Source organism: Galeopterus variegatus, unplaced genomic scaffold (genome assembly GCF_000696425.1).
Source record: "Galeopterus variegatus unplaced genomic scaffold, G_variegatus-3.0.2 Scaffold524, whole genome shotgun sequence".
NCBI classification, from domain to species: Eukaryota; Metazoa; Chordata; class Mammalia; order Dermoptera; family Cynocephalidae; genus Galeopterus; species Galeopterus variegatus.
In genome coordinates this window covers 378,955-448,283 of record NW_007726635.1, presented here as the reverse complement: position 1 = coordinate 448,283, position 69,329 = coordinate 378,955, and the positions used below count along the sequence as shown (strand labels likewise).

The following is a 69,329-nucleotide window of genomic DNA, read 5'->3' as shown; positions in this document are numbered from 1 at the left end:
GCCCGCCCGCAGCTACCCCCGGGTCCCGCGCCAGCCCAGGCCGCGACTCGCCGGCGCCCCTCCTCTCCCCCTCCCCGCCCCCGCCGCGCGCGGGGGGACACCTCGGCCTGGGTCTGGCCCGCGGAGCTTGGGGTGTCCCCAGGACCTGCTCACACCCCCAGGCAGAGACCCTCGTGGCAGCCCCAGCCAGAGGCGCCGGTGTGGGGGAGGGGAGCTGCAGGCATCTGGGGCCTCTGACCCTGTCCTTGGTCGTCGCCTTCCGCTGGGTCACTGAGGAGACCGCCCGTCCCCCAAGCCCTGTCCCACGCCCCGTTCTCTGTAGCCGGGCACCCTCCTGTCCTGCCTCCCAGTGTCATGGGGGGCATAACAATCATGACGCACCAAAGACAGTGACCACTGCCATAGTGTCATCAGCGTGCTGGGCCCTGCGGGGGGCCGTTCACACGAACGCAGAGCTCCGATCACAGCGTCGCCCCAGACACGGAGTGTCCGAGAGGCGGGGGACCCGGCCACAGTCCTGACCAGAGAGGCCAGGGAGGGTCCCGCTGTGCTCCAGGGCCAACGCCCCCTCCCCCTCCCCTCCCCTCCCTCCTCCCCTCTCTCCTCTCCCTCTTCCTCCTCCTCCCCTACTACCTCCTATCTTTAGCTGCTTCCTCCCCTGCGCACAACCTCACCACAACTCAACACACAAACCTCTCGTAGGTAGGTCCCCCTTTCCTTCAAACCTCACCTTACCTCTCTTCCCTTTTTCAGCAAAGCTTCTGAAGCATTGTCTGTGGAGGACTCACTGCCTGTCTTGCTCTGGAACATTCCCACTCCAGCTGCTGCCCCTGCCAGCCAGGAAATTGCTTTGACCTGCCCAGGACTGCCCCTCCTTGTGCCCCACTCCCCCCCAGTGTGGGCCCCTCGCTGTCCTGCACCCCCTCCTGTCCCTCTCTCTGCTCTACACCTGCCACCAGGTAGCTTTAACTACACTGGACAACCAGTTTCTGCTGAGCCTCAGCTACATGCCAGGCTCTGCTGGGTGCGGGGAGGTCTCTACTGCCTGGAGCTGGCACTCTAGTAGGGGTGGGGCAGAGCACAGGCAAATAGGCTGATTGATAAACGAGAAATAATTCTGGATGTGTCTGGACAGTTGACATCTGAGCTGAGTCCTGGCTAGAGGGAGACGAGGGTGGAAGGAGAGGCCTGGGAAGTCCGAAGGCAGGACAGAGCTTGGTGAGGGGGGCAGGGACTCTGGGTGATGTGTGTGTCTGCACTCCTGCTGCTGGTCAGGATGGAGTGTCATGCATGGTTCTTACCACCAGGGAAAGAGAGTTAGTTCCCCAAGCAGATCATGCTGGGGGGTTGAGGTGGCACATAGGAAGGTGACACGGGATTCCCAGGGCTCCTGATGAGGGTCTGCAGGAGCTGTGGAGGTGGAGGTGGTGGAGGGGGAAGAAACAAGCCTTTCAATGACCAGAGGATGACAAAGTCTTGGACTTACCTGAGATCTAGGTGAAAACCTCAGATGGGGGAACGAGGTGCACAGGTCCCCAGGGTTGTCAGTGGTAGCCTCCTCACTGTGGGGTACACATAACCTGTCTCCCGAAGACTTTGGGCAGGGCATCCAGGCGCAGCGTGGGTGCAATGAGTGTGTTTAGCAGGGAGATGGCAGCAGACCGGGGGTGCTGGCTGTTCTGTCTGTGGCTGAGAGGACAGATGTCAGCACAGATACACCTGCAGGTGTGGCAGAGATGCCAGCTGACCCAAAGTGTCTTCCTGCAGCACCCAGAGGGTCTGCTCAGACTGTCTTCCTGGCCACTGTGCATTCTATGATGGCTGGGGTGGACAGGGAAGGGGTGGCTAAGTTTCCAGCGCCTTCCCAGTCTGGTGCCCTCCACCCTGAAGGCCATCCTAGCTGGGAGGAGAAGGCTGTCACAGTCATGGCTGAGAGCTGCCAGGGAGCTGCTGGTCTAGGGACCCCTCACAATTTTGTTGAGCAAGAAAGGACTGAGGATGACAGGCATACGAAGGCATCTCTGGTTGCATACAAAAAGTGCCCAGCTCCAGCAGTAGGAGCATGGCAGAGCCAAGCATCAATGGAGGAGACAGGGGTCCCAGAGACTGACCCTCAAAGATGGTTAAACACACAACCAAGGCAAGCCAGTTGTGCCAAGGTCAGGGCCCTGCCTAGGGAAGCCTGAGACCCTGATGTGTGCTGTGGAGACATCTGGGCAGACATTTCCAACTGTTTCTGACTCCCTGGACTCTTCTGAAACTTCTGAGCCTGAGGAAATGGCCCTGCCTCCCTCTGATCCAGGAGACACACAAGGCTACTGTGGCCCCTCAGGGCTGCCCCGCCCTGTCCCTCCTGGCCACAAGACCTATAAAAAGGTGAACTCACTGCTGACATGCTGAGCTGCTGCAGGGCATGGCTAATACTGGTGAGAGTGGGGTTAGGAGGGGGAGCCTCAACCCCAGGAAGATGGCACTGGACCACACTCTGGACCTGGTGAGAATCAGGTGTAGCAAGAGGCAAAGGGTGGGAGACACACTTGTGAGCAGCTCTTCCTGCAGGTTTGACCAGGAGGTCAGAGAGAGAACCAGAGTGGAGAACAAAGCTGCGGTCAGAGAAAGCTGAGTCCTGCCCCCCAGTTGGGGAGAGACGAGTGTGTGAAAAGGCCAAGGGTCTGCTTTAGAGGCAGGCGTGGAAGACCCAGGAGGAGTTTCCCAAAGGAGCAAGGTCAGCCTTAGACAGAACCCCCTATCCCCACCCCCCAGTATTAGGCCAAGGGCATAAGTGCCTGGCTCAGGGCAGGGGCCTGGAGGGACTGGGTTAAGGCTGGTGAAGAAGGAGGCAGGACAGGGGCCAGAGGGGGTCCTACCGAGAGTTCACTGAGATGGTAGGGCAGGCGCAGAGGTCGCTGCTCAGTGACTGAAGTCACAATGTGGATTGTGGCAGGGGGCCATGGGTCTCCTGTGGGGCGGATGAAGCGCAGCAGACCAGAGACCCACAGTCGGCGGAGGATGGAGAACCTGGAGGAGGCAGGTCGGGTGCAGGAAGGTGTGGACAGGGAAGGGGACCTGCAGGTGGAGTGTGGGGGGAACCATGTGCCACCCCCCAGAGGACGCTGACCTGTGTGTGGAGGACCATGGGGCTGGGGTTCCCTGGCGTGGTGGGCACTGTGGCTGGCTTGGTTCATTTATCTATTTATTTAATGAAGTGAAATTCACATAATGTAAAGTGAACCAGGTTAAAGCGACATTGTATTCGCAATGTCGTGCAGCCCTAACCTCCACCTAGTTACAAAACATTTTTGTCATCCCAAAAGGAAACCCATACCCGTTAAACAGTCACTTCCTAGTCCCCCTCCCTCGAGCCCTGGCAACTACTAATCTATTTTGTGTCTACGGGTTTGCTTTTTGTGGACATTTTTATAAATGGAATCACACACTGCGTGCCCTTGTGTGTCTGGCTTCTTTCACTGAGCGTCAGGTCTTCCAGGTTCATTCCCTTCACAGCTGAATAACACGCCATGGGGTCCGTTTGTGAGTCGGTGGGCATTTGGGTTGTTTCCACTCTTCGGCTGTTGTGAATAGTGCTGCTGTGAACGTTTGTGTACGTGTATTTCTTTGAGTACCAGTTTGAAATTATTCGGGGTATGTGCCTAGGAGTGGCATTTCTGGGTCATGTGATAATCCTATTTAACTTTTTAGGAACCACCAAGCTCTTTCCCGCAGCAGCTGCACCGTCTGACATCTCACCAGCCATGCACGAGGGTCCCAACTTCTCCACAACTGTGCAAACACTTATTTTTCTTTTGAAATCACAGTCATTTCAGTGGATGAGGAGTGGAACCTGGTTGTTTATTTTGTATTTGTTTCTCTCGTTGGGCAGCCCAGCGATGAGAGGGGACAGTCTCAGAGAGGCCTGGGCACCTTGCTGGCACCGTGCAGCGTCGTGCTGCTGAGTGAGCGGGTGAAAGGATTTTCCGATTCCGAAGCCCAGCTCTTCCTGTGCTCCCTGCTCTCCTACAAAGCTGGGTGTTGGGAACGAGGCTGGTCCCCAGATGAGAGCAAACGGCCAGGCCTGCCAAGCTGCACCCTGTGTCACAAAGTCCCACACGTGCTCACCCAGAGATGGGGGGGATCTGGGGCAGATGACAGAACAGAATTTCTCCTTCCTGGAGGGTCCAGAAAAGACACCCAGAACTCTGGGAAGCTGGCCACTGTGCGGTGCTTGTCTTTCTGTACAAACCTTCTGTTTTCTTCGCACGCCCTTAGTTCCCACACGCACCTTTGGGATCTGCCAGCTTTTCCGCAGGGCGGTGCCGACCCAGGGAAGGGGCTGAGCGGCGTTCCAGGGGGCAGCAGCGCCCCCTGGTGGCGGCGACCGCGGGCCCTGGGGACAGCAAGCGGGAGCATCTGGGGCAGGGCCGGGATGCGGGGTGGGTGGGACAGGGAAGACCCCCGTGCGGGCAGCACCACAGGCCCAGTGCCCAAGCCTCCAGCCCTGTTTCCCGAGGCTCTCTTAAGGGGTGAGCAGGAGGAAGGACTTGATACGGGTGGGCAGGGGTGTCGGGTGACCCGGGGACAGCCTTGGGGTTCCGCGGCGCCCTCCGTTCTCCACGGGACTGGGGCCTGAGACCCGGTAGGCGAGGCTCGGAGGGGTGGAGGGAATCGCCTCGCGTCGCAAAATCCTAAGACCAGGACCCCGGGACCCGGGTCACACCGTCCTCCGTGTCGCCCCAAGCCCCGGATCCCCCGGCCGCCCTGCCCGGGCCAGGCGTTCTCACCGCTCCGCCTTGACGCCGTGGGGTGGCCTCGCAGTGACAGAGGAGACACAGGCTGCTGCGCAGCCCAGCCCGGGCTCTCCTGGGCCCGCCCTTGGGCCCGGCTCGGCCCGCGCGCCCTCTGGCGGCCGGTTCCGTCCTCGCAGGCGGGACGCTCCGGGGTCCCGCCTCGGACTCCGGCTCAATCCGCGTCCCCGCAGCCCCGGCCCAGCGTTTGTCTTGAGGACGAAGCCAAGTGCTAGAACGTGCAGCTGGACGACGAGAGTGACCCGGCCTCCGATGACTGTGAGCTGCTCACAGCCCGGACTCCCGGACTCTGGGCATCGTCTACACGAAAGAGAAACCGACTTTCCCGGTTGAGCCTCCTGTTCTTTTCTGGGGGGAGGGGAGCTGGTTCTGTTAAACGCAGCTGAACCTGATCCTAATTGAAACACGTTAGTATGTGTGGAAGATTTAATATTAGGAAATCTTTTCATGTAATTAACCACACTGCCAGATAAAAGACAATTTAATGCCCATTGATGACTTAGAAATATTAAGTTAGGCATAGAAATTAATTCCTTTAACTTGGTAAGGAGTATTTCCAAAATACAAATACCATACTTAATGGCAAAACAGCAGAAATATTCCTTTAAATTAAGAAAATGACAAGGTCGTTCATCACTTTTATTGAACGGTGTAAGACGGTTCTAGGCAATGTGTGGAAACAAAAGTTGTAAAGAATTAAGGGTGGGCAGAAACCAAACTTCCATTGTTTGGAGATGTGATTGTCTACTTCGGAAACCCAAAATAAACTACAGGCAAATATTTAGAATTGCTAACAGAGTAGCGAGTGTACCGGCCATATGACAAATTTTCAACAATCAACTGTGTTCTGCTTCTGGCTAAACAAGCTGGACAAGCTATAGAAAACTGAGAACACAAACCCAAATAAACGAAATCCTAGAAAGTAAGGAATGCTTTACATATACAAGAAAAGAATTGCTGCGGCTCTTATCCTTGAAAGAGGAGACAGTCAACCTAAAGAGAAACAAGACGAGCCAATAAACTTCACTGTTGCGTGTGGACTGGTGTAACATGAGGATCCCAAGAAGCCACTGCCACAGAAGAATTTCCAGCCAGCTCTATCACCGGTCCTTATGGAGCGCTTGGGAACAGGACAAATGTGATGTCATCAGAGAAAGTTACAAAATCCTGCTGAGATGCCCAGGTCTTCTCCTAAGTGCAAGGCAGCTACCTACCCGCTGAAGGCAGGAGGTGAACGGGGCTACGCTTGGGAGAAATCAGAAGACATCTGGATTTTTAGGCTGAGGAAGGGGGAGAGAACTGGGGAAACACACTCTCCCTCCTCTGCGCCACCACACACATATTACCATATGCAAGGCAGTAGTTGCTATCACAACAGAAGGGGCAGAACTGAGACAAACCCCTCCAAGGCATTCTTCGTAGAGGGCTGGGGCACTGTCCTCAGAAGACCCAGAGGCTGGGCAGCAGGCCTGAAACAGCTTCAGGGGCTCAGAAATCTGGAAAGCAAAGTGACCTTCCCAGCAAACCAGAAAGCAGGCAGTCAAGCTATAAAGCAGAGAGATTTCACACAGTTCTGAAAACTGGCAGCTTGGCTGTGAGCACAAGCAGATCATTTTATTCTCAGATCCCAGACTCTGCTGATTCTTCCCTCAAAATATTTGAAGGTAGTGGTGAACTAAATCAATCGGACACAGCTTAAATACAGGTCAGATTGATTCGTCGATTCAGCTTCCCCCCACCCCACCCCCTAACCACCTAGCAGACAACATTAGAAAATATGTACCTTTTTCTGGAAGTAAACATGTATTTGAAGCAAAGAAAATGATCAGGAGTAAAGAGGGTTTTTATATAATGAAAAGGGTCATCCCACCAAAAAAACAATCCTAAATGTGCATGCACTTAACAGCAAAGAGTCAGAAACATGAAGCAGAACTGAGAGCTGAAAGGAAAGTAGATACTCCACCAGTTCAGGTGGACAGTTCAACATTTATTTCTCAGTAATAGGCAGAACTTGTAGACCAAAAATCAGCAAGCTATGGCAATGAATAATACTGTCAATGAACTGGATCTAACAGATGTTCCTAGAACCCTTCACCCAAGAACTGCCGGAGTGCATTCTTTTCAATAGCGTATGAAGCATTAACCAATATAGGCCATGCCCTGGGTCATGAAATAAACTTTACAGATTTTCAAAGAATTGAATTCATGTAAATTTCTTTTGAAAAAAAGAACAAAGAACCACATAGAATAAGAAAAGTAAATATAAATACCATGCACTGAAATAACTAGGGGTGGTGTGGGGGGAAGAAAAGCTCTTCATGACGGTCGAATTCCAACTGAGAAATGTACAAAAAATGGTAAAATTAGAAAATCACGATTTGGCAACCATTATAAGAATTGTTTCAGGCAGGAATTATCAATCCCAAGTAAAGTCCCAGTGGATACATTTTTGTGAAAATTGATGAGATGATTCTACATGGTTTTTTGTTTGTTTGTTTGTTTGTTTTTGGTGGCTGGCCAGTATGGGGATCCAAATCCTTGACCTTGGTGTTATAATACTGCACTCTAACCAACTGAGCTGACTGGCCAGCGCTGGTTCTAAAATTTATGTGGGCAATAGGCCAAAAATAGCCAAGACAAAGAGGAAGAAAATTGAAGGGTATCCACTGAATATCAAGACTTACACCATGATTAAAATAGTATGGTTTTGTGCACAGACAGACAAACAGACCAATGGAACAGGTCAGAGAATCCAGAAATACACCCAGCCATGTACAATGTTCTGATTTAAGACCAAAAGCGCAACGGCAATGCTGTGGTGAAGACACTTTTTTCAATTAATGGTCTAGGTCAATTGGATATCCATATGGAAAAAAAAATAAACACGGACACCCCGTACCTCAAACCATATGTTAGCATTGTTTCCAGATGAATGGTACACCTAAACATGAAGGGAAAACCACAGAGCTTCTAGAAGAAAACATGGGAGAAATTTTCATAACATTGGGGAAGGCAATGATTTATTAGAGTACAATAGCATCAACCATAAAAGAAAATACAATAAATCAGTTTTCATTAATATCAAGAAGCTTTTTTTGTGTGTGTCAGTGCAGTCATCACTAGACTGGATACGGACATTGTGGGGGACATGGCTGAGGCCCCCTGGGCTCCCCTCACCCCAGCTCAGGAGCCCATGGGGCTTCTGGCTCTCTTAGGTTTTATAGGTATTCCTTGGTGGTGTTAGGCTAACCCTAACATCAGAACTTTGTCTCTGGTCCATGGTTTTTTTGTGTTTCCTTTCAGTTCTGTGTTGGATCGTTAGCTACCCCCACCCTTAAACTCTGCACTTGAACTAATTTCTTGTCCTTTGCTTACTTCTAAAATGGGGGAACTTCCTGTGGGGACCAGCAGCTGAGCCTTGTGGTTGAGCTAAATTGCTGCTTCACTGCTGATTCCCTGGGGAAGGCCTTTTCGTGCAGCTCAGGATTTTACTGTTGACCTTGTAAGTACTTCTGGGTCTTGTGAGGTCAGGTACACCTGGGTTGTGTGGAAACTCTGGTCTGGGCCTGAGTCTTTTTATTACTGAACTCAGGTCTGGCTGCTTGCCCCCTTGACAAGAAAAAAGACTCAGAAGTCAAATGGTTGGTGTTAGAAAAGCAGGTGTATTCAGCTGAAGGAGATGGCAGGCTGTCCCATCTCAAAGACTTAGATTTACTGAGAGGTTTTTAAAGGAGGGGTTGTGGGAATAGAAAGGGGGAGGTGAAAAGCAGGAGAGCAGGAGACGTGAGCTGTGAGGGGTCCATGTCTATGGGTCAGGTACATGGTCTCGCCAAGGCTGCTGGTTTCTGTTCTCATTTTCGCTGTTATCTCAGGACCCTGCAAGATTTTGATTTGCTCTGAAGTAGAAGCAACTTTTCTGCAAAGTCTTTTGAGTAGTTTTGCTTTTCAGGACTCTGGTTGACTTGGCTGGTGTTCACGGTCAGCTTCCAGTCACATGGCCTTGGTCACTTCTCAAAACTCTACAAGTCTCAAAGAAAGAACTGTTCGCTCTGCAAAGTACTGATTAGCTTCTCAGCCTTGTTTTCCTATTTAGTGAACGAGATAAGAAAGTCCGGGGATGGGAAGCAAGAGTGGAGAAAAAAAAAATGTCCTTTTAAAAATCCCCCTCCTCCCCCCACAGCCCAGGAGGTTCCAACCCGGTTTCAGTCCTGCTGACTCCAACAAGCCCATAGATGACACTACGGCTCACTCCTGGTATTGGACATCCTGTGAGTTTGGACAAACGTATAGTGTCACGTATCCACTATTGCAGCATCACACAGAGTAGTTTGACTGCCCTGAAAATCCTGAGCTCTGCCTATTCTCCCCTCACCCCGGCCCCTTACAGCCACTGATCTTTATACTGTCTCCAAAGTTTCCCTTTTTATAGGAGGCCATATAGTTGGAATCATACGATATGCTGCCTTTTCAGATTGGCTTCTTTCACTTAGTAACATGCATTTACTTTTCCTCCGTGTCTTTTTATGGACTGAGAGTGCATTTCTTTTTAGTGCAGAAAAATATCCCATTGTCCCTATGTACCACAGTTTAACCATTCACCGAATGAAGAACGTTTTGGTTGCTTCCAAATTTTGGCAATTTTGTATAAAGCTGCTATCAGTGTGTGAGTTTTTGTGTGGACATAAGTTTTCAACAAGCATGATAATATGACAAGAGTATATTTAGTTTTTTTTTTTTTTTTTTTTTTTTTTTTTTTTTTTTTTTTTTTTTTTTTTTTTTTTTTTTTTTTTTTTTTGTTGTTGTTGTTTTTCCTTTTTGTCTTTTTTCGTGTCTGGCAACGGATCGCAACCCTCAGTGTCGCGCCTGTACCAGACCGGGACCGGCAATGGGAGCGCAACCCTCGGTGCTGCGCCCGCCCCTCGCTCAGCCAGTGAGCGGGAACCGGTCTAGTTTTGTAAGAAACTGCCAAATTGTCTTCCAAAGTGGCTGCAGCATTCTGGTGTTTTGCTATGGCAGCCCTAGCAAATGAATACACTCTACCTCCTGGCGTTACTTTTTTTATTGGTTACTCTACGGGGTTACAGAATCTCTAGTTTACCGCAATATATTTATAGTGGTATTGTACCACCTCACATGAAAAATAGGGCTTTCAATAGTATGGATCCTGTATTAGTCCATTTCTGCTGCTTGTAACAAAATAACTGGAACTGGGTGATTTATAAGAAAATGAAATTTATTGTTTTCAGTTACAGAGGCTGGGAAGTCCACAATCTGGAGAACACATCTGGTGGGTCTTCTTTGGTGGTGGCTTTACAGCAATGCAGGGGTCTCACATGGCAGAAAATGGTGGAGATGAGAGAGCAAGAGAGACACGAACCGCCTTATTCACTCTCCTCTTAAAGCTCTCAAAACCACGCCCATGACCACCATTTATAGTCCATTCAGGACAGCTTGGCCTGTAATCACCTCTTCAAGTCCCCACCTTTCAAATTACCTTAATAGGATTTCCCACCCTCGACAGGTACAGTGGGGATTAAGCCTCTTGAGGTTGGGGGGGCGTCCAATCTACAGTAGATCCCTTTATAACTCCTATCCTTTGTACTACTTTTTACGTGCATTTACATGTTAAACCTATATATCAGTTCCCCATATATTGTAATTTTTGCTTTATTTATTTTTTCTCCTTTTTGTCTTTTTTTTCGTGACCGGCAACGGGATCGCAACCCTCGGTGTCGTGCCTGCACCGCGCTCAGCCAGTGAGTGGACCGGTCTCTATATGGGATCCGAACCCTCGGCGGGAGCGCCGCCGCGCTCCCAAGCGCCGCACTCTACCAAGTGCGCCACCGGGCTGACCCGTAATTTTTGCTTTAAATAACCATGTCTATTTTAAGGAAATTAAGAGAAGAAAAGAGTGCATAGAGTTCTTTTTCTATTTACCCACACATTTACTATTTCTGGTGATTCTGATTCTTTCCTGTACATCCAAGTTTCCACTGGTGTCATTTCTTTCAGCCTGGAGACCTTCCTTTAGCTTTCCTGTACTCTAGAGACCCCTGGGGATGAATTGTCTTAGTTTTTGTTTACCTGAAAAACCTGTTTAATCTTCATTTCTTACAATAGCGTCACTGGATATAGAATCCCGGACTGAAGGATATTTTCTTTCAACACTTTAAACATGTGATGAGAAGAAAGCCATAGTTCATGCACAGTTGTACCCCAGCATGCCATGCGCTGTTCTTCTCTGGCTGCTTTTAAGATCCCTTTATCTTTAGATTTCAGCTGTTTGACTGTGATTATCCTAGAGTAGTTTTCTTTGTATCTATACTGATTAGGGGTCACTGAGCTGCTTGAATCTGTAAATTGACGTCTTTCACAAAATTTGTGGAGGTTTTAGCCATTGTTTCTAAACATACTTTTAAACAATTGGTTATGAATATTCATGAGGTACAAAGCTGACCATCACCACTCATGCCCAAGATGTGATGGCCAGATCAATACTGGCAGCATGCCCATTGCCACAAATAGCGATTATACCCCGTGTCCCTCACCCAATTAACCCCCGACCTCCCTCCCCCTCCCCCTTTGCCCCACCACACTTTGTATCCCTAGGTCTGCTCTCCCTCTGCAAGTCCAATGGACCACTGTGGTCTTTCTTTCCTTTCTTCTTTCTCTGTTAGCTCCCACTTATGAGTGAGCACATGCAGCATTTATCCCTCTGTGCCTGGCTTATTTCACTCAACATAATTTTCTCCAAGCTCATCCATGTTGCTGCAAGTGGCAGAATTTCATTCTTTTTTATGGCAGAGTAGTATTCCATGGTGACACCACAGTTTCCTTATCCAGTCGTGCAGGGGCCATGCTAATCTTTGTATCTTTCCAGTTTTAGTATATGTGCTGCCAAAGTGAGCATTAAACATACATTTTGAGTCCCATTTTTTTTCCCCTCTTTTTTCCTTCTGGAACTCCAATTACATGCACATTAGATTGTTTTCTATATTTTAGCACCTGTTTGTGAGTCTCTGTCCATTTTTCTTCATGTTTTTCTTTCCTTCATAACGATCAGGCAATATCTATTGATCTGTCTCAAAGTTCGATGGCTTCCTCCCTTTTGCTGTTAAGCTCATCAATAAATTCTACATTTTTTTTTCCCTTTTCTTTGGTCTTTTCTTACTGACTGGTAACGAGATAGCAACCCTCCGTGTCACACCCGTACCGGGGACCGGCAACGGGATCGCAACCCTCAGTGTTGCGCCTGCACCGCGCTCAGCCAGTGAGCGGGAACCGGTCTCCACATGGGATCCGAACCCTCAGTGGGAGCGCCGCCGCGCTCCCAAGCGGTGCACTCTCCAGTGCGCCACCGGGCCGGCCCATAAATTCTACATTTTAGTTACTGTATTTTACAGCTCTAGAATTTCCATTCGGTTCTTTCCTAGTTTCTTTTTCTCTAACAATAGTCCTCATCTATAATACAATATTCTTATATCTTCCTTTAAGTACTCGAAGATAATTATAGACGCCTTAACCAATATTGTCTGCTACTTGCAGCATCTGGGTTATCTTGGGGTTAGTTTCTAGTGACTTTTTGTTTTATTTTCCTTGAATATGAGTCACATTTCCTGTTTCTTAACACATGTGGGGATTCTCATTTGTATTCTGAACACTGTCAGTTATATGTTGCAGAGACTCCAGGTCCTCTTATATTCCTCTGAAGAGTTATTTTTGCTCTATAAAGCAGTTAACTTGGCTGGATTCAAATTCCAAACTGTATTCCTTGTAGTGATCAGTAGCTGATTTTCCATTTCTTCACCTTTCAGTGGTTGTTTTTTTACTTGGCCCTCTAAGTCTTCTGCATACGGGGAGTTTAGCAGACAGTTGACAATTTTGGTGATTTTTGTATGCAAATTTCAGGGCTTATGATCTCGGTTTCTTCTTTTCTGAGACTACCTCCTCACCAACTTTCTGGTTGTCTTGGCAAGCCTGAACTGCATCCTTTGATACCACAAATAAGTAAAGTTGCAGCTTACACCTCCTTGTGCAGATTAGAGATTGCCCCTTGGTAAAATGCCATAAACTCTCTTTTTTTTTATTTTAAGTTTTTTAATCGTACATGTTTATGGGGTACAGTTTGTTGTTTCCACACACGCATATATAATCCAATCTGAATAGTTAGCATATCTGTCACCTAAACATTTATAATTTCTTTGTGGTTATAACATCCAAGATCCTCTTTTCTGGCTATCTTGAAATATACCATACAACATTATGAATTATTGTCACATTAGGGCACAAGAACTTATTCTTTCTGTCCAACTGTAACTTTGTAACTTTGCAGCAGTCACCAGCCTTTCCACATGTCCACCCCACTCCCTTTCCTGGCCTCTGGTAGCCACTGTTCTATTCCCTTTTTTTCCCTCTCTCTTTTATTACTTTTCTTAATTGGCCCATGATTATAATTGTATATATTTATGACATACAATATTATATTTAGGTGCATCATACTGTGTGCAATGATCACATCAGGGTGCTGAGAGTATCCACCGCCTCAAACGTTTGTCACCTCCTTGGTGTTGGGAACACTGAACGTCATCTAGACTAGCTATTCAAAGGCACGCAGTACTTTGCTGTTGAGTGTAGCCTCTCCATATTGCTCTGGAACACTAGATCTTATTCCTCCTGTCTCTCTACAGTTTTGTATCCACCGACCAACTTCTCCCTATCACCCACTCCCTCTTCCCCTTACTGGTCTCTAATAACCACTGTTCTTCTCTCTACTTCTATGAGATCAACATTTTTAGTTTCTACATATGAGTGAGGACTTGTGGCATTTCTTTCTCTGTGCCTGGCTTATTTCACTTAACATAATTTTCTCCAAGCTCATCCATGTTGCTGCAAGTGGCAGAATTTTATTCTTTTCATGGCTGAGTAGTATTCCATTGCGTCTATGTACCACATTTTCCTTATCCAGTCATCCGTCGATGGACATTTAGGTTGGTTCCAGCTCTTGGCTATTGTAAATGGAGATGCAATAAACATGGGAGTGCAGGTGTCTCTTCAACATGAAGATTTCCATTCCTTTGAGTATATACCCAGTGGTGTGTTTGCTGGATCATGTGGTAGTTCTTCTATCTGTAGTTGTTTGAGAAATTACCATACTGTTTTCCATAATGTCTGTGCTAATTTACAGTCCTTCCAAAAATGTATAAGAGTCCTCCTTTCTCTGTATCCTTGCCAGTATGTTATTTTCTGTCTTTTTGATAATAGCCAGTCTAACTGCGGTCAGATGATATCTCGTTGTGGTTTTAATTTGCATTTCTCTGATGATTAGTGATGTTGAGCATTTTTTAATAAACCTGTTTGCCATTTGCATGTCTTCTTTTGGAAAATGTCTGTTTAGTTCCTTTGCCAATTTTTAAATAAGACTTTTTTTTTACTATTAAGTTGTTTGAGTTCTTTGCATATTATGAAATCCCTTGTTGGATACATAGTTTGCAAATATTTTATCCCATTCTGCAGGTTATCTTTTCACTCTTGATTGTTTCCTTTGCTGTACAGAAGCTTTTGTTTGATATAATCCCATTTGTTAATTTTTGCTTTTGTTCCCTGTGAACAAAATGAGAAGTATTATTAATAAAACCTTTGCCCAGTCCTATGTCTTGAAGCATTTCCCCCGTATTTTCTTTCAGAAGTTTTATAGTTTTGGGTGTTACATTTAAGTCTTTATTCCATTTTGAGTTGATTTTGGTATATGGTGAGAGATAGGGGTCTACTTTCATTCTTCTGCATATGGATCTCCAATTTTCCCAGCACCATTTATTTAAGAGATGTCCTTTCCCCAATGTATATTCTAGGTTCCTTTGTCAAAATGAGTTGCCATAGGTACATGGATTTATTTTTGAATTCTCTTTTCTGTTCCACTGATCTATGTGTCTGTTTTTGTGCCAGTACCATGCTGGGGTTTTTTAATTTAAAGATGACTGGTAAGGGGATCTTAACCCTTGAATTGGTGCTGTTAGCACCACACTCTCCTAAGTCAGTAACCAGCCATCCCTATATAGGGATCTGACCCTGTGGCCTTGGTGTTATCAGCACCACACTCTACCAATGAGCCATGGGCTGGCCCTTGTGTTTTGATTACTATAGCTTTGTAGTATATTCTGAAGTTGTGGAGTGTGATACGCCTTGCTTTGTTCTTTTTGCTCAGGATTGTTTTGGCTACTTGGGGTCTCTTGTTCCACATAGGTTTCTGAATTGTTTTTTCTATTTCTGTGAAGTATGTCATTGGTAGTTTGATAGGGATTGCACTGAATCTATAGAGCAATTTGGGTATTATGGTCATTTTGATGATCTTCTTTTAATCTATTAGCATGGGATGTCTTCCTATTTTTTTGGTGTGTCTTTAATTTCTTTAATCAATGTTTTATAGTTTTCATTGAAGAGATATTTCCCCTCCTTGGTTAAATTTATTCCTAGGTTTTTTTTTTTTCTTTTTATCTTTTTTACTGACCGGCAATGGGATCGCAACCCTCGGTGTTGCGCCCGTACCGGGGACCAGCAACGGGATCGCAACCCTCGGTGTTGCACCCGCACTGCGCTCAGTCAGTGAGTGGGAACCAGTCTCCACATGGGATCCGAACCCTCGGTGGGAGCGCCACTGCGCTCCCAAGCGGCGCAGGCTCCAGTGCGCCACCGGGCCGGCCCATTCCTAGGTATTTTATTGTTTTTTTGTTGCTGTTGTAAGTGGGATAGTTTTCTCTTGATTTCTTTTTCTGCAAGTTCATTGTTGGTGTATAGGAATGTTACTGATTTTTGTATGTTGATTTTGTATCCTGCTACTTGACTGAATTTGTTTTTCAGGTCTAGAAGTTTTTTTGCAGAGTCTTTAGGTTTTTCTATATATAGGATCATGGCATCTGCAAACAGGGACAACTTGACTTCCTGTTTTCCAGTTTGGATGCCCTTTATTTCTTTCTCTTGCCTGATTACTCTGGCCAGGACTTCCAGTACTACTTTGAATAGAAGTGATGAGAGTGGGCATCCTTGTCTTATCCCAGTTCTGAGGGGGAAAGCTTTCAACTTTCCCCAACTCAGTATGATGTTAGCTGTGGGTTTGTCATATATAGCCTGTATTAGTCTGTTTCTGTTGCTTATAAAAAAACTACCTGGAACTGGGTGATTTATAAGAAAATGAAACTTATTGCTTACAATTTCAAAGTTGGGAAGTCCAAAGTCCAGGGAACACAGCTGGTGAAGGCCTTGGTGGTGGTGACAGTGACCCAGGGGCCTCACATGTCAGAAAATGGTGGAGCAGACAGACTAACTTCTCATGTGCTCCTCTTTTAAAGCCCTCAGAACCACATCCCTGACCACCATTATTAATCCATTCACTACAGCATGCTCCTATAATCTGCTCACCTCTTCAAGGCCCACCTTTCAATTACCATAATAAGACTTCCCACCCTCTTTACAATGTCACAGTGGGAACTAAGTTTTGGTGGGACATTCAACCCGCCAAAGTCATAGCCTTTATTGTATTAAGATACTTTCCTTCTACTCCTAATTTGTTGAGTCTTTATCATGAAGGGATGTTGAATTTTATCAGAGTCATCTTCTGTGTCTATCAAGATGATCATGTTTTTTTCTTTCATCCTGTTGATGTGATGTATTATGTTTATTGATATAAGTGTGTTGAACCATCCTTGCCTCCCTGCTATAAATCTCACTTGATCATGGTGTATAATCTTTTTGATGTGCTGTTGGATTTGGTTTGCTATTTTTTTTTTTTGTTCTTGTTGTTGAGGATTTTTGCACCTATATTCCTTGGGGATATTGGCCTATGGTTTTCTTTTTTTGTTGTGTCCTTGTCTTTTTTTGGTATCAGGGTAATGTTGGCCTCATAGTATGAGTTTGGAAGAATTCAGTTCACTTCAATTTTCTGAAATAGTTTAAGTAATATTGCTTTAGATCTTTGGTAGAATTCAGCAGTAAAGCCATCTTGTCCTGAGCTTTTCCTTCTTGGGAGATTTTTTTTATTACTGATTCAGTCTTGTTACTTGTTATTGGGCTACTTAGATTTTCTATTTCTTCTTGGTTCAGTCTCGGCAGGTCATATGTATCCAGGAATTTATCCATTTCTTCTAGGTTTTCATATTTATTGGTGTATAGTTGTTCATAATAGTCTCTGATGATACTTTGAATTTTGGTGGTATTTGTTGTAATGTCTCCATTTGCATTTCTGTTTTTACTTGTGGCTGTTCTCTTTTCTCTTGCTTAGTCTGGCTAATGGTTTGTTGATTTTTTTTTTTTTTTTTTTACTGACCGGTAATGGGATTGCAACCCTTGGTGTCACGCCCGTACCGGGGACCGGCAACGGGATCGCAACCCTTGGTGTTGTGCCCGCACCACACTCAGCCACTGAGCAGGAACCAGCCTCCACATGGGATCCGAACCCTCGGCGGGAGCGCCACCACGCTCCCAAGTGGCGCACTTTCCAGTGCGCCACCGGGCCGGCCCGCGTTTGTTGATTTTTAAAATCATTTCAAAGAGCCAACTTTTTATTTGACTTTTTCGTATTGTATTTTTAGTCTCAATTTCATTTATTTCTGCTCTGATTTCTATGATTATTTTTTCTATTTTGGGTTTAGTTTTTGTTTTTGTGTGGGCTGGCTGATATGAGGATCTGAACCCATAACCTTGCGATTATAAGGCTGCACTCTAACCAGCTGAGCTAACTGGCCAGCCCGTATTTTGGGTTTAGTTTGTTCATGCTTTCCTAGATGCTTGAGTTAGGCTGTTAGGCTGTTTATTTGAAATCTATTTTCTTTTTTTTTTTTTGAGACCGGCTGCACTGCGCTCAGTCAGTGAGTGCACCGGCCATCCCTATATAGGATCTGAACCCGCGGCGGGAGCACTGCTGCGCTCCCAGCGCTGCACTCTCCCGAGTGTGCAATGAGCTCAGCCCTGAAATCTATTTTTTTGACGTAGGTATTTACTGCTATAAATTTTCCTCTTAATTCTGCCTTAGCTACATCCTGTAGGTTTTGGTATGTTGTGTTTCTGTCTTCATTAGTTTCAGGAAATTTTTAAATTTCCTCCTTAATCTCTTCTTTGACCCACTGATTGTTCAAGAGCATGTTATTTAATTTCCATGTATTTGTGTAGTTTTGCAAGCTCCTCTTGTTAGTGATATCTAGTTTTACGGTCTGAAAAAATACTTGATATGATTTCAATTTTTTTGAACTTGTTGAGACTAATGTTGTGGCCTAATATATGGTCAATCCTGGAAGATGTCCCATGTGCTAATGAGAAGAATGTGTATTCTGAAGCTGTTGAATGAAATGCTCTGTATATGTGTGTTAGGTCCATCTGGTCTATGGTGCCATTTAAATCTGATGGGTTTTTTTTTGTTGTTAATTTTCTGTCTTAATGATCTGTCCAATGCTGAGAGTGGTGTGTTAAAATTCCCTACTACTATTGTGTTGGTGTCTATCTCTCCCTTTAGATCCGATATTTGCTTTATATATCTGGGTGCTCTGGTGTTGGGTGCATATCTAATTGTAATTGTTATATCCTCTTGCTGTACTGATTGCTTTATATAGTGCCCTTCATCTCTTAGTACAGACTTTGATTTAAAGCTTGTTTTATATAAGTATAGCTACTCCTGCTCACTTTTGTAGGCAGCAAATGGATGGGTACTTTTATTTTATTTATCCATGCAACCAGTCTATATCTTTTAATTGGGGCACTTAATCCATTTACATTCGGTTGTTATTGATATGTGAGATCTTACTCCTGTCATTTCATTGGTTGTTTTCTGATTATTTTGTGTATCCTTTCTTTCTCTTTTATTGTTTTATCTTTTAGTTTGGTGGTTTTATGTATTGATATGATTTGATTCCTTTCCCTTTCTAATTTGTGTATATCTACTCTACAAGTAAGTTTTATATTTTCAGGTGTTTTCATAATGGTTATTATTCTTTCTCTTCTAGATGAAGGACTCCCCTAAACATTTCTTGTAAGAGCAGTCTGTCTGGTGGTGGTGAATTCCTTTAATTTTTGTTTGTCTGAGAAAGACTTTATTTCTCCTTCATTTTTGAATGATAGCTTTGTTGGGTATAATATTCGAGGCTGGTAGTTATTTTTTCCTGTTACTTTGAATATATTATCCCATTCTCTCCTGACCTGTAGGGTTTCTGCTGAGAAGTTGGCTGTTAGTGCAACTAGGATCCCCTTATAAGTGACTTGATTTTTTTTCTTGCTGTTTTTGGAATTCTCTCATTGTCTTCAATTTTGGATAGTTTGACTATGGTGTGTCTGAGAGAGGACCTATTTGGGTTGAATATATTTGTGGACTGTTGAACTTCCTGGATTTGGATATTCATATCTTTCCCAAGACTATGGAAGTTTTCAGCTATTATTTCACTAAGTAGATTTTCATTATCCTTTTTGTTTGTTTTCTTCTCTTTCTGGAATGCCCATAATTGGAATATTTTTCACTTAACAGTATCCCATATATCTTGTAAGCTTTGTTCATTCTTTTCTCTTTGTCTTCTTGTGTTATTTCAAAACTGCTATCTCCCAAATCAAAATTCTTTCTTCTACTTGATCTAGTCTGTTGTTGAGACTCCTAGATGTATTTTTTACTTCAATGAATTCGTCAATTCCAGTATTTGTTTTTTAAAAATGATATATTTGTTGAATTTTTCATTCAGATTGTGAATTCTTTTTCTGATTTTCTTGAATTGTCTGTATTCTCTTGTATTTCAGTGAGTTTCCTTAGGCTCATTAATTCAAATTTTTTTCTGGCAAGTCAGCAATTTCTGATATTCTGGGATTAGTTACTGAAGCATTGTTTTTTTTTTTTTTTTAAAGATGACCGGTAAGGGGATCTTAACCCTTGACTTGGTGTTGTCAGCACCACGCTCAGCCAGTGAGTGAACCGGCCATCCCTATATGGGATCCGAACCTGCGGCCTTGGTGTTATCAGCACCGCACTCTACCGAGTGAGCCAAAGGCCGGCCCCCTGAAGCATTGTTTTTTTGGTGGTGTCATGTCACCTTGTTTTTTCATGTTCTGTGTTTCCCTGCACTGATATCTGTGCATCTGGTGGAACAGTCACCACTTTGAGTTTTGTGGAATGGCTTGTGTGGGGAAGACTTTCAGCTGCAAGTGCGTCCTAGGGTGTCAGTTGGGTAGAGTGTAATGGCTTTGTTCAGGATGGAAGCAGTAGTGTAGACTCTGTGTAGTTATTTCAGCTGTAATCCACTTTTGCTGTCTCTGAGTGAATCAGCAACTTATGCTTGGGAGGTTTGTGGCATAAGTGCCATAGCCTTGCCGGGAGAGGGATATCTGGGTTGGTTGGCCAGGGGTGTTCGTGTGCACCTTGTGGGTCATCAGTCTCAGGAGCTGACTCACTGGGGATGTGGTTGCTGGATTGACTCTCAGGCTGAGGGTGTGGATGTATGGCATGTCAGGGTCTCTGAGACTGGTTTTCCAGTGGCAGGTTCTCTGTGCTGCTTATCTGACCAGGGGTAGGCCTGCCAGTGGCACATCAGCCAAGCCATTCCTCACTTGGATGTGTGTGTGCATGTGATGGCTCACAGACTCAAGGGCAGATCTTCCAGGGGTGTGAGATCTGAGATGTTTCTCTGAACTAGGGGCATGGGTCCACTTTGGCTTGGCTAGCTGAGTGCGAGCCATTGGCACTTCAGCTGTGCCACTTCTTTGAGCCAGATGTGAAGTTGTGCCTCCCTTGGCAGTTCAGGAGCTGGCCTGCCAAGGGCAGAGATGCTGAGCTGCTTCTCAGGAAGTAGACAAGGCCAATAGGCAGGGCTGCAGTGAGGGGGACTGTCCAGCCACTTCTTGGACTGTTCAGGATGAGACTGTTCAGGATGGGACTGCTCAGTTTCTTCTCCTGGAGGGTGTGGATGCACTTTATTTCCACCAGCCCAAGGGAGCATTCATTAGGGTGGAGACCCATAAAGTATATTTCTGGGTTGGGGGCCCAGGCACCTACAACTGCCAGCTGGTGTGGTTGGGGGTAGGGGGAAAAATGGGGGTAGCCTGCTTGAGGCAGGTCTGCCTGTCTGATCTCTGGCCAGGGACATGGGGGTGCATCAGTTGAGCAGGTCTAGTGTTGGCTTCCCAAACTGCGGAATTAGAATCACAGTTGCTGTGCACCCAGGCTTCAAGCCACTTGGATCAAGGCACTGTAACCTCTCCTATGAATGTGCTGGGATGAGGCCATGTGTGTTCCAGGGAAGCACCATGGCTACTGTCCCCAGAGAAGGATGTGCTCCTGCAATGGCTCTGGTTTTAAGTTGGTGCAATTCTGTACCAGCTTGGGTCTCGAGGATGGGGGGTGGGGAGTGCTCTCTTTGTGCTCCTGTTCTACAATGATGCAGCATGTGTTCCAGGCAGCTCCCCACACTTGGCTCCAGGTTTGTCCTGTAAATGGTTCTACAGGCCTCTGTGGTGAGGATGAGGGTTGCTGTGGGTCCTTTGCCTACCTTTTCACTGCAAGGGAAAACTCCTCCTGTGCTGACGCTGATTTCAGAGATGTGGCTGCTGAGGCCATGTGCCTCTCTCCTATGCTGCCATCCTGGGCTTTCATGCTCCACAGGGACCTCACCAGTCTCCCACTGCACTCCTGTTCCCTCCCACAGATGCTCCCATCAATATTTACCTGTTAGTTGTTCTGGTCCTCTTCTGTAGGAGGAATGTGCCCTGGGCACCTCTAGTCTGCCATCTTCCCTGCCTCCTAAAATGCCACAAACTTTCAAAGAAGCTCATCCTTTAAGGTTTCACTCAATATAGTTTCTGCCTGATTAGGGTTGTCCTCCCATGACTTCAGATGGTTGTGTTACAAATTTTGTCTAAATTTAACGTTTGTTTTCCTACAAAGTGTTAGTTTTGCTAAGCTACTTTGCCATTGGGGATGTGTGGGTCTATAGTTTTCATCAAATTTGGAAAATTTTTGTCTTTTAGTTTTTCAGAGTTTTGTCTCCATACTCCTCTCCCCCAACTGAAGACTCCAATCACATGTGTATTATATCACTCGATATTGTCCCACCCATCACTGACTCTTTAGGTCTTCCACTGAGACTTTGGGTTCATGGGGCACCTTCCCCTGGTGGATCTTTGTCTCCTTAGCATGATGAGGCTAAAGGAAACTGCACCCTAATTTTTAGTTTGCTGAATTTGGTTTTAGTCTCCTACTTTGTACAACCTGAGAATTTGGCAACTGTTGGGAAGTGAAAAGTGGCCATGTGTGGAAGCCCCTAAGTTGCCAATTTGGTTGTTCCAGCTCTACGTGACTGCCAAAAGCTGGGGTGGTTGTTCCAACCCTGGGGTACCTCCCAACCAATGTGCAAAAGCGAGGAGTCCAGTTAAGGAGCTATGGCAATAACGTAGGTGACAGCCCATAGTGGTTTGCAAAAGGGTAATAACAGTGAAAATAAGAAGTGGTCTGATTTGAAGCGTTTTTAGAGGGTAGAGCAAACAGGATGAGAATGTTTGCTCATTGCCTCATGTAAGGAGATCTTGTAAAACTTCAAAATCTAATAGGAGAAAAATGTTTTGCATATAATTTTAAGGTGTATTTTTCTCACTGACAGATTTTGAGCATCTTTTCATATTTTTAAACACTGGAGTTTTGGAGGGCAGAGAGTGAACTGATATCCTTTGCTAATTTTCCACTGAGATGTTGTTTCTGTTTTTTTCTTATGAATCTTATAATTATTATTAGGAAAGTAAGCTATTTGTGATGTGACTTATTTATCTTTTGTCTTTGCTTTAGGGTTTTATGTTTTTGTTATAAGGAGCTCTAATATTTATTTATTCAAATCTCTTGAGTTTTTTTTTTTTTTTTTTTTTTTTTTTTTCGTGACCAGTAAGGGGATTGCAACCCCTGGCTTGGTGTTGCCCGCACCGCGCTCAGCCAGTGAGCGCACCGGCCATCCCTATATAGGATCCAAACCCGCAGCGGGAGTGCCGCTGTGCTCCCAGCGCCGCACTCTCCTGAGTGCGCCACGGGGTCGGCCCCAAATCTCTTGAGTTTTACTTGTATGACTTCTGGATTTTGAGTTTCAGTTTAAAATAGCCTTTACTAATCCAAACTATCAAGTCAGTCCATGTTGCACTGAAGATTGTCTTGCTGTGTGGTGTGAGGTGAAGCTCTGCCTTTAGCTTTATCCTGCATGTCTAGTCATTTAACAGCATTTACTTTTTATTTTTTTTCCTGACCAGTAAGGTGATCACAACCCTCAGCATGGTGCCGCCTGCACCACACTAAGCCCATGAGCGCACCGGCCATCCCTATATAGGATCCAAACCCGCGGCTGCGGCGCTACCAGTGCCACACTCTCCTGAGTGAGCCACGGGGCTGGCCCATAACAGCATTTATTGAAAAGTGTATGGGGCCACCCCATGGACTTGAGGTGCTAACTTTATTTTTTTTTAATTGTGGTTTCCTTTCTTGAAATTTTATTTATTTTTAAATTGTATCTGTAAATTGCATTTAATTGTATTAAACTGTATTTATTTTGTACATGTTTTGCAGTATATATACATTGTGGAATGACTAAATCTAGCTAATTAACATATACATCATTTCATAAAGTTATCATTTTTGTGGTGAGAACACCACACTCCCAGTATTTTTTAAGAATACAATATACTGTTAACTGTAGTCACCATGTTGCAAAATAGATTTCCTAAACTTATTCCTCCAATCAAAAATTTGTAACCTTTGACTAATATCTCCCCATTGCCCAACCCCCACCTCAGTCTCTGGTAGCCACCATTCTACTCTCTACTACAGCGAGATCAACTTATTTAGATTCCACATATCAGTGAGGTCATGTACTATTTTGTCTGTGTCTGGCGTATTTCACTTAACATAATGTCCTCCAATTCTATCAATGTTGTAGCAAATGACAGGATTTCTTCCTTTATTAAGGCTGAATAGTATGCTGTTGTGTATATGTACCAACCTGTCCCCATGTCTCCTGTGGCACTGTCAGCAGGGTGTGCTGCTGGATTTGAAGGGAATGACTTGGCAGGCCCTTCTCAAGGCCAGGCCCCTAGGCTGGTGCTCACCCGGTGTCCCAGCCAGAGGCCTGGGGCTGCCTGACCAACAGCAGCTCTCTCTGTAAGCATAACAGGATAAGCCCATTCAGTGACACACCATCTGTCAGCCTGGGATGAATAGCACATGAAGCAAAGGTTTGGGCCACCCACCCAGTGGAGAGTTGATGGTGTCTCCAGCTTTGGTTGTGGATTTGTCTACTCCTCTAAGCTAATTTCCACTTTATATATGCTAAGGCTGATGTGTGAGGTGCACAGACATTAGAGTTTTTATGTCATCCTGATAGATCAAATCTTTTATCAGTATAGATTTTACTCTATCTCTAAAACTGCTTTTTCCCTTAAAGTCAACTCTGTCTGGGCTATTTTGGCTTTGTTTTGTTTTTTTCATGAAATACACATAATCTTTTATTTCTCTTTAAATCCGTATTTATCCTGGTACTTGGGGTCTGCGTCTTGTTTAACATTTGGGGATGCCCAAGCGGCAGGACCAGGGCCAGTGGGACTGTCCCCTGTGGGTAGTGGTGGGGGTGGCAGGGGAGACTTGCAGGTCTGTCACCAGGATGGGGGGGGCGGGGCAGGAGCAGCTGCGGCCTGGACCTCCATCACTAAGTTTATAGCCTGGTCTCCTAGGAGTGGCCCCTGCCATCTGGATGAAGTCTTCTATTCCGAGTGGGTACCCACTGAGACTTAAGCTGAATGCAAACCCAATCAAAATTCAGAGAGGGCTTTGTGGATGTGGGAAAGAAGTTGACACAGATTTAAAAAACAAAAAACGAATCAATGTGAAAGGGAATAATAAAAAACAGAGATTTACTGTACAATGTATTAAAAGGAATGTAAAGCTACTATAATTTTAGACATTACCTTATTTATGCACAAGTATCTGCGAATACTCAGTGAAATCAAAAAGAGTCTAGTTAGAGGCCAGGGAAATTCAGTCAAGTCAGAACTCAATTACAAATAGGAGTAGCCCACCTCAGCGGAATGTTAAGCAAAACAAATAAACAAAATTTAAAAATACATGTTCAATATCAATCACAGGAAGAGGCACGTGGTGAGGGGCTCAGAGGTGTCCAGACTGCCCAGGCCTTTAGGCCACCGGGACACCCTGCTCATGGCCTCTCTCCACCCCACAAGCACAGACTCCTGATAGTGTGGACAGCTCCACTCAAACAGGTCTGCAATCACCACAATTACAGAGGGCACAGGAGACTCACTCCATATCCTGGATGAAATAATCACCATGTAGTGCTGGACATGCAGCACTCTGGCTGGCATGTCTGGGTCATGTGACACCCCTGTGGTCACACAGCTGTCCTGTTACTAAAATAATCTGGGGGAGGAGTGCTGGGCAGACAAAAACAACAGCCACTCCAAATAATTTAGTACATTATTAAGACAGTATCTCAAATCAGTGGGTTTTATAAGTTATATGTGTGCTTTCTCAAAACTCACATGTGGAAGCCCTAATCTCCAGTGAGACTGTATTTGGAGAAAGGAACTTTAAGGAGGTACTTAAGGTAAAATGAGGTCATGGAGAAGGGCCCTAATCCTACAGGACTGCTGACCTCATAAGAGGAAGAGATATCAGAACTTTCTCTCTCCCCCCAGGAGCACAGTGGAAAGGCCACGTGAGGACACAGCAAGATGGCAGCCATCTCCAATCCAGGAAGAAAGGCCTTATCAGAAACAAATATGTCAGCACCTTGATCTTGCATTTTCAGCCTCCAGAACTGTGAGAAGACAAATGTCTGTTTAACTCATCTGACCAGAGTTATGTTATGGCAGGCTGAGCAGAATAACACAATAGATTAGGAGTAAATTAGTCATAAGTCATCCTCTAAGGAAGTGACATTAGAAGAAAGTAAAGTCAGAACTCAACTCACAACAACTCTTGTCAAGCAACACCAGGAAGAAGCATCAACGAACAACTCAGTTTCGACAATATTCACTTTCAACATTCTAAAGGATAGCCATGTTCCAAGAATAATGTTCTACTGATACTACAGCTTATCAATACAGAAACACATTTCCTTCAAACAATGAAATGACTTTATTCCTAGTGCTTGGAGTTATCCAGGATGCAATAACAGCCATCCTTGAAGCAATTTCTAAAAAGTAGTAATTCTACACTGTAGTTGCAATATGCAATATTTCTGAAGTGAATGACTGCTACAAAATCAATCTGACAGTTAAGATGCCTTGTGCTTTAAGAAACAGAAGCCCACAACTTCACTGCCCTAAAAACAAGGGAACTATTACATACATGTGACTGACATGCCTTAAGGCAACCTCTTCTGAATCACTTCCTCATGTACTCCTCTGCCCTGGAGTGTGCCTGGGACCAGTGACTTGGCTCTAACCAAGAGAATATGGCAAAAGTGCATGGATGTCACTCTCGTGATTATGTTATTTAAGACCATCCTAGCAGACGGAGACAATCCTTCCCCTGCTGGCAGCCCTGTGTGCCCTGTGTATGGAGTGGGCCAGGGGTCAGGGTACTGTGAGCAGCCTCCAGCCGGCAGTCAGTAGAAAACCAGGCCCTCCATCGTACACCCTCAAGGGAGCAAATTCTGCTCAAGCCTGAATGAGCTCGGAAGCAGATGTCCTCAGTGGAGCCTCCGGAGGAGAGTGCAGCCCAGCAAACACCTTAACTACAGCCTGCCGGGATCTGGAGCAGAGGACCCGTTTAAGCCATGCCCAGACTCCTGACCCACAGAAACTGGGAGACAGTAAGTATGTGTTGTTTTGAGCTGGTAATTTGGTGGCTATTTCTTATGTAACCAGAGAAACCTAATGATCCGCATAAATGTCCCAAAGCAGAGCAGCTCTTGGTTGGCTGCTCAGTGGCCCTTAACATCATCATTCCTGCTGGTTCTACAGCGTCCTGCCCTGCCACTCTCAGGCCCCACACGAGGCCACGAAATGCAACCAGGGACATGTCCACAAAGATCAGTGTCCTGCTGCAAAAGAGCCATTTTTACCATGCCTCTATTTGCCTTTGAGGAAACTTTCCCAGACATGCCACAGAATCCTCCTAGTATGTCACTGTACAGAGCTGGAAGACACACTCGGCCAAAAAAACCACTAAAGGAAAGATTATAGCCTGAACTAATTATAGAAAGCTCAACAAAGATAAATCCCGGAATAACTCTGTATACAAGTGGTAACGAAACCAAACCCAGACTTTGCCAAAAATTGAGAGATGGCTGTTGTGTAGACAAACAACTGTTATCAGCCCCTACCAATTTATTACAGAGTAATACGTGAATTGTAAGAGCCATCACCATCATAGCTGCAGACTATAGTTTACCAAAAGCCAGATAACATCCATGTCACTTTACGCCTCATGACCCTGTCCCTTTTTGAATATGAAGAAACAGAAGCACAGAGAGGTTAATGTCAAAAGTCACACACAAGAGCAGAAGCGCCAGCATTTGCCTTGTCACCCCCATGAGCGGCAAGGCATGTGCAGCTGCAGGACTTGCTTGGCTGCACAGCACTTGGGCACTCACACGCGTGCTGCTGCCCACTTACAGATGTGGCAGGAACAAGGAGCGTGTGTCCTTCCGGACTGCTTTTCACTGAGTAGAATGAAATTACTAATGTTCACAGCTATTTAAATTAATTCAGACTGAACCTGTTAAAAATTATGTGTCTGATTTGGGCATTTCCATGAAAACAGTGTTTCTACTAGCCCCACTGGCTGGCACTGTGTGGACTTCTAACTAAACAATCATCTCCTTTACTTAAGAGAGAGTTTTATAACAATGGTCATACAAACTTACATACTAGGAGAGGAGGAAAAATATATGTAGTGCAATACATTAGATATTTAATATATCTAACAAGATACAAAGGGGTGAGAGTGGCATTTAATGTGGAAAATTCTAATATGTATTACACTATTAATTATGCTAGGCGTATATATTCCCTATCCATGTTATGCTGGGTCCCGTTAAAGAAAGTTTCTATTGACACAGAAAACTCTATATATAAACCCTACATACTTGAAGGGCTGTTCTGTGCACTGTAAGCTGTTCAGCAGCAGCCCTGACCTCTATCCAGTGGATGGAGTAGCACCTCCCAACCTCCAGTTGTGAAAACAAAGTGTCTCCAGATGTATCCAAATGTCCCTTGATTGGCAATATCACCATCATATTTAACTACTGGCATATAATACTTAAAAAGTGTTTTCAATACTATATTTGACATTTCTATTTGGAAATTTTACATCCATATTACATAAACTGTTTTCCCTTCACTCCAAATTCTGAAACATAAAAATATTGGAAGTTTTGCTGAAAGCTTTGAATCACTGAAGATACTTATAAAGATGTGCAACATTCAATGAGATGTCCCTGCCTGATAAGGTGGTCCCAGTGTGTTGTTTTTCTCCTCATGATTTCTTGGATTTTTTCATAAACTGACATGGGGATAAAAGGTTGACTACACAGGTTTCTTTCCTGTGTGAATTTTCTGATATACAAGGACTGGTACCTTTTCTCATAACGTTCATGTACTGAATTAGCTATAGTGGGCTGTTTGTGTTATGATGCAAACAGTTCACTCATACAATGGCTCGACAGAGCAGGTGTTTACTTCTCACTTGTATAAAGTACAAATGGAGGATTTGGGGATAAAGGTGGGAGGATCTCTGTTCTTTCCAATCAATTCCTTGTCTTCAATCACAGTGACCTTCTCCCACCTATAGCTCCCAAGGCCACCCTGGGGGTCATGTGCACTTCAGACACACAGGACATAAGTCAGGGAGGACTGCATGGACTTTTTTGTTGTCACGCATGGAAGTAACATTCATCACTTGTGTCCATATTCCCCTGGACAGAGCTCATTACATGGCCTGAGGGGAAGCTGAGAATGCAGGCGGTGTGTGTCTCAGAGAAAAGAGAGTCATTTTTGGAGAACACATAGCCAGTCTGTCACACAGGATCTTCCCCTTGTGTGAGTTCCCTGACGCCTATGGAGTTGTAATTTCTGGCAAGAGGTTTTCCCACATTCATAGGGTTTCTCCTCTGTGCTGATTAGCCTGATGCACCCTGAGGCTTGACTTTTGGCAAAAGGCTTTTCCACATTTACTATATCCGTAGGGTTTCTCTCCTGTGTGAGTTCTCTGATGTACTGTCAGTTTTGACTTCTGGTAGAAAGTTTTCCTACACTCTTTACATTCAAAGGGTTTCTCACCTGTGTGAATTCTCTCATGTAGAGTGAGGGCTGACTTACAGAAGAAAGTTTTCCCACATTCTTTACATTCGTAGGGTTTCTCACCTGTGTGAATTCTCTGATGTAGAGAGAGAGCTGATTTCTGGCAGAAAGTTTTCCTACATTCTTTACATTCATAGGGTTTCTCGCCTGTGTGAGTTCTTTGATGTACTCTTAGTTTTGACTTCTGGTAGAAAGACTTCCTACATTCTTTGCATTCATAGGGTTTCTCACCTGTGTGAGTTCTCTGATGTAGAGTGAGGGCTGACTTCTGGCAGAAAGTTTTTCTACATTCTTTACATTCATAGGGTTTCTCACCTGTGTGAATTCTCTGATGTAGAGTGAGGGCTGAGTTACGGTAAAAAGATTTCCCACATTCTTTACATTCATAGGGCTTCTCACCTGTGTGAGTTCTCTGGTGTAAAGTGAGGGCTGACTTATAGTAGAAAGTTTTCCTACACTCTTTACATTTGTAGCGTTTCTCACCTGTGTGAGTACTCTGATGTAGACTGAGGGCTGACTTATGGTAGAAAGATTTCCTACACTCTTTACATTCATACAGTTTTCCTGTGTGAGTTCTCTGATGTAGAGTGAGTGCAGACTTCTGGTAGAATGTTTTCCCACATTCAGTACATTCATAGGGTTTCTCTCCCATGTGAATTCTGTGATGTATTATAAGGGGTGACTTCTGGCGGAAGGTTTTCCCACATTCATTACATCCATAGGGCTTTTCCTGTGTGTGAATTTTCTGATGGATAGTAAGGCCTGATTTACGGCTGAAGGGTTTTTTACACTGGTAACATGCATAGAGCTTTTTCCCTGTGTGTGTCCTCTGATGTACTGTAAGGTCTGATTTGCTAATGAAGTTTTTCTCACATTCAATACACTCACAGAGTTTCTTTCCTGTATGTGTCTGGTGATGTTTAGTGTTTAGTTTACAGGAGGCTTCTCTCATATGAGCCCTCTTACATGTAGAGAACACAGCCTTTGTGTTGAAACCCTTCCTTTGTCCACCATGTTCAAAAGGCTGCTCCCCACTGTGAATCTTGAAATGCTGACTAAGATGCTCATGATGTCTTGGGGACTTCCCAAGTCTATTATGGTCATCAGGTTGCTCTTCCATGTGCATCTCATCAGGCTCTATAGAGAAAAGTGTGTTCTGGCATACATTAATCCCCTTTGGCTTCTTTCCTGAACAGTTTCCATTATTTATAATCATATCTGAAATATGGTTTGAGCTCAAATTAAATGATTTTCCTAACTCAACTCTCTCTTCAGTTGATGTGTTGCTGTTGGTGATTACAACCTGCCACAAATGTGCGCAGTGACTTTCTTGGCTCCTCTCAATTAAGTCAGGGAAAATCTGAACATCTAAAATGAGAAAAAAAACCCATATCCATAAACTGCATGTAAGCATTTCTTACGGAATGCTCATGTGAATGTAGAGAAGTTCCTTCCTATCCTAGTGGCATAAGACTTTATAAAAAGCAATAACACTATTATAAGTATATGGTTTTTATTCCTACTGACAATGTAATATATTAATAGATTTTCCTAACCCAAGTCATGTTTTTCTTTGTATTTTTATGTTTTTCTAATTCATGAAGAAATATTTGGTGAAAAATCCCCCTACTGCCTAGTCATAGTTTTCAACTTTACTTATCACCTGCCACTTGTTTTCCATGTCCTGTTTCTCTATTTTATTCTTAAAACAATGGTGTGTTTCTTGTGCTGGTATTTTTCTTGTTATACGGCTTTGAAGATGGCAAGATTTTCCTGGATCAGCTACTTGCAGGTCCAAGAGAGGGTCGTGTGTCTGTCCATTAAGCAGAAATATGGCTTATGGACAGGATTTTGCCACTATGTTCATTTAGTTTTTACTCTTCCTGGGGGAATGGCTATAGGCATCTCGGAGTTTTTCAAATACAAAATCTCTTCCCCTGCTAGTGAAAACGGCTTCCTGAAAATTCCTAATTTAACCTGACTTCCTCTACTTCTCAGAATCATAACAGGTACAGGAAGCTCCAGTCCGCCATCCTGGGCACCCCCTCTCTGCTGGTCTAAAAGATTTGGTTCTGCAACCCAGGCCGTGCCGACTCTTTTTGAAAAATGTATTTCTGGTGGGGTCCCCTTGAATCTAAATTTTATACTCACCTATGTACTACCTGTCAAAATTAGAAGAGTTAACTCATATTGAAGCTATGCCAAAGTAAACACTTAACAATACCCCTAAAACTGCCTTCTCTGAACATCTATCCTACATTCTCATATCCCATTTTCTCTTTCTCTCACACTGGTTAAATATTCCTCATAATTCTTATAGAACTACTTTATATTTTTCTCATATCAGAATTTAAACTGTATGAAAGAGGGATATCATTTACATCACTGCTGTTGTAAGTACAACTATAAAATTACCAGTGCCGCTCAATTAATATGTGCTGAAAACATAAATGAATGTACAAACAAATGCCTGAAAAAAAAAATCCATGAAAATAGAAGAAAAGAGGACAACTGAGAATATTGAGGATAGCAACAAAAACAGTATCTAAAAAGAAATAAGTAGGGATTAGGTTTTGGGTAAATATAAAAAAAACACTCAGTGAAATAAAAGGTGGGGGTATGTATGTGACAGCCATCCTTGGAGATTATATTTTGCATGTGTTTAATGCATGCAGACCAGCTGTCTGTCCTCAGGTCTGCACCTTGGGGAAAAACTGGTAAAAACAGCTGAACACAGTTCCATCTGCTGGGCTCTACTCTTCCTGGCCTCCCTACCCTGTATCTGCTGACTGACCTGGGAGGTTGTGGTTTGGATGTTCTTCTGCCATCCATGGCTTGCCTCCTTGCTCCAAGTTGAAGATCACCTCAGGTTTGATAATGCAGTGACCTGTTAATGGAAAATAATGTGGGAATTTGGCTAAACTACTAAGTTAGGTACTTTAAAGAATGACAACCTGAAGCCGTGGGGCCAATTCAAACCTTTTATTTGAGAGCGATGACGCTTGCCTCCTTGCTCCAAGTTGAAGATCACCTCAGGTTTGATAATGCAGTGACCTGTTAATGGAAAATAATGTGGGAATTTGGCTAAACTACTAAGTTAGGTACTTTAAAGAATGACAACCTGAAGCTGTGGGGCCAATTCAAACCTTTTATTTGAGAGCGATGACAGCCACATTCTCCATGAAATGAAATCTAACCTAAATAGTATTAAAACTTATAAATAATTCCTATATTTAAAAACAAAGAAGAAAGTGTTGTTTTGGGGAGTTACTGGGGAGTTTCACTCACCCAATGATGCCAGGCTGCTGTAGGTCTCCAGCATCACATCCCTGTACAGGGTCCTCTGAACATCATCCAAGTCCTGCCACTCCTCCCAGGTGAATTCCACAGCTACATCCTCAAAGGATACTGACCCCCTGTAATAGCATATTTCTGTGTGTGCATGTGTCTTATACATATCTTAAATAAAATGCAACTTCTTGTAATCTATAGTGAAAGAAAAATCACAGAAGCAACATCCTGCCATTGCAATAATTTACTAATAAATAAAAGTAGTACTACAAAGTTCTCTTTATAGATCTAGAGTCATCCTTGTTGCTAGGAACAAAAGTATGAATAAGCTTCTCTGCTAAGGAGATTATAATCTGGTATAAAGGCATAAGCATAAATATATGCCTGAAATAACAAGTTAGATAAACTAATTTTGATACAAGTTTAACATAGACTGGGGTAAGTAGGAAGAAATAAAGTTCTATTTTGTGTTCAGATTGCACTTCACTGGAATATCAAAGATGTTTAGCTCTTCCATGTGAACCACATGCTCTCAGATATGAGGCAACAGCAGAAGTCCAGTTGCAAGGGCACAAAGAATACAAACCACGTTAATGGAAGTACACACAGCACTGTGTCTAGATGAATGATCCTGGGCCGTGATGAGAGAGAAACACAACGTTGAAGGAACAGATTATGAAGTGACTCTGCATTTAAATATTTAACCCAATTCACAACAAAAATTTATGCATTTATTGTTGTTTTCTAGTTACACACAAATTAAAAGCACGTATACAGGTGTATTAGGCCATTTCTGTTGCTTATAACGAAATACTTGGAACTGAGTGATCTATCAGAAAAAAAAAAATTATTGCTTACAGTTTCAGAGGCTTGAAGTCCAAAGTCCAGGGAACACATCTGGTGAAGGCTTTCTTTGGTGTGATTTCAATGAAGGCAGGGTATCACATTGCAAAAAGGCAGGGCAGAGAGAGTGAGAGACTCTTCATGCTCCCCTTTTAAAACCCTCCAAACCATGCCCATGACCACCATTTTTAATCCATTCACTATGGCATGGTCCTACAATCTAATCATCTCTTCAAGACCCTGCCTTTCAGTTACTATAATAGGATTTCCCACCCTCAATAGATACAGTAGCAGCAAAGTTTCTAATACATAAAACTTGGGGGACACAATTCAAGCTTCAGTTAGTTTTGGGGGGACATAAGTCAATCCACTATATTCTACCCCTGACCCCCCAAATTTATGTCCTTCTCACATGCATGTACATTCGTTTCACCCCCAAAGTCTTAACTTGTTTCAACTCAAAAGTCCACAATTCAAAGTCCCATCTGTGAAATCAATACAAGTTATCTACTTCCAAGATACAATAGTGGGACAGACATAGGGTACATATTCCTATTCCAAAAGGGAGAAATAGACCAAAAGAAAGGTGTAACAGTTTCCAAACAAGTCTGAAACCCAGCGGGGCAATCATTAATTCTCAAATCATGTACTTTGACCCCAAGTTTGGCATCCTCTGCACCCTGGTGTGGGGGTTCCACTCCTATGGCTTTCCTGGTCTCACACAACACTTCGGCTCTCCCAGGCTGGTGTTCCACTCTGATAGCTCCACAAGTCTGGGGTCCCATGGTGGTCCAGCTCTCATGGCTCCACTAGGCATGGTGCTGATGGGGTTTCTCTGCTGCAACTCCAACTCCACATTTCTGCTCAGCACTACTCTAGCGAAGGCTGTCTATGGTGACTTTGCCTTTGAGACAGATCTCTTCATGGGCTCCAGACTTTTCCATACATCCTTTGAAATCAGGGTGGAGGTTCCCAAGCCTCCACAACTCTGGCATTCTGCAGACTTATCATGTGGACACCACCAAGGCTTTCAGCTTCTATTTTCCAAAGCTGCATGTCCAGGCACACCTGGGGCCAATTTAGCCATGCCTGGAGCAGCCAAAGCAGCTGGGATACTGATGTGGGGAGCAGCAACCTGAGGTGGCCCTGGGCAGCAAGCCCATGGAGGGCACCTCAGGCCTGTTCCCCAAGATCATTCTCTCTCCCTAGGACTCTGGGCCTGAAATGGAAGGGTTGGCCCCAGACGCTTCTGCAATACCTTCAGGGCCTTTTTCTCTTTCTCTTGATAATCCGTTTCTTCTGTGGTAATCTTCTTAGCACCACTGTAATTTTCTTCTGAAAATGCTCTCTGCTTCTCTACCATGTGGCCAGGCTGCAAAATTTTCAAATATTTACATTCTGCTTCCCTTTTAAGTTCTGGCTTTAAGTCATGCCTTTGCTGCCATAATTTAGTGTAGGCTGTTACATGTAGCCATGCAGCTTCCTTAATGTTTTGCTACATAGAGATTTCTTCTGCCAAATATTCTGGTTCACAACCCTTAAGTTTCACAAAGTCCTTGGGCATGGACACAATGTAGCCAAGTTCCTTGCTATTGTGTAGCAAGGTTGATCTTTTGTCCAATTCCCAGTAAGTTCTTCATTTCTGTCTTGGACCTCATCATCAGCATGGCCTTTACTGTCCACAATTCTATCAGCATTCTGGTCACAATCATTTAACCAGTCTCTAAAATGTTCCAAATTTTCCCTCATTTTTTTGCCTTCTTCTGAGTCTTTCAAACTCCTCCAACCTTTGCCCGTTACCCAGTTCCAAAGCTGCTTCCTCATTTTTAGGTATCTATTTAGAAATACCCCACTCCTCCACACCAATTTTCTGTACTAGTCTGTTTTTGTGTTGCTGTAACAGAATACCTGAGACTAGGTAATTGATAAAGAACAGAGGTTTATTTGGCATATAATTCTGGGACAGCTGTATCTGGTGTGCGCCTCAGGCTGCTTCTACTCATGGTGGAAAATGGCAGGCAGCTGTCAGGTACAAGTAGATCACATGGTGAGAGGAAGCAACAGTGAGAGAGAGGGGAGGTGTCAGGGTCCTTTAAACAACTAACAAAGTGAGAGAACTCACTCACTGCCTCCCCAAGGGTGTTAATCTATTCATGAGGGATCCACCTCCATAATCCAAGCCACTCCCAACATTGCCAAGTTGGGGATCAGATTGTGACATGAACTTTGGGAGCACGACACACCCAAACTCTATCAACAGGCATCCCAGAAGTTCTTTCCTACATGCCAAAAAATTGTTTCTTGTGTGCACTCCAGGGTGAACACTGCCACTTCCCAAACCATATGGTGTAAATGAGGTTCTGTAAGAACAGGCAAGTTACATGACCAGATCTGCATTTTAATGGTCATCCACCAGACACCAATGGGGAAGTGCTTGAGGGAGAGTCAGAAGGGAAGAAAACAGGGTGACAGATGAGCAGTCTGTCTCTACATTAGAGCAGTAAGCTTACAGAACAAAAAAGTAATCCTATAAAAGAGAAAAGAAAAGAAAAAGCAAGAACAGAATGTGGTACTAATTTGTTGTACAGGGGGTATAAGGAAGAGTTTTACTTCCAGGTTATCTACATGAAGGCAGCTAGTTAGGAACTGGCACTAAAAAGTGATATCTGGAAAATGGAAAAAGAATATAATGGGTAGAAGTGACACACACTTGGACGTACGATATTTGGAGTATCTGAGGTACCACATGTGGGATGTCATTCTGGCAACTGGATATAAGATTCCAGAATTCAGGAGCAAGATCTAAGCTAAAGATAAAGACTTGTAAAGTATCAGAATTACAATGGTACCCAAAGCCATTACAGTAAATGAACCTAAGAGATTGGGGGTGGGGGGGAGGAGGAAACAAGTACAGGATCTGAGGAAGTGCTAATAAGTAAAGATAGAGAAAAAGAAATAGACTGTGAAGACCAAGAAGAAATTTTCTGAGTTTATGCCACAAATAAAGGAAAGCTCAGTATTAAGAAGTCTACCAAAATAATTAATCACATTCCCGGTTCTATGGAGAAAAATGCTTTGATCATCTACACAGACATTCAGAAGGTACTTTTAGAAACACATTCTAGGTTTCTATTCCACACATAGAAAGCTTAGAGGTCATCACTCCAACCTAACAACAAATAAAAAGCTGAAGGACTGAAAAATCAACAACTCTTCTTGGATCCATTAGAGAGGAAAACACACAGAACAAACTGCTGTCCCCAAGATTAGAGAGACAGACAAATACAGGGAGTTGTGGCTTATAGGAGCAGAGACTCATCTACAGAAAGTAGTGGTTCCACCACAGGAACCACTGCTGAAGCAGAAAATCCTGAATTGTGACTGACAAATTGCTACATGCTCAGTGTGGACAAAACTGAGAGTTAAGAACTGCAGGGGGACCCAGTCATAGGTGGGCTACTAGAGTATTGTGAAGTTCACCTCTAAGAGCTCAACCAGATTCCTACAAGAAACTCCCCTACTGCTTCCACCCCTGGGAGAGGAAAAGGAACCATTTTTTTTTTCCTTCTTTTTTTTTCTTTTTGTCTTTTTTTGTGACCGGCAACGGATCGCAACCCTCAGTGTCGCGCCCGTACCGGACCGGGACTGGCAACGGGATCGCAACCCTCGGTGTTGCTCCTGCACCTCGCTCAGCCAGTGAGCGGCCGGTCTGCATGTGGGATCTGAACCCTCAGCGGGAGCGCCACTGCGCTTCCCAAGCGGCGCACTGTAGCAGTGCGCCACCGGGCCGGCCCCAAAGGAACCATTTTGAAATATGTGAGAGCACTCCGTTCTTCTTAACGAGGCCTTCTCTCAGGAGAAACCACCTAGCTAGAGCCTAACCAGCTGTAGTATTAACAGAACCTACATGACTTAGGTGAAGAAAAATACCCAATTGCAGCCCACTCTAGCCTTTCACATGGGAGTAGGAAAATATTCAGTTCTGGCCAACTCCAGCCATCTTGTTCCACCTAAAAGAAAAAAAAAGAAAAAAAAAAAAAAGAGAGAGAAACACTTGTGAATTTCACAGTCCAAAGACAGCTTGTTAAAAGAAAAAGACTTAATCATAGGACTACAGAAACTTCTGCTATGGTCTGAATGTTTGTGTCCACCCCAAGTTCATAATGTGGAAATCAAATCCCCAATGCGCTAGAATTAAGAAGCAGGGCCATTAGTAGGCGATTAGTCATGAGGGCAGAAGTCCTCAGGAGAGGGATCGGTGCCCTCATAAAAGGCCAAAATAAAGCTTCCTTGCCCCTTCCACCACATAAGGAAATGAAGCAGGAACCATCTGTGAGGAATGGGCCCTCACCAGACACTGAATCTCATGCAGCCTGATCTTGGACGTTCCAGCCTCCAGACTGAGAGCAACAATTTTCTGTTGCTTATACATTACCCACTGAAAGGTATTTTGTTGTAGCACTCAAATTGACTAAGACAGACTCCCCTTCTCCACGCCTCACCTCCACACCACTGAATGCATATTCACAGCAGTTCCTTTCACCTGTAACATCATGTCTGGATATTGAAAAAAACTACAAGGCATTCTAAAAGACAACAAAAGGAAAAAAGGCTAAGCGTTCGAATGGATAAAGTAAACTGCATTCAACAACAGATGGATAATGTAAGGAGACAGAACTCCTCAGAAAGAACCAAAAAGAAATATTAGAGATTAAAAGTACTGTAAAAAAAAAAAAATGAACAATGTCTTTGATTGCCTTATTGGTAGACTGGACACAGATTAGGAAAGAATCTCTGAGCTTGAGGATATCTCAATAGAAACTTCAAAAATTGAAAAGTAAAGAGAATAAAGACAGAAAAGAACAGACCTTGATGTCTAAGAACTGTGGTACAGCAACCAAAATGGAATAATGAGAATACCAGAAGGAGAAGAGAGAGAGAAAATAACAGAAGAAATATCTGAAACAATAACATTTGACAACTTCAGCGAATTAGTGTCAGACACCAAACTAAACATTCAGGAAGTTCAGAGAACAGCAAGCAGGATAAATACCAAAAATCTACAACTAGGCATAACATTTCCAAATTACAGAAAATCAGATATAAAGAAAACTCTGATAAAAGCCAGCAAGGGGTGAGTGTAGGTGAGGGGATCCATCTACCTACCGAGGACCAAAGAGAGTAATTATATCCAACATCTCCTCAGAAACCATGCAAGCAACAAGAGAACAGAGTGAAATATTCAAAGTGTTAAGAAAAAATCCCACTGACCTAGAGTTCTGGACCCAGTAAAATAATCCTGCAAAAGTGTAGGAGAAATAAAGACTTTCTAAGTAAAAAATTGAGGAAATTTGTTACCAGAACACCTGTCTTGCAAGGAATATTATTTCTTCAGAGAGAAGGTAAAGACATAGGTCAGAAACCTGGATCTATACAAGGAAAAGAAGAGAATTAACAAAGGAATAGATGAAGGTAAGAAAAACTTTCATTTAAAAAAATTCTTAATTAGTCTAACAGATAACAGATTATACATAAAAATGTACACAGTTATGTATAGTTGTATATGAAAATATACCTTCCCCCACATACATAGTTATGTAAGTGAAATGAAGTGACAACAATGATACAGGAACAGGAAGATGGGAGGAAAGAATCTAAATTATTTTATTAACATTATTATTACTATTTTTAAATTTTAACTTTGCAATATATATTGTAGTTGATTTTCATGTCCCTTTACCTGTTCCTCTTCCCCCCTTCCCTCCCCCTATCTACATCCTATCTGTTCACTTGTCTTAACAAGTTCAAGGAATTGTGATTGTTGTGTCTTTTTACCCCCCTACCATTTATTTGTTTGTGTATTTATTTTTTAGCTCCCGCAAATAAGTGAGAACATGTGGTATTTCTCTTTCTGTGCCTGACTTGTTTCACTTAATATAATTTTCTCTAAGTCCATCCATGTTGTTGTGAATGGTAGTATTTCATTCTTTTTTTTATAGCAGAATAGTATTCCATTGTGTTGATATACCACAGTTTCCTTATCCACTCATCTGATGATGGACATTTGGGTTAGTTCCGACTCTTGGCTATTGTAAATAGTGCTGCAATAAACATGGGAGTACAGGTATCCCTTTGGCATGATGATTTCCATTCCTATGACCCAGCTATTCCACTGCTGGGAATATACCCAGAGGAATGGAAATCATCATGCCACAGTGGAATAGCTGGGTCATATGGTATATCTATCTGTAGAGATTATTTTTTTATTAAAAGGTAGTCACAGTGCCTGTGAAGAGGTATGGTGTCAACTGAAAGTAGACTCAAACAACCTAAATAAATAAATTAAATAAATAAATAAAAACAACCTAAATAAATAAATTAAATAAATAAATAAATAAATAAATAAATAAATAAATAAATAAATGAGAAACAACCTAAATAAATAAATTAAATAAATAAATAAATAAATAAATAAATAAATAAATAAATGAGAAGAAAGAAAGAAAGAAAACAGTGGACCTGAATTAGTTGTAATTGTATATTTCAAACTTTAGGATGAGTAGTGGGTAAAAAAAAAAAAACAATTTTAAAAGCAGGACATGCTCAGAAAGGAGAAAAATGGAATTATATAAAATGTTCAATTAACACCACAAAAGGCAGAAAAAGAGTGAATACAAAAGAAAGAACAAAGTAGAGGACAATAAATAAATAGAAACAAGTACCAAATATGGTAGATATCAATCCAACTATATCATAGTCATTTTGAATGTCAAAGTTCTAAATGCACCAATTAAAAAATAGATTGTCCAAGCAGATCAAAATATAAGACCCAACTATATGTTGTCTACAAGAGACCCACATTAAACATAAAGACACATATGGATTCAAAGTAGATGGACACAGAATAATATACAATGTTAACACTATTCAAAAGAAATCAGGAATAGCTATGTTTATTTCAGACAGAGCAGACTTCAAAGCAAGGAAAGTTATGAGAGGCAAAAATGGCATTACATCATGATATAGGGGTTAATTTTCCAAGAGGACAACAATTCTTAATGAGTATGTGCCTAACAACAGATGGTCAAACTACGCGAGGCAAAAACTAATAGAACTGTAAGGAGAATCCATGATCACAACTGGAGACTTCAACACCTTATGTCAAAAAAGGACAGATCCAACAGGAAGAAAAGCAGTAAAGACATAGTTAAACTCAACAAGAGCTGTGCATAACTGGTATCTATAGACTACTTCATCCATGAACAACAGAATGGACATTCTTCTCAAACTCACATGGAACAAGATAAAACACATTCTGGGCCAGAAAACACACTTTCACAAATTTAAAATAGAAATCATACAATGTGTGCTCTCAGACAACAATGGACTTAAACTAAAAATCAACAGAAAGATAAATGGAAGATCCCCAAACAGAGTGAGATTAAACAACACACTCTAAAGAATACATGAGTCAAAGAAGACATCTCAAATAAAAAAAAAATTTTTTTAACCTAATAAAAAAGAATACACAACTTAAAATTTCTAGGATACAGCAAAAGCAGTGCTGTGAAGTAAACTGATGACACTGAATGCATATATTAGGAAAAATGAAACATCACAAATCAATAATCTAAATAACACCTTTGGAAACAATAAAAAGAGCAAATTAAATCCAAAGTAAGCAGAAGAAAGAATAAGAATTAGAGGAGAAATCAATGGATTTGAAAACAGGAAATGAACAGAGAAAATCAACAACAAAAGAACTGGTTTTTAGTAAGATGAATAAAATTGATAAGCCTATAGTCATGTTAACTAAGAAAAAAAGACAGAATAGAAATTACTAATATCAGAAATAAGAAAGAAGACGACAATACAGAACATGTGGACATAGGATAATAAAGAAATATTATGCACAACTACCTGTGCATACATTGATAAACTAAAATAAAACAGACCAATTCCTTAAAAGACACAATTGCCAAAACTCAGAGAAAAAATACATAATCCAATAGGCATATATCTACTAAGGGAATTCAGTCAATAACTAATACCCTTCAAAACAGAAAGCACCCAGCTTACATGTGTTTCCTGGTTAATTCAACCAAACATTTAAGGAAGAAACTATACCATTTCTGTATAATCTATTTGGGAGGACAGAAGCAGATGGGATGCTTCCCAACTCATTCTATGAGGGCAGCATTAACTTAATATCAAAACCAGAAAAAGAATAGAAACCATTATTTCTCATGAACATATATGTAAATCCTCAAAATATTAGCAAATCTAATTCAATAATGCATAAAAAGAATTATGTGTCACAACCAAGTGGGATTTATTCCAGGCACGCAAGACTAGTTCAACATTTGAATGTCAATTAATGTAATCCATCACATCTAAAGACTGAAAAAGAAAAATCACATGATCAGGCAGGAAAAGTATTTGACAAAACACTACACTCATTCATAATAATAACTCTCAGTAAACTAGGAATAGAGGGGAACTTCCTCAACTTGATAAAGACTATCTACAGAAAACTACAGCTCACATCACACTTAATGGCAAAAAACTCAAAGCCTTCCCACAAGATCAGGAACAAGGCAAGAATGCACCCTCTCACCACTCCTTTCAACATCCTGCTGGAAGTTCTACCTAATGCAGTAACACACAAAAAAATGAAAGAAAAAAAAAACACATACAGATTGAGAAGGAATAAATAAAATTGTCTTTGCTTGCAAATGTCATGACTGCTAAGCAGAAAATCTTTATAAAAAAAGACTGAAGGGGCCAGCCCGGTGGCGCACTGCTACAGTGTGCCGTTTGGGAGTGCGGCTGCGCTCCCGCCGAGGGTTTGGATCCCACATACAGACCGGTTCCCACTCACTGGCTGAGTGAGGTGCGGGTGCAACACTGAGGGTTGCGATCCCGTTGCTGGTCCTGGTCCAGTACAGGCGCGACACTGAGGGTTGTGATCCGTTGCCAGACACGAAAAAAGACAAAAAGGAAAAAAAAAAAAAAAGACTGAAAATATGCTAGAATAAGCTATTATATCAGGATCATAGGACAGAAGGTTAATGTATAAAAGTCAAACCCTTTCCTATATACCACAACAACCAACTGGAATTTGAAATGAAAAACACAATACTATTTACATTACTGACTAAAAGATAAGACAGCTGTAAATCACATATCTTATAAGAAATTAACATCTAGAATACATAAAGAACTCCTACAACTCAAACACAAAAATCCAGAAAACTAAAAAATGGGCAAAAGACTTGAATAGACATTTCTCCAAAAATGATATACAAATGGCTAACAAGCATATAAAAAGATGCTTAACATCCCTAATCATTAGAGAAATGCAAATCAAAACCACAATGAGATATCACTTCACACCCAACAGAATACAAGTGTTGGCAAAAGTGGAGCCCTTGTACACTGTTGGTGGGAATGTGAAATGGTACAGTTGCTAAGGAAAATAGTACAGCAGCTTCCCAATAAATTAAAAAAATAGAATTACCATACGATACAGTAACCCAACTTCCATGCATATATCCAAAATGATAGGAGGATCTCTAAGAGATATTTGCACACCTGTGTTCATAGCAGCATTGCTCAATCCAAATATCCATCCATGAGTGAACGGATAAACAAAATGTGGTATATCCATACACAGGATTATTATTCAGCATTAGAAAGAAAATCCCAACATATGCTGCAACATAGAACCTTGAGGACATCATGCAAAGTGAAATGAGCCGCTCACACAATGATAAATATTGTATGGTCTCACTGATCTGAGTCAAATGTTTAGAAACACAAAACACAATGGTGGTTGCCAGGGGCTGGGAGAGGGGGAAATTGAGAGCTGTTATTTAATGAGTGTACAGTCTCACTATTCCAGGATGAAAGATTCTGGAAATCTTTGGCACAACAATGCGAATATACATAACACTACAGAACTGTACACTTAAACTGTTAAGATGAATAACTTTTTTTTTTTTTACCAAAATTAAAAAAAATCAAATTAAAAAAAAAAACTTTAAAAAGCCCATATATAAATCAAACCGGAACATAAAAAACTATTTGATTGACCAAAAAGAAGTTAGGAAAGAAAACACAGAAGACCAAAAACCAGATAAGACAAATAGAAAATAAGTAGCAAATGGCAGACCTAAATCCTTATAAATAATTAGTTTAAAATGTAATTGTACTAAATATTCCACTTAAGGCAGAGGCTGTCAAACTTGATAGTAAAGTGGACCCAACAATATGCTATCCACACACACTTTATATACAAAGATGCCAACACACTGAAAGCAAGTGGATGTAAAAGATATACCTCACAGATGCTAATTACACAAAGCATAAGTGGAGATACTAATACTAGCCAAAAGAGACCTCAGGGACAAAATATATTACCAGAAATAAAGAGAGTACTTTCATAAAAACAAAAGAATCATATGTAAGGATGACATCACAATTATAAATGTGTCTATGCCAAACACAGTCTCCAAGCCCACTCAGGGCTCGCTTAATAACTCGGATACATTCTGAGAAATGCATCCTTAGGTGATTTCATCATTGCGTAAACATCATAGAGTGTGCTTACATACACCTAGATGGTATACTCTACTACACACCTAGGCATTATGGTATAGACTATTGCTCTGACCACCATCCTGTATGTGGTCCACTGTAGACCAAAATGTCATGATGAGGCACATGACTGTATCTGAAACAAAAAACCAACAGAACTAAAGCTGGAAACTGACAAGTCCCCAATGATAAATGGAGAATTAATACTCCTCTCTCTGTAAGTGACAGAACAACCAGATAATAAATCAGAAAGAATACAGATTTAAATGACAAAATCTTGACAAATTGATATTTATAAAGCAAAATCCCCAGATTTCTTTATCCACCTCCCCCCGCTTAAACCCCATAACCCGTCTGCCCACTCCCTCCACTACTCCCAACCCTTTACATTCCTGTCCTCAACTTTTAGAGGACTTCATTCTCTCACATCCAGGGCTCTCTGACCAGCCCCTATCCAATCCTGACCATGTGCTTTTCATAAAGAGTAGCTCTTTCATTGCCTCGGAAGGCCAAAGGAATGCAGCCCATGCTGTTGTTACTCTAGATGCCACCTTAGAGGCTGTACCCCTTCCCCTCGGAATAACCTCTCAAAGGCAGAGCTAATAGCCCTCACTCGGGCCCTCCACCTGTCCAAGGGACAACGGGTCACTTTATACACAGATTCTAGATATGCTTTTCTCATCACCCATACTCATCCTCTCCTCTGGCAAGAACGAGCATTCCTCACTACTAAAGGGACCCCAATAACCAATGGGCCCCTCATCTCAAAGCTACTCAAGGCCCTTAGCCTCCCAACCGTGGTGGCTATCATTCACTGCCATGGCCACCAGTCCTCTAAAGACCCTATATCTAAAGGCAATTAGAAAGCTGATTCCACAGCCCAGGCTACAGCTCCAGGCTCTGCCCCAGCTCCTCTCCTTTCCCTCAGCAAATCCCATTCCCCCTCGTATACTGAAAAAGAAACTCAGATCCTCAAGCGGTTGGGGAGAATTATTGGGGAAAAGGGTTGGATTTTTATCCAAGATAAGGTCACCTTCCTGGGCCACCTAGCCCACAGATGTCCACCAATCCCTCCACATTGGCCCAAAAGCTTTATATCAGTTCCTAGAACCCCCTTTCCATAACCCACACCTCTGAAAGCTCATTGAGGAGGTTCATCAGTCTTGCAATACCTGTTTTCCTGTTAATTCTCAAGGGGGAATTCACAGGGTAGGACCTAACCATTAACTCCAAGGCCATTAACCAGGGGAGGACTGGCAGCTTGGTTTCACCCACATGCCATGTCACAAAACCTATCATTACTTACTAACTTTGGTGGACACCTTTACAGGATGGATTGAGGCTTACCCAACAGCTTGAGAAACAGTGGACGTGGCAGCTGCTATACTCATTAAACATATCCCAAGGTTTGGCCTCCCACGGACCCTACAATCTGACAACGGCCCAGCCTTCACCTCCAGTGTCACCAGCAGGTCTCCGAAAGTCTGAATGTCACCTGGAAACTCCATATCCCTTACCATCCCCAATCCTCGGGAATGAATGAGAGGTGTCTAGGGTATCCGTCAACCAGCTTCTGCTCCACTCCTCCTATGTGCCCACTTCCGACAACCCCTAAGACACCCCTCATTCAGCAGGAACTAGCCAGAGACGATGGTGATGCCCATTTTCCTATCTAAACCAAAGAGGGGGGAATGTTAGGCAATTATGTTTCAGCTGATGTCTAAGACGGTGGCAGGCGGACGGGAGGAACACCCAAAATGGCTGTGGAGAGTTTCAGGTCCCTAGAACAGCATGTTTTCCAAGAATCACAAAAAAAAAACCTCTCCCCCTTCTTCCTCACCACCACATCCCCTTCCCACGCATGTGCGAATTTCTCCACCTATAGAAAAATCCCAGCTCGGCCGGCCCAGTGGCGCACTGGATAGTGCGCCGCTTAGGAGGCGCGGCAGTGCTGCCGCCCGAGGGTTCGGATCCCACATACAGACCGGCTCCCGCTCACTGGCTGAGCGAGGCGTGGGAGCAACACCGAGGTTTGCAATCCCGTTGCCGGTCCCTGGTCCGGTACGGGGGCAACACTGAGGGTTGCGATCCGTTGAAGCCAAGGGTTGAGATCCCCTTACCGGTCATCTTTAAAAAAAAAAAAAAAAAAGAAAAATCCCAGCTCAGCTTAAACCCCACTCGCTTCCCTCCCCTTCCTTCTTAGCCAATAGGAACAGTCCAGCTCAGCCTAACTAGATATAAAAGGCCCACCCTGACTCTCCCTGCTGCTGCTCCCACTCTCGAGAGGGCAGCCCGCTTGTTCATTTTGCCTGCCTAATACACTTTGTTTGAGTCCCTGTCTCCTGGTGTGTTTTATTTTCATTCTCAGGCTGGGGCTTTTCCTTTCAGGAACCATCTAATCTGCTTGGGGTTTGGAGAGAACAAAAGACAGAGGAAAGAGGTGAAGCTCTCTCTCGATCTGCTGGAGCTGGGATACACTCGTCTCTCCTGTCCATGGACATCAGAGCTCTAGACTCTTCAGCTTTTGGGTTCCAGAACTTACACCAAGAACACCATCAGCTTCCCCGGTTTTGAGGCCTCTGGATGTGGACTGAGCCACGCTACTGGCATCCAGTTTATAGACGGCCTATCATGGAACTTTTCTTCATAGTCACGTTAGCTAATTTCCCTAATAAATCTCTCTCATATAATTATAACATATCCTATTGATTCTGCCTCTCTAGAGAACCCCGACTAATACAGAGACACAGGGCCAAGCCAAGATGCAGCACAAACCACAGGACATGTGAACGAAGCCATCTTGAGCCAGCCAGCCTCAGTCAAGGCACCAGATGACTAACACCTCACTTGTACTGCAGAGAACACCAGCACAGAAACTGCCCAAGTGAACACACCCCAATCTGTGGATTCACAGGACTTTGAGCAAATAAAATGTTTGTTTTTTTTAAAAGCCAGTAAACTTTGGTTGGTCCCTTACACAGCAAATGCTAACTGATACATTACTCAGAACTCAATATGTTTTAAATAAAATTATGTGGGAGAGAAAGTCTTAACTTACATGTCAAGTACAATCAGCAGAACTTCAAAACCACACGTACAAGTTGTGAAAATCACTATGAGCGTCAACTGGATGGACTTCAGTGAGGTTGCTGGTGCTAAAAGAGGCCATGTGAATTATAAAAAGCAACTGTTTGCACACCAGTAAACTATATCTAAAGTTTTCATACGTCATAAAAAAAATTCTGTTTATTTCAGAAAATGTAAAACATGAGAAGGGTCTGTTACTTATAATTGAGTACTGTATTTTAAATTCATCTTAAGTAATGATTTGGAGAAGTGTGATGCTGTTTCATTTTCCTACTTCAAATAATACAAAATAACTTAGGAGAGTGTTGTGCTGTGAATACCAAGGTCAAGGGTTCAGATCCCTGTAACAGACAACTGCCAAAAGGATAAAAGTGAAATAGGCTCTTATTATTTTCTGAAAGAGTTCATAATTTTCAAGATCACGTTACTGACATCAAGTGGGAAAAATCTGTGTTATCTCCCCTTTAGGTCACATGATCCACAGAAAGCGTTGGGAACAAAAAAGGATAGGGATGTTTAACGCAAGGCATTTTAAACCAATACTTGTTCTAAGGTGACTTCAGTGTCACAAAAATAAACTCAAAAGTAAACATACACTTGTTTTGACTTAAGTATGCAAAATTAGTAACGCTAACCAAATAATCAGGATAGCCAACATGGACAACTCATATGACTTTCAGCAAGTCACGTCTCCTCAGATCCAGTTGTTTTTCATCTTCCTTATAAGGTAGAAAGACCTTGGCAAACCCTTCCTGAACTAAAGACTAGGTTTATTTATTTATTTATTTATTTTTTTAAAAGATGACCGGTAAGGGGATCTCAACCCTTGACTTGGTGTTGTCAGCACCACGCTCAGCCATTGAGCTAACCGGCCATCCCTATATAGGGATCCGAACGCATGGCCTTGGTGTTATCAGCACCGCACTCTCCCGAGTGAGCCACGGGCCGGCCCCTCTAAAGACTAGGTTTAAAAGAGCTCAGACTCTGGAAACAATCAGTGATGGGGGAATGAAGGAATGGGAGTGTGTTCAGAGCACTGTGGACAGATCCTCTCAGTGATGACAGGTGACTCCTCCAGCCCAGAGCACACCTTCAAGAGTCGTCCCAGAAGTAACATTTCCCAGGCCCTTGCCTATCCTTCTCAGCTAAACTCGGGCAGTTCCTTTCCAAAGCTGCTCCACGTCTTCAGTAGCATCCAGTCTTTGATAGATACTGGATGAGGGACTGTCATCAAAATCTTGTGCACTGTGCACTGTGTGGTAGGATCAACACTAGCTTGGGCTCTGCAAAGCAAGGATCTTCCTCTCTCTACGACTCTTCTGCCTCTACTGAGTGCTACTGACAGGGTTCAGGCCGGGCGCTGTTCTTTCAGGTGGGATTCCTATTCACAGGGCGCCCTCTTTCAAGCTTTGTAAACCTCCTCTACTCCAAAGAAAACCGGACCCTCACCCAGCACTCCCATCTTCCTCCTAGAACACTGAAAACTAGGTCTCCTATGATCTTCTGTAAACTCAAACCAGCAGCGCTAGGCAGGCGACACAGTGCAGGAGGGGACCAGAAACTTCACTTGCTGAAGAGACACCAAGACACGCCCCACAAAAGCAACTGCCGGAGTAAGACGCAGTCGGCACACACTTCGCCATCACCTCCCTGGGTCTGGGCGGGGGGGCGCCTCACTAGTCCTGTCAAAACGCTCACGCTACAGACGGTGAACCGAGCGTCAGTAGGTTCGTCGCAGGCCCCGCCACGCAGAGGCGGGCGGGATGTCTCCTCACGCCGCCCCCGCTCCCGCCGCCACGTCGGACTCGGCCACCCGTCCGCGCAGCTTCTGGGCCCGGCTCTTGCACACCGGCAGCGCACGCTCGGCCTTGCGGCAGCGCACGCTCGGCCTTGCGGCAGCGCACGGCCTCCCGACAAGACAGTCCGTGAACGCGCAGCCCCAGCCCACCCTTCCCCAGCCCCAGCCCAGGTCCGCCGCTCCAGCCCCACGTCAGGCCCCGCCTGCCGGAGGCCCACCCACCTGAGGCCCGCCCGCGTTCCTGCTCCACCAAGTGCTGCGTCCGTCACCCGTGCCGCCCCCCCACGGTCCTCCTAGGCCCGGGGCTTCTCTTTCCCCCTCGCCTGCACCTTCGGGAACGGTGAGTCCAACCCCGAAGTCTCAGAAGCTGCCCCAGCACAGCCTGGTGGCTCTGAAGTTCCCGGCGGAAGATGGCGGGAGTGGGCCGCGCTGCACATGCGCGCAAGGAAGCCGGAATAACCTTTTCCGGAGTGCTGTGCTGGTGAAGTCATTGCAGAGCGACTACATTTCCCAGATAGCGGGAGTGGGCCGAGGTGCATATGCGCAGGGAAGCCAGAATAACCTTTCCCAGAGTGCTGTGCTGGTGACGTCGTTGGAGAGCGACTACATTTCCCCATTGGCGGGAGTAGGCGGAGCAACACATGCGCACAAGGTACCGGGAAGAGCCCTTCCCATAGTGCTGTGCTGGTGACATCATGGGAGCGCCAGGCTACATTTTCCGCAAACCTCAGTGGCCCGTTGTCAGGTACCACAAGAGGAAGATTTGTTCATTTTCCAGCAGAGTCCTGTCACCAGGAGACCAGGACCTGATGGACCAGCACTGGTCTCTATCCACGTGACAGCGACGTGGAATTCTGGTTCTTTGTTAAATCCCGTTTGATAACCTGGGACAATGTGCGGATAATGTGGAATCTGGAATGTGGGACAATTACTGAATGGTTTTAATAAGTAAATTTAATTTCTTAGTGTTGATATAAGATTGCTGTATGGGACTCACGTCTACTTTTTGCAGATTCATTTGAAAGCATGAATAAAATAATGTATTTTACTTTAAATTTGTTACCAAACGAGAAGGTATTGTGTGTATTAGTTCATTTTGTGTTGCTATAACAAAATATCTGAAACTTGGTAATTTATAAAGAAAAGAGGTTTATTTGGCTCATGATTCTGTGAGAGCCACATCTGGTGCAGGACTCAGGCTGCTTCTACTCCTTGTCCAAAGTGGCAGCAGCCAGTGGGTGTAAGATCACATGACAAGAGGGGGACGGAGGGCGGGAGGTGGTGCCAGGGTCCATTAAACAACCAGCTCTGCAGGGAACTAATAGAGCGAGGACTAACTCACTGCACACACACACACACACCCCGGCATAGTTTATCATAATAAAAAATTAGAAATAAACAGTTTCTATTTTTAAAGGTTTGGTTAAAACTACACGATAATATGGAGTGTCGATTTAAACACGATAATTGAGAAAATATCTGTCATAGAACAATGTTCAATGAAAAAAGTAAGATACCAAACAGCAAACATAACATGCTTATAGTTATGATTAATGTAGATGTACATGTACATAGAGAAGGTTATACACAGCAGTTTAATGGTAGCTGTTTCATGGTGGTGGGATCATGAGTGCTTTGTGTTTTCTTTTGTTGGCCTTCACATATGATATTCTTTCTGTTAGGGGAAAGAGTAAATGAATAAAGTTGTCTTTTCTTTTAGTTTTTGCATATGTAAACCTGCCTTGATCTAATCCCCTTTTGCACTGACTGTGGCTATATGGGGAATTCTACATCGGTGTTCTTCCTTGTAGAATTTTGAAGGTATTGCTTCATTGTAGTGTGGAATTCTGTGTTGCTTTTGAAATAGTGATACCAAAATGAGCCCTATTGACTAAGAGGGACTTACTGTTTCTCCCAGCTTGATTAAACTTTAGACAGGCTTCTACCAGACCTCCCTTTTCTTAGAGCATTTACTTTAGAAAACTTATAGTTGTAAATTTTTCCTGTCCTTTTGAGATACAAATCTTTTTTTTTTTTTTTAAAGTCTGTTGCTAGTTATACAACCCAGGACCATTTTCTTCAAAAACCTGGAAGTCACATTTTGAATTGTAAACAATAGAAGAGCTCGGGCCGGCCCAGTGGCACACTGGAGAGTGCGCCGCTTGGGAGTGCAGTGGCGCTCCGCCGAGGGTTGGGATCCCATGTGGAGACCGGTTCCTGCTCACTGGCTGAGCGCGGTGTGGGCGCAACACTGAGGGTTGCATTCCCGTTGCCGGTCCCCGGTACGGGTGCGACACCGAGGGTTGCGATCCTGATACCGGTCAGTGAAAAAGACAAAAAAAAAAGGGAAAAAAAGAAAAAAAAAAACAATAGGAGAGCTAGCACGCCAATCTACTGGTATCTGTGGGAGGGTGTTAGCCTAACTTTGATGGGGTCCTTGCATCAAGTTGTAAAACTACCTCCTGCAACGAAGATAGCAGGGTTTCTTTTTCCCTTGGATCAAGCCAATTAGCAAACACAAATGGCCTAGATCACCCCACCACAGGTCTTAAAAACTCTCCAGCACTTAGTTTCTGTGTAGTAAGCTGAAACTAAGTTCTGCCCTCTCCCCTCCATCTCAACAGCCTTAAATGATGTTTTCCTTCCTAGTCAACTCTGTCTGGTGCGGTTTTTGCTTTGACACTATATTTTCTTTTTATACTCAAGGTTCTGAGGATCCAAAATAATGTTCCTTGATACATATATTATCTGCTGGGGGAAAAAGTGAATATATATTCACTTTGCTGAACCTTGTGGTACAGCAATTTTGTAAATAGCCTTTCAATTAATAGTCATTTTTTTCCTGCTTTTGGCTTATCTCTGTCTTATGTTACATTTGTGCCTTCAAATCCAGAGTTTCTGAGGTAGGTAGAAAACATGACTACTATTTGCATCCTTCCCTATTGCCTTCGTAAACTGAACTGACAAAATTTTACAAAGTTAAGACAGTAATACATACAAACACAATAAAAATAAAATAAAAATGAAATAGAAACAAATGCAAATACTTTTTTTTTTTTTAAAGGATGTAAACAAAATAGATTCTGGAAAGCAGATTTTGGTAACTGGTTTGGCAGAGAAGAAAAACTTAACTCTAAAGGTCAATTTTGACTTGTAGGGTTGGGTTGTCAAGGGTGAAGAGCCCAGTCTATTTGTACTGCAAAGCCCTGCTATGTGTGAAAAGCCCAAGAATTCAAGGCAAGAGGAACCTCTGAAGGTCAAGATGTGGGTGAGGTGGGAGGAGGTGGGGGTGGATGGAATTCTGTATAAAAGGTAGTTAGATCTCAAGTTTCCTTTACCACCTTGCTACATCTGCCTCCCACAGTAGGAGGCTGGAAACTTGCTTTCTGGAGGGGCTGGAGGGAAATCCGTGCCTGGACTAACAGGGACAAGTGATGGTGGCAATCCCTTCCAGTCCCACTCAGCTTCCAGAATGCAGCAACCAGGTTTATAGAAATAAGCAAAAGACTGGAGGCTCCTTTGTGAATTCAAGATCTCCACAATTTTACCTCTTGGGCATTTCCCCCTCCAAACTACTAGAGAATGTATCACTAAAAGAAAATTAATCATAACAGAGGATGACATGAAATTTGGAAAATACATAGTCCAAAACTGGATCAGAAAATTTCACAGATGTAAGAGGAATACTCAGAACAATGGAAAAGAGACATCTCAGGATTGGCAGCCTGGTCAGTGAACAGTCCAGATAGGAGCAGGAGGATTGAGAGCCACAGAAAGGATATTTCAGAAAATAATAATTAAGTCTATACAGAGATATTTAATTAATTTATTAAATATATAGAAATATAAATATGTAAAATATATTTTAAAATATATAAATATATATAGAGAGAAAGAGAGGAAAGATGATGATTTACTTTATAAATTTGATTTTTTTTTTCTAAAAGATGACCGGTAAGGGGATCTTAACCCTTGACTTGGTGTTGTCAGCACCACGCTCTCCCAAGTGAGCCAGGGGCTGGCCCTTATAAATTTGATTTTTTTTTTCTAAAAGATGACCGGTAAGGGGATCTTAACCCTTGACTTGGTGTTGTCAGCACCACGCTCTCCCAAGTGAGCCAGGGGCTGGCCCTTATAAATTTGATTTTACTGAAAGTAGACTTAAAATTTTGTGAGTTCGAGTTTGAAATAAAATTTAAAATAGGCAGTAATAGAAAACTAAGGAAATAAAAAAATAAGAACATCTAACCCTACAAGCCTAAAATAACTGTTTGTTATAGTCTTCCATAACACATTCAAAATTAATTATTCTAATAAAAATATATTTATTATGTCACCACTATAGTTACTGTTATTATTGCTAGCAGTAATAGTAGTAGATTTTTCATCATTTACGTAAGAGCTTGATTAGGATATTTAACTTAGTAGACCCAAAATTTATATTTGAAACTGTTATATTATCCTTCTAACTTTATGCTGAAGCTATTCTACAAAACACAGCACATGTAACAGATGAGTACTTGGTACATTTCAACCCAGTTTACAGATTAAGGTAGATTAAAAATAAACGTACAATGTAAATACATGTACCAAGGAGGAAAGAATATTTATAGTAAAAATGTAGATATCCACTCCCCCACCATCACCTGCTCTCTTGTTCTTCCCACCACCATCACAGAGAAAAAAAAAAAAGGAGAGTGAGAGAAAAGAGGACAGCAGAGAGGAGAGTAAATAATTGTGGAAAATTTCTAACACTCTGTGATTTCCTTGTTTTCCTTTAGTTGTTGTTATCATTAATTTCTTCTTTTTTAAAAAAAATTCAGTTTATAGTTTGCACCAAAAATAGCCCCATTTTGGTTTTGCTTCTGATCATATTTGGTTTCTGCCTGACTAGATAGTGAAACCCTTGGGTTTCGGGAGTTACTCATTCTATTCTGTACACTCAAATACACGTCCACACCCACTATATTTTAAATAAATGTCTCAGTGTGACTTCGAGGTTAACAATTCTATGTTTATATGTCTTTTTATGTAGTTCTTTTTCCTTGAATACAATTTAGTTGAATACAGTTAATCTAGGTGCAGTTTTTTTGTTTAATTTTTTACAGCTTGCTATGACCAAAACACGAGTTTCCATCATTGCTCTGGACTCGAAGAGCACTGGAGGATAGTTGGGGCATGATTTTTCTCTAGCTGGGATATGAAAAATCATCCCAGGGGAAGCACTCTTTTCTTTTTTCCTTTTTGTCTCTTTTTTTCATGACCGGTAACGGGATCACAACCCTCGGTGTCGCGCCCGTACTGCGACCAGCAACGGGATCGCAACCGGCAACGGGATCGCAACCCTCGGTGTCGCGCCCGCACCGCGCTCAGCCAGTGAGCGGACCGGTCTCTATATGGGATCCGAACCCTCTGCGGGAGCGCCGCTGCGCTCCCAAGCGCCGCACTCTACCGAGTGCGCCACCGGGCCGGCCCAGGGGAAGCACTCTTAAGTATACTACTGACACAAAACATGCCCCATTCTGGACCACGGCTTCTGTATCAGTTGTCTATTGCTGTGAAACAGACTAAATAAATGTCTTAGAACATGCTGTGAATTTGCAATTTAAGCTGGGTGGCAGAGCTCCCAGCAGCAAGAGAAGGTGAGTTCCAGTAGGCAAGCACTCTTCAAAACCTCTGCTTGTGACGTGTTTGTTAATGTCCCATTAAGCAAACAAGTCACAACGTCTCTGCAGTCAAAAACAGTGACTACCAAAAGCATGGTTACAGAGAGGTACTACTGGGGCCATTACTCCCACATTCTACATGACCTTTCTCATATCATCTCCTCTACCACAGTTAGAGGAACTGTAGCCATGAAGTAGTAGACAGCTTAGCCATCAAACATCTGGAGAGTAGATAAAACCCTTCCAACGCATGATGAAAATCTTTGCCCTCTTTTATAAGGAAAGACTGAATTAATGAGCTTAAAATACAAAGATTAGAAAAGCTGTGATTTTGTCTCCCCCAATATGCCAGCCTTTCTGCTGAACTGTGAATACAGAGGTTTTCAAAGAAATCCACATATATTGCTGGAAAAAGAATTAGTAAAGCAATAGAAATCATAACTTGTAGACAAAGAAAAACAAATAAGAACTCCTGTCATAACAAAATGTGAAATTAGCCAGTTGCCAGAAAACCTGGAGAAAACATTGACTTCCATATAAATTCTGTAAGTTCCTTGAAGTTGATCTGATTCCTTTAGTTTTCTCAGTGCCTAGGTGGTGTCTGCACCATATGGGCACTCAGTAATTTTTCAAAAAATGATAAATGAACCAAAAAAGAAAATGTAAAAGGAAAACAATTACTTCTTGAATGTACTGTCTTTGCTGAATGTTCACCCTAGTGCTTAATAAATATGCTGCTTTGAATAAATCACTTTTTTCTGAACCTTGGTTTTGTCTTTCATATGATAGGAATATACCTTCACTGTACATATACATGATATAATAAAAATGGAATAATTTATTTAATAAGTGGATTTTTTTGAGGATAGAAGCTATGCCACTTGGAGTATACCTAATGCTCAGCGCAATGACTTGCACTGTGGATGTGCTCAATAATAGGTATAAAAAAGTAGATTTAAACCCAGATGAACAAATATTAGCAACATTCATTGAAATAACCCTCACACCTTAAAGGAATATCTTACAAGCCCAAGGAATAATCAAACATCATTCATATATAACCTAGCATCTTGGATGTTACTTCTGATATCCAGCTACATTAATCTTTGAATTAGAAGTTACGTACTGATTTTGTGCTATATGATCTGAAAATCTGATTGGAAATAATACATTAGTGCTGATCAGATTTAATTGGCAGCATCTTAAATAGTATCTGGATATTCAATAAAAAAAGGAAGAGTTATTAATTTGGACTACTTTGAATATGAATTCATATATTTATTTGTGCAATCTAATTTATAAGAACTTTCTGAAGCTGATTCATTGCTAATTTGGGGATCACATTATTTTTGAAATAAACTTCTCAAAATGCTGCCTCTTGAAAGAGATTGGCTATTTACAATTGAAATGTGGATTCCAGAGGATATTTCAAATTTTACTAAATCCCATAAAGATCACTAATGATGAAAGAAAGCAATATACAGGGGTGGTGAGTCCTGTAAATTTATCAGTCTTCAGGGAAACACAGGGGACTGTGAAATTGGGTCAAGTTGCTGTGCTGAGGGAGTGGTTATTGCACATCTCCTTATCTCAGCAGTTGAGAAACTGCTTGCAAAATGAATACCAAGTTAAGCTCAGCCCACGCATTGGAACTCAACTGACAAGTTGGCGCATATAAGTGGACATCTTGCACCCACATTTAGTACATGTTTATCTCCATGAGTATATTGGCTCTTAAACTCTATTTTCAAGGTCCTTCTGAACCAAGCCTCAGGCAGTAGTTCTCTTCCATTCCTACATGGCAATCGTGAGGAATGTTTGACATGCTCATGGACAGAAAACCTGTGTCAGTATTTTTGACCGAGATATAGAGAACTAAAACAGGAAATATTAGAGAGATGATGAGAAGAAAAATTTTTAAATAACTGTTTTTTTTCTTAAATTGGTTGGATTTCTTTTAGGCAGTGGAAGAGATTATAGTAAGAGTCTGTGCATTGTATATATAATGCACATATCTTTTTATATATATGCATGACAAAATGTGTTAAAGACTAATTCCTAATGATTTCCAAAATTGGGCATATTAAATTCTGTCTTATACACTGTGACACAAAGTGTGACATGAACTTTGAATGAAAGGCCATTGATAGTGAGTGGTGGGAAAACAGTGTTCTCTTCATTTTTGCTCATTTTTAATACAAATGTGAGCAATGAAAACAATTTATGTATAAAATTTATAAAACTGTGCATACATATGCATATATACACAAGAGTATGTCAAAAGGCTTGCAAAAAAATTGAATTAAAAGATAATACACACCTTTCCATGAACTTTTTGAAGAACTTTCATATTCGTATATACACAAGTATATCTATCTCTATCTGTCTATCTATCTATCATCTATCTATCTATCTATCTATCTATCTATCTATCTATCTATCTATCTATCGAGAGAATTAAGTCTGTACGTGACCATAGCTCTGCATTTTAAGGAGAACATTACATTTATTCTTTTGACATATTAACATTTTCTAATGTGTACTGAAAGAGCAATTTGTTAAAAGTGGTTTTCTTCTCAGACACTTGGCATATGGTCACAGTGATACTAAATGACTTTTCAAGCTTCTTTTCTTTTGTGTTACACCCTTTCATTATCTTAGAAGGTAGGTAGTACATAAATGGTTTGTCCTCTCTGTACAGTGTATTTATGTATGTATACACGTTCTAGAAACAAAGTTTAGGTGTTTTTAGAGATCTGAACACATGGAAAGGAAAGCCAGCCTCATCTGTTGTCCCTATATGGGCCCTAAGCCACAAACGTAAAAACAGTCACTTCTGGTTTTTTTATTTGTTTTTGGAAGACTGGATTTTGTAACTCATCTCTTTCTTTCTTTGTCTTGGCTGTGAAGTGTCTGAGAGCCAAAATGTGTAAACTTTGTCAAATAATTGTAAAAGACTATAAAACATATCTTATGTATGACTCTTAGCCCATTTTATAGTCATGCAGATATCCACTTTTTCCTACTGTACTGTAAGCATTTCTTTAAGCTTCTTCAAATGCTTTTTGAAGGAATGATTTATAATAGAGTTCTAATGCAGTGATGAGCAACTTGAGATAGCACGAAGGGCAAAGCAGCAGCAGTAAGGAAAGTCTGGATTGTAAAACTTGGCTCTGACCCTCATTAGTCATAAGACCCTGATTTCTTTCACCTGAAAGACTACACCTGTCTTTGTTTCTTTCTTTAAAATTAAAAATACTAAAAAATAGTGAAAACGAGAAAATTTATGTACTGTAGGAGTGGTGTAAAGTGCTGTTAGAATGCCTTATTACAATGTTTAAAGATAGCACTTTGTGGAAAATATGGATTTCCTGCTGTATCCTGTTCACTTGCACTGTTAGCATTGGCTACAATTGAGGGAAACATCATTCTTGTTCAGTTTTCATAGATTGTGCTTTTGAACTTTGCTCAAAAATTGCCAACTTGCATTGGCTTCTTTGGGTCCTTGAAGCAATAATTCCTCTTCTGCAGTAAATAATGAGCAAAACTGCCCTTTAAAAATATCCTTATTCTAGATTCTAATGAAATTGAAAAAAAAAATCAACACTTTAGAGTTCTATATTTGCTCTCTGATTTTCCCCTCTTCAACTCCTACTCCCTGTCCAGTACTTGGTGGAAGCAGAGGGTTTGTGGGTCACTTGAAGAATGCATGGGGTCCAAACACCATTATGCACTAAAGAAATTCAAGGGCCAGCACCGTACTTAACTAGGAGCATAGTTTGTTCAGATTTACAAGATTCCTAAAAATGGAAAACAAAACAAAACAACAACAACGACAAAAACGGAGACTACAATAGGACACAATAAAGTTCTCATTCTGCAGAACAATCAATAAATTCTTATGAAACAAATTATATGCAGAGAAAAAAATCTCCACCAATTACAACCATGGGGGAAAGTGTTTCTATTTGAAAGAACAATTACTTCTGCAGTTTTCAAACAATCATTTGAAGCATAGGCTTTGTTATGATTCTGTTAGCATTTACTCTGAATGAGGATAAGTTATACTAGATAATGATGATCAGCGTTGTCAAATAAAAAGGGCCATCCTTTTTTAAGAAAAAGAATGTCTGATAACTTTCTCTTAAGCCCTTGAATATTTGAGTTGCTGAAATAAATATAAAATACAGGAGTAAGCAAAGTAAACCAATAATAATTATTCTATAATTTAGATTATTTAATATTTTGTCTTAAAATCTGACTGTTAGTTTTGGCTATTAATTGAACCATAGTATTACATTTCTGTAGTCTACAAGCTGTTATCTAATATATTTGTATCAGGATTTTTAGTTTAAAAGGTGCTTTGAGGTATATTTTTATTATGAGATAAGGCAAATATTTGAAGCCTTCATCTTGGAGACCGAGAGATGCGTAAGGAGTTTATTCAAACATACTTCAAGACTAGAGAGGTAAAGATGCTTTCTAAGACATCTTAGTAATTTACTATGTAATATAACAGACAATCACAATAACTGGAGTACATGGTGATTTCATTCATGAAATTTTTACATTTTGAAATGAATATGCAAAAAAAACAATTTAATTACATTTAAAAATAGTTTTCCTCAATATGATACACAGACCTTACATTAGATTTTTAAGTACAGAAACAATTAATTTTGAAATAAAATAATTAATTGTGTTCTCTCATTGTTGTGAACATTTTTGTGGGCTTTGTGTTGTAGTTAAGGGCTTTAAGATGCCTCTTCTCTCTGTTGGTATTTAAAATGTATTCTTTAGATTGAAACATTGCTTTTTAATTTATTATTACTTAATTAATTACTTAATTACTTTTTAATTATTACTTAATTAAAAAATTTAAAATGTATTCTTTAGATTGAAACATTGCTTTTTAATTTATTATTACTTAATTAATTATTGTTCATAATTTTCATTGGGACTACCACAGGTGTCTGGAATTAAGAGTATAATTTTTTGTATTTAATTAATTTATTACATTGCCAATCATCCTTTAAAGCAGTATGTAATGGTTTAAAATATAGTTTTTTGATCAATCGTGGACTTAAAATCATCCATAGATTACTTTATTTGTTCTACAAATAGGTTTTCTTAAACTTCCTGAAAAGGGTTTTTAAAATATCTAACTTAAAGGCATTTTTTAAATTTAAATATTAATTTAATTTGCACATTAAAGTAATTATAAAATTATCACTTTTTTCTTTATAAAATTGTGTTTCCCCCCATTCTTCTTATCTATTTCCAAATATTCAAGCAATGGGAATCCATTTTGGGGTGCTTTCCCTCCAAACTCTTCCCCCCTCCATTAATTTCATGTGCTCCATCCACATAGCTTTTAGATCTGACCAAACATACCCTCCATATTAAGTCACAAGCATTTTTTGTGTGGTAACATTCATCAGACAGATATGTGATATTATTAAGCAGATGGCATAAGAGCTTATATTCCTCGCCAGGTGAAAGAATCAGAATAATAATGTTGTAGTCTTGATACCTGAAGTGAAACAACAGGGGATAGACCTACCTGGAATTGAGAGATGAAGTTAGGACAGGCTTAACAGTGAAGAAGATCCTTGAGCTATGTCTATAAAATAATAGGTGTTTGTTTTATATACCTTGAGTAGCAGAACCAGAGATCATCTGTAACAAGATGCGTCAAACACACCTGTGCCAGTAAGTGCCAGCATATATCTTAAAAAATATTTCTGTATTAATGAAGACACAGCAAAGAGCATGAGAACCTGTGTACATAAACTTATATCTACAGAAACAGGTTAAAGTAAGCAAGTAGGAATGATAGCCAGGTCTCTTTATATTTGGGCCTTCAGAAGAGTACATAACATGATAACTACTTGTGAGCAAGCTACATCTTCTCTGAAGAAAGGGACAAAAACATACATAATTTGTGCCCTTTTAAATGTAGTAACATTTAATACCATAGTCTTACTGGGAAAAAAAGTCAAAAATAGGAAGAGCTCTATTACTTTAGTAAGATGGACTAACATACGGACCTGACAAGAAAGGCAAGCAGACTTTCTCAGTAGAAGGCAGATGTGATGATAGAAGAAAAGCAGAAGGGGTCATCCCCAATAAACAAGCAATGCTAGGCAGCCATGAGCAAAAATAAGGAGGTATGAAATAGCCTCGCTTTTCAGGAAATAGGAGTAGTTTGTTCAGTCCCAGAACTCATATGAAAAGGAGACGTGGGTGAAGGAGGGAGGGCCTGCAGCATAGATGGCCAGTGAAAAATCAGAAGAGCCTCATATGCCATTATAAACATTCTAACGTCATTCTTTAGATAATAGTGGGTGGATAGGGGCATTGACTTTTTTTTTTTTTTTCTTTGTGACCGGTAAGGGGATTGTCACCCTTGGTGTGTTGTCGCCCGCACCGCACTCAGCCAGTGAGTACACCGGCCATTCCTATATAGGATCGGAACACCACAGCCTCCAGCGCTTCCAGCGCCGCTGCGCTCCCAGCACTGCACTCTCCTGAGTGAGCCACAGGGTCGGTCCAGGGGCATTGACATTTTAATTAGTGTAATAAAATTATCAGCTTGGAAGTTTAGGAGAGTCATTCAGCATTATGGAAAAAAGACTGGAAGACTGATCAGTGATGGTTTTACTATCCAGTTCTGAACTAAGAAGTAGTGGGGATACAAAAGAAGAGAAAAATGTGAAAAGTGTTAAGGAGCTAGAGATGACGGCACTTGCTGAAGAATTGGTGTTGGAGGAAAACAAGGATAAATTAGTTGAGAATTTGAAGTTGGAAAGAAACTTGTCAAATAGTGATTGTGAACTGATAACATTTAAGGAAAAGAAGAGGCTTTTTGGAGCTCCCTTGGGAAGCTTGTATTAATGGAGCTGAGAAATTTCTTAATTGTCTACTTTTTAAAATATTATTCTTCGGCAGTATCATATATGCTTATAGTAATCTGTGATCAGCACCCAGATGGCATTGAGGGGGATATGTAATTAAATATGTATCCATAGACATATATATTAATTTCAGTTGCCAATATTATTTACATTTTTAAAAGCTTAAAACATTTCCACAAAATTAGAACTTTTTGAACTTTTTTTCATCATTAAGTATTGTCAAGTTCTAATTAATATCAGTGATAGAGGGGTAAGGTAGCTTCTTTAAAGCAGTTCTATTGACCCCTACCATACATTAATCATTATTAAAATAATCAAAAATATGAAAAATGTATTTTAAAAAGTTTGCCTTTTTCATATTTTGCCATTACTAATATTTATTAATAATAAATTTCTATAAATATATTCATTATTTTATAGCACCCAGACATAATTCATTAGCATTATTATGATTGTGATGGAGGTAATCATTGTTTTCTACATTTTGCATCAGTGAAATATTTTATAAAATCAAAATATTACATTATATTAAATATCTTTATTTTAAATATAAATATGTACTTTCTAAAGAGTCCAAATGTTTTCTGAATTATAGACATTTACAGTTTATATTTCAAGTCCAAATTGTTTATATATCTTTACCTATCTATCTATAGCTATAAAGATAGAAAGAGAGAAGCATACACAAGACACACATGTAAATTAATCAACTGGTATTCAAATCATTGTGAATGTTGCGAAAACATATCTGTAGATTTTCACTAATTTGAGTTTTAATTTCTTTTATTTTTACAATTAAAGTATCAAATAATTTTGAGATAGAAACTCCAATATTTGTCTGCAGTGAGAAATTCTGAGGATATCAAATTGTCATTTTTAAAAACAATTTAATTAAAACATATTGACTGTACATATTTATGGAGTCCAGAGTTATATGTCAGTGTATGTATACAATGTGTAGTGATCAAATCAGGGTAGTTAGCAATTTATCATCACAAAAAATTAGCAACTTCTTTGTGATGAGAACATATACGATCCTCTTCTACACATTTGAGAACATACAATAAGTTATTGTTAATTATAGATCTCTAGCACTACTGTGTACCACTAGGCCACTAGAATTTATTTTTCCTATCTAGCTGTAATTTTGTGTCCATTTTAATGAACATTTTATAAGTATAATATTTGTCTGAATTTCTTGGTTTTAACCATAGATTAAATTACTTTGTCCATCTAGCATCTGTGCAAGGGAGAGAGGTACGTAATGCTGTTATATGTTTGTTCAAACTGAGGCATTTATTACAGAGTATAACTCTTACTAGGATGTAAACTGTTACATAACTGAAGGTCCATAAGAATAGCAAATAAAGAAATTAGTGGTGGCAGAGAGAGCTGACAGGAGCAGTGGCACAGAGAATAGGTCATCTTCTTTTTCATTGTTCCTTTCGCAATGAAAAGCTTTGCTCAGTTAGGCAACTTTTTCAACCACCCTGAGCCTTAGTTTCCTCATCTGATAAATGGGACCAATGTCCTACTTACTTCCTGAAGTTGCAAGAACAATTAATATGATGTATTGAAAAGAAATTTATGAACTGTAAAGTTCTACATCAAGTTAGACATTATTTGTATTGATACAAATGGTATAAAATTAAGTAGTTGTTTTCTATTTCTAGGTAATTTAAACCCTAGATGAGCTACACAGAAGTAATGATAATTACTTTGGTGATAGTATCCAGCACTTATTAAAGCCTTATTGTGTTCCAGACATTATCTCCTTCAAGCCTTTGAGACAGGTACTATTATTATCTTTATTTTATAACTAAACTAAACTTTCCTGGCTTAGGTAGTTATCTGAGGCCACACCACGTACATGATGACCCCATGTGTGTCTGTCTCAGGCCTCTGTACTCTTACATATATGCCAGACTGCATTTCTTCAAATCAGGAGAAATGCAATTACCAAAGTATTTCCATCTTTCCCCCTCCTCAAATGCCATCATTCATTAACTATTTCAAAAAGTGTGATATGCCATAGACCTAGTAAAATAGTCCATAGATTTTAATAAAATATATTTAGACAAAGTGATTTCTGCACAGACTCATTTTGATCCTTTTTACTGACCATTTAAAACTAGTTCGTTAAAAATAAGATCCTCTCTGAGCCTATATTTGGCATGAGAAGATTGGTATCTTAAGGAGGTTGGGTCCTCAAGGCTTCTTCCAAACAAAATTTGCTTACTCTCTAATTCTCTATAAATCATAAAGTAAACATACATCAACAGCATTGAAATAAAACACTGAAAATAGTTGTAACAATCAGTGACACATTTAGGAAATATTTTACCCTAAAGTTATAGCTTATTAATTTAAAAAAGTTGGCATTTAAGGATATGTCTGTTATGAGCTAGCCATGTTACTAAGGCTTTAGAAAGAAATCTCACACAATGAAATCTTTAAATGTGGTCTAAATTGGTATTTATTTAATCTTATTATTTAACAAATATCTATAAGCATTTTGCAACAATGCATGTAATTTTGGAAAACGGATGTAAGGGTTTTGGAAGAATATGCATAACTTAGAATATGATCTTCTACTCCATTTTTTCATAAAAAATATTAAATTAATTTAAATAGCATGAAACATTCTAATATTAAATTAATGTTTAATAGCATGAAAAAAATTTAAAAGAAATAAAATAATTCATATGGAGGTAGGTGGTGTTTTTAGTGTTTTATCACTCCACCAAAATATTTTAGCAAACATTTTCCACCCCAGTGGGTTGATTTTTTGCTTTGTTTTGTTTTGGTTTTCATTTTTTATTATATCTGGTGAAAATGACTATTTAGTATCTAATCAGGATAGACAGTACATGTCTTCTCGGGCTTTGATCCTCATTTTTAGTGAGTGTTTTGTGATTGGCATGTATCTCCAGTGAGTTTTGCCTGAATGACAGTTGTCAACCATCAGTGGACCATATGCTGTGATGGGTAGAGTTGCTGTCAGCTGCCAGTGGGCCATCTGGATTACTGCTTACCCAAAATATTTTAGCAAACATTTTCCACCCCAGTGGGTTGATTTTTTGCTTTGTTTTGTTTTGTTTTTCATTTTTTATTATATCTGGTGAAAATGACTATTTAGTATCTAATCAGGATAGACAGTACATGTCTTCTCAGGCTTTGATCCTCATTTTTAGTGAGTGTTTTGTGATTGGCATGTATCTCCAGTGAGTTTTGCCTGAATGACAGTTGTCAACCATCAGTGGACCATATGCTATGATGGGTAGAGTTGCTGTCAGCTGCCAGTGGGCCATCTGGATTACTGCTTACCAAGTAGTCTGAAGATTGCTCAGAAGTAACAGGCATGAGCCAGCAGCCACGGGAGTAGGTCTTGATCACTCCATGTGGAAACCTGGGTGTGACCTTAGCAATTAAGTCCCTTGAAGGCATAATAAAAGGTCATTTTTCTTGACAATATATTTTATAATCATATTTAGTAAGGCATAAGTTTCATAGTGATGTGAAGCACTACATTCTATTTATATGGAAGATATCTAGACCTATTTTTTTCAGGAAGATATTCATAGATAAAATGATAGTATGCATGCTAGCCAAAAGCACGGCCACTGGTTTATAAATGCCATCATGGCTGTTAAAGGACAGGCTGTTGTTTAATACACATTTACTTACTGAATCTGTTTTTTAAATGTTTCACAAATAAATGATACATAATAATGTAATCAATAAATTAAAGAAAAAGCAATACCCTCCAAAAAAGCTTATTTTCAGCAATAATACAGAGCTTTTGATCTGACTCCTCTAGTAAGACTCATTTAATTTTCTTAGTATTGACAAAATGGGTGTCTTTGTCATCTTTGCTATCTAAAAAAGGTTAGAAAAATATTTGTAGCTTTAAAATCTATGATACTTGGAAGAGTCAGGGACACTGACAGACCTCATTTGCCAACCTGTAGACATAGAAGCAGAAGAATGAAATTGTGGGTGATGCTTTTGGCTATAGTATAGTTCAGGCCAATATCCCAAAACCAAGAGTAATTTTTAATTTCCTTCTCTTCTTCTGAGAAAACTATAATCTACCTGGGGTTAGATGCAAAGATGGTGTTAGCATCTGAAAAGCTGTCCCTTACTTTGATCGATGCACAATGCCAATTGTTTCTGCAGTAGGGTAGACATTGCTGTCAATATCAAGCTGTGCTGCTATCTCATCCAGTTTCCTTCTTAACGAAGGATGGATGAACCTCTGCAGAGCATCTGGAAAAGAGATGGATGTAAACTGATGGCTTTGAAACAAAGCAATGCTGACGAGTTTTCATAGCGAAAAAAAAAACCTAATATTTGTGCTTTTCATGAAAACCACAGATTTTTCTTATTAAAATTATACAGAATTATACATACAAGTCTTTTGAAGACTTGTTCTTTTGAAGAAAACAAGTGCAGACAAAGCAACAGATAGAGAGTGAGGGCTTCATAAAAGGAAAGCAAAATAACTCAGAGCCATGTGTTTACTCATAAAATGAGAATTGATTACCTTAAACTTGGAGTTTTATTCAACACCCTTTAACAAAGATGAATTTTGCCATTTTTTAAATAAGAGTAGGGAGAGAGTGGTGCTGAAAAATAGGAGTAGATGATTTTAGCAAGCTAAAATAGGGAAAGCAATATCCACATGCAAGGCATGGTACATACAGTGATCTCTTAAGTATTGAATAGCATTACATCATTATCTGTCATAAAGATGCAAACAGTGGAATGATCCATATGCAAAAATTTTATATTTTGTATACAGTGGTATTTATAATTGTGTGCATGCATATATACATATTTATATATTTATATTTATCTGTGTGCATATGTGCATATATATTCTTGAATATATATTTTAAGTATCTGTGAAGAAATAGTACAACTTAAAAAGGTGAGCAAAAGTAAAAAAAATGTATATGAATTATGATTGTAATCACATGTACAGCATGTGTTTTAATATATTTTAGAATAATTGAGTCAGCCTGCTATTAGTTTAATTAAATTTTTTACACCTTCTTGATTAGACTGCTAGTTTAATGACATCTTCCACACTTTGAGCTGTGAAGTGTGGCTCATTTTAAAGTTCTGTAATGAGAAGGAAAATGTAAATCTGATGAACATCTCGACAGACTAAAAAACAATTTTTAGTTTTCACTTGTGAAAAAACAACAGAATCCAGAAATGATACGCATTTTGTTTAAAACAAGCTCAGTATCAGCATAATATATTTAACCATTAAATGGGTGAAAATCCCTATAAGGCATTGTACTCTATAAGGACAAACCTTAGTGCTTGGAGATTGAAATAGCACATTACAGATGGATTGGGGGGAGGGAGAATTTTGTTCTATATTTTAGCAAATAACATTATTGTAAAGGTGAACAAAGAAAGAATGTCCTAATGACTTTGATAGGTAATACAAGAAGGAAATATTCATTTATGTTATAAAGTATGTGCAAGACTGGGGATAAAACAATATTGGATTATCCTTTGTTTAGTACTTTAATACTTCTGTAATTCCTTTATAAAGCAAGCATTTGAATGACTCTAATGAGCTGACTGTAAGCTGCCAGCAAGCTCAGCAGTCATTTTATATTTGCTAGACAATTATCATTGGTCTCTGGAGTTGGTTTTATTTATACCATGAACCCTGTGACTCTTATCACAATGTTTCTTTTTATACTGTTCTGAATTATATGGATTTTCATGTAAAACTATACACCCTATATATAGGTGCTCTATTTTCATTAAGCTAAAGAAACTGCAGAAATTGCTTTGCCTTTGCATTTTAGCTTGGAATGCAAGACTAAAGTGCTGTAACACATGAATCCCTACTATTTTGGACAGTGTAAGACTGTTCACTTCATCACTAACATTATGGTAAGAATGTAATTATTATGAAAGCAGAACCAGCATGCTACTCAGTCATAACTGCAAAATAGTGGTATCTCTTACATTTTTTATTTATTTCCAAAGGGTTTCTGTTTTACTTTTTAAAGGGATGCATAGCAGTGAATATTTAGCACATAAATCCTTCTAATGTTGGTCATTTACCACTTGAGAACATTAGAAACTCAGTGACTGTAGGTATCCAAACCCCTTTGCTAATTCTTGGTTGCACTACACAGACTTGTGTCATGTTTTTCCAAATTTTATTATCCACTTGCCCTTCATGAGAGAGGTAATGGAGAGGACAAGCAAGCATCAGGAGAGCATCCACACTGAGAGTCTTGCCTGCCTGACTGCTGATGTGCTATTTTTTAGACAAATTTATAATTTTCAACCCTCCTGTTGAAATGGTGAATGAAGATTTCTATGATGGATCATTGCCACAGAGTTTATTATCCACTTGCCCTTCATGAGAGAGGTAATGGAGAGGACAAGCAAGCATCAGGAGAGTATCCACACTGAGAGTCTTGCCTGCCTGACTGCTAATGTGCTATTTTTTAGACAAATTTATAATTTTCAACCCTCCTGTTGAAATGGTGAATGAAGATTTCTATGATGGATCATTGCCACAGAAACTCACTTATGGACAGCATTACTATAGTGGGAATAATAGTTCTGAACATTTAACTGAAACTATGATAACAGATCTCATAATGCCTGTGTGCTAGTAGAGAGAAGAAAAGGAAAAGAAAACAGTATTATCCAGGTTTGTCTATGGTCATTTTGATTTACATATTCTATTTTTGCCAATGCTTATTATTTAATTAGTATACATGATAGAGTCATAGCATAATAAGTATAGTACATACTACTTTCTTCTAATGCTAATTCATTTCTCTTCATAAAGTCCCTGGATATGATCATGCTCTTGCCAAAAATTCTTCATTTTAAACTTTCTGAGGTAGGCCTTTAACTCAAACAAAAATGTTTTAATATAATCTATTTTTGTGCTTCTAAAACAAATAAGACTTTTTCAGTCACTCATGCAGCTTTGTGCAATTAATTTATCAGATTCTGAAAAAGACCATACCCTCTATTGGAGAATCTAAGTGAGAGGTCCATACTTGAGGATTAATCCTTCCATCAATATTTAAAAGAAAAGTGAAAAGAAAAAAAAAATATTGCGAAGAACTATAGGTTCCAACTCCTTTTCAAAATCAAGAGGGTGCATTCCAAACCCCAAAATATACAAAGGAACTCACCATATATGTATACTAAGCATGGGCTGTAAGTCTGATTTTAAGTATGATTTTTAAGTGTGAGTAAATTTACTTTCAGCTACTTTAACATTTAAATTTTATTTTGTTTATCTTTGGCCATAAAATAATACTCTCAACAATTGTTAGGTCTCTGCATTAAGAAAACCATTTTCTTCCCACCAAATGAGATGTTGCTTTTAACTCTGCAATTACAATTTGCTTTGAATGCTGAGTAGTATCTTGGAGAAATCTACTAATCAAGCGGAACAAAAGAAGGGATGATGCTAGTATGTCTTTATGTAAAAATGTGTCCATGATCTCCTTTAGAACAGGGACTGAGTAATATTCACCTTTCAATTACATTGTGGAATATAGTAAGTACTCTGTGAATATTTCTGTAATGCATGGGTTTTTTAATTCTCTACTAAACTATAGTCTATGTCTGGATTAACTATTCTGAGTTTCCACAGAGGTTTTTTTTGATGAATAATAAAGGACTTCTGTTACTGGCAAGATGGACAACATTAGCCATAGACAGACATATTAAAAGGGAGAGTACAATAACTAAGATTATAAATAAAATGGAGCATCAAATGGGAAGTAATATGAAAGTGAATTGAAAGAACATATCAAGGCTCCCCAAAGGGGATGGCTACTGGTACTGATGGGTGAAGGAATTTTTCAAAAACTAAATCTGTGACCATGGACTATGTAAAATGGTATCTCTCAGATGTATGACATAAGATGCCTTGCAGCTAACGTATAGAAACTGAACTGGACAACGTGAATTAATTTGGACAGTAAGCTCTGTTTTTATAATTTGCTAT

General features: G+C 41.0%; 2 protein-coding genes across 2 annotated transcripts; both read right to left on the bottom strand.

Annotated features, from left to right (window-relative positions):
- Positions 1 to 23,805: 23,805 nt before the first annotated feature.
- LOC103588082 (zinc finger protein 39-like) lies at positions 23,806 to 33,257 on the bottom strand. The gene is made up of 3 exons (XM_008569677.1): positions 32,400 to 33,257; positions 31,906 to 31,998; positions 23,806 to 23,947 (listed from the first exon to the last, which is right to left on the bottom strand). The coding sequence occupies exons 1-3, from the start codon at positions 32,566 to 32,568 to the stop codon at positions 23,868 to 23,870; spliced, it is 342 nt and encodes a 113-aa protein (XP_008567899.1). The 5' UTR covers positions 32,569 to 33,257; the 3' UTR covers positions 23,806 to 23,867.
- Positions 28,338 to 31,144, bottom strand: LOC103588090 (zinc finger protein 25-like). Its single transcript, XM_008569688.1, has 4 exons — positions 31,125 to 31,144; positions 29,694 to 29,884; positions 28,936 to 29,528; positions 28,338 to 28,367 (listed from the first exon to the last, which is right to left on the bottom strand). The coding sequence occupies exons 1-4, from the start codon at positions 31,142 to 31,144 to the stop codon at positions 28,338 to 28,340; spliced, it is 834 nt and encodes a 277-aa protein (XP_008567910.1).
- Positions 33,258 to 69,329: the final 36,072 nt, after the last annotated feature.

Coding starts and splice junctions, on each gene's coding strand:
- LOC103588090 (XM_008569688.1), bottom strand. CDS start 31,144: ATGGCGGACTGGAGCTTCCT. Junction 29,885..31,124: donor ATGGCGGACTGGAGCTTCCT/GTACCTGTTATG, acceptor AAAACCCTTCAG/CCGTAAATCAGGCCTTACTA. Junction 28,368..28,935: donor CAAGCCTCAGGGTGCATCAG/GCTAATCAGCAC, acceptor CTTGTATATCAG/AAAATTCACACAGGAAAGAA.
- LOC103588082 (XM_008569677.1), bottom strand. CDS start 32,568: ATGTATAAGACACATGCACACACAGAAATATGCTATTACAGGGGGTCA. Junction 31,999..32,399: donor CAGCAGCCTGGCATCATTGG/GTGAGTGAAACT, acceptor TTCCATTAACAG/GTCACTGCATTATCAAACCT. Junction 23,948..31,905: donor TCCAAACCACAACCTCCCAG/GTCAGTCAGCAG, acceptor TTATGCTTACAG/AGAGAGCTGCTGTTGGTCAG.